Raw genomic sequence first — 60,948 nt, forward strand, 5'->3', positions numbered from 1 at the left:
TTCAGTTTGGGCAGAAGGCCAGAGGTGATTCCACAACTTGGTACCCGGCAGTTGCCAAGCATGACTCTTGAGCAGCAGTGAAGTGTGGCCACCATGCTGGATGGGTTGGTGCTGGGAGTGGAGGTAGTAAACACAGTAAAGGGAAGCACCAATTCATCTCTGTGGCTCACAATGCTATCCAGATCCAGATTCATATGCCAGGGCCATATGAAACCTTGCAACAGGCCAGATGAGGCTATGGTTTGTTGACCGTTGATGTACATTATCCTTCCAATACATTGGTCTCTCACTCTCCGGACCTCTTTTCTTCTGATGATCTTGTCCTCACCTTACCTTTGACATTCATTCCCATGATAATGCCTTCTCATCACCAAAAGTTGCAACCACTCCCTGTAAATTCAATTTTAGTACCCCCTCTGTTATACCACTTCCTATCTTTCCAGCACATTCCCTGTAGTCTTCCAACTACAACAATTCTTCAACCCATCTGCTCTGACAATCTGAAGTCCTTACCTTCCTTTCACTGTATTTCAGCATCTTCAGGCTTTTCTTATCTTGTTTAACATCTCCAGGAATCAGAGACATCACTCCCTTCCACACAGCTCTCTTTTGTCATGTCCTGACTTCATCCCCACACCTGGCACAACCCCAGCTCTGCCTAAGTACAATTTTCTGCTTGCTCCATACTGCACACACACACAGCTGAAGAGACCTAAAGAAAAACACAACCATACTGGCTGATTTCACTTTAAATTCATAATCTCTCCCCCCCAAGTGGCCTTAGAGCTACCTGGCAGCCCCATATTCATTCACTCTCCACCATTACTATTAGAAGCCTCCTTCTATTTCTTCCAAGTTCTAATATCTGCTCATTCTCATTCTTAGTTGATAAACATGCTTTCTCTTTTACTAAAAAAAATCAGAAGGTTTGATTCCTATGAGCTCATACCACTACAACTATCCACCCACTCACATATGTGCTCAGAAAGTTTCTTTTATCTTCTGAGTATGCTCTGCCCATATTCTTCCCTAAGGCCAGCCTATCCACTTGTGCATGAAATCCCATCCACCTTGCCTACTCAAAAACATCACTCCAGAAATTTGTTTCTGTCTCTGCTGTATAATCAACTTTTTCTCTTTATTGGGTCATTTTTGCAAATGTACAAGAATGCTATAATTTTTCTTGGCTTCCAAAAGACCTAACTCCACCTGTCCTAGAACTATTTCCCCATTTCTCTGTCTCTATCTATTTGTATAAAAACTTATTGGTAGATGCTGGCTCCAATTTCCTCTCTTTCTGTTATGCCTTCAACCCATTCAAATCAGGCTTTGCCGCCTGCACTCCACCAAAAATATTCTACTCAAGGTCATTGGCTTCCAGATTACTGAGGCCAAAGAGCCCAATGAGTTTTATTCACCTTAGTTCCTCATTGTAACTGATCTTTCAGCATCATTTGGTACATGTGACCATTCTGTCCTCCTTGAAACTCTTTATTCACTTATTTTCCAGCAGTCCACACCTTCCCAGTTTCCTCCTCCTGTTCACTAATGTGTCTTAGTCTTTACTGGTTCCTCATCTACCCAATCTCTAAACTTTTATGTGTCCAGGAGTCCTTAGACCATTTCTCCACCTACACCCATTCTTTTGTGGATCTCATCAAACTTATGATTTTAAATACTATCTTTACACCAACAACTTCCAAATTTATGTCTCTAGTATAGACCTCTTCCTTGACTTTAGACTCACAAAACAAATTTTCTATTATCTCCTCTTGGGTTTCTCAAACGTGTCTCAAACTTAACATGTGCAGGGGACTTCCATTTCTAACAATAAGGTTATCTGGGCACCTTGATAAATTCTTTTGCTGAAAAATAACAAAATTTCTGAATTTAAATTTTTTCTTAAAAACAATATCAATAATCAGATAATAAAATTCAAGGACTGAGAGAAAGTAGGATTTCTGAAAAATTAACAGCACTGAAACTTAATTTAATGTTTAGGTACTTTGCCTAACAGGATAACTTTATAAAGTGCAATTTTCATGGTTGATATGGTGCAGGGAAAAGTTTTTAAAAAAAACAGTGTAGGCCTGCCCAAGATGAAAAATCTAATAGGCAGTCTTTTCCCCATAAAACTGGAACCCAAAAGGCTACATCATCAGTTTATGGGTGATATATCAGTTTTATGGGTGATATATCAGTTTATGATGATACATTAATATATGAATGATATATAGTAGTATAAATACCCTAACTTTGTTCTTGGTTGTCCTAGGTTCTTCACATTTCCATGTAAATGTATATATATATATATATATATATATATATATATACACACACATATACATATATGTATATATATATAACACATATATAACACATATATATAACATATATTCTAATCTTTATATATGTATTATATATATATATATATATATATATATATATATATAAAGATTAGAATCCACTTGTCCATTTCTAGCCCAAAAATAACTAATCTACTGGATTTTAATCAGGATTCCATTGTATCTATAGATCAACTTGAGGACAGTTGCATCATAAAAATATTATCTGTAAACATGGTACCCTCTCCATTTATTTAAGAAGTCTTTAATGTTTCTCAGCTATGTGGTAATTTTGAAGTTTTCAGTGTAGAAGTTTTACATTTCTTTTGGTAAATGCATTCTTAAGTGTTTGATACTTTTAACATCTAATGTAAATAATAATTTTTAGATTATTTTAATGTTTTCATTTGCTCTACTATAAAAATGTAATTGATTTTTATATTTTAATCTTTTATCCAGTAATTTTGCTACATTCCTTTGGATTTTATGATCACATTTGCTTTTAACTTTAGTAACTCTACTAGTTTGGCATTAGTTTTATGAAGAGTTCATTTCTACTCCAGGTTTTACTTTTGGTTTGCTAGGGAGAAACTAAGTAATGTGAGAAAGCAATCTAGATGAGACCAATACAGGATCCGGAAATATCAAATAGACTAAATATGATTCTAGTTGAGGCCTCTTTCTCTAGCTTTATCTTTCTCGTTTCTCATTTAGAATCCACTTCAAGGCTTGAAATCTTCTGGCATATTTAAGAAGAAAGTAAGAATTTCCCAATGGCCTCTCTGGAAATTATTTTAAAATTCTCCTTCATCTATCTTTTCCTCTACTGTCTATTATGCTTGGACTCTGAGGAATAGCAGATTAAACCATGTGTTCTATCAAACTTTTCTTTGTTTCACAAAATCAGGGATTACCTAGAAGGCAATATGGATATAATGAAAGAAAAGTGATTCTTCAGTGAGACCTAATAATCATCTCACAACATGAAGAAATGAAAAGAGTCCAAGCTTTGGCATGCCAAGACTTAGGTTCAAATCCTCTCTCTTCCACTTGCTAGATGAGTGGCCTGGACTAGAATGCCCTTTTATATTTCATTTTCTGCACGTCATAATGGAGGTATTAGTTGCTTCCTCTAAAGGATGCTGTGAAAGTTCAACAAGACAACACACAAAAAGCACCTACCCCAGGGTCTGGTATGCCAGAGATATTCAATAAGTACTAGTTCTATTTCCAGCCTTATTGTTTTGAGATATATCACACTTAACCTTTCTCAAGAAAACTTGGAATGTGGGTCACTGGAAATTAATTTGAGATCTTATTAAGTATATTTCATTTTGTGCTATTTTTAAACTATAACCACAACTTAAAATATTATTAATTTCAGGAGGATTTTAATTTGAATAATTTGCTATTACCTCAAAGAAAAGTAGTGATGGCAGCCACTAAAACTCACATCGTTCCACTTCTGTTAGATCCTGATACTTTACTGCATCCCTAAGCAGCCCCTTCCCATTCCTTATAGCAGCTCTTTCAGATCGTCTCCATTCTTTTCAAGGCCTTAAGGACATCTCAGTCACACCACTCTCAGCAGATCTGAAAGAATAAAAGCTTTCAGCCATGCTACTCCTTTAGGACCCCTCCCACCCTCACTTCATTATATCTCTGGACCTTCACTCCTTGCTTATTTTCCTTTCATTTCAAGGATATTTCCACCCTTCTTTCTAAGAAAATCCCTTCGGTTGTATTCTTTACCTAATCTCTCCTATCTCCCCACAAACTTAATCATTTATTTCTTCCATATTTCATGCTCTTGATTTCTTCATCTGAACAGGCTCTTCCCCCTGTCTTGCAAACAGACTGAGAATTTGGTCTTTGCCTCTCTTCCCATTCTACATTAGCTCTTTGGATTCTTTCATACTCTAGGCACTCTGCTTTTCTGATAATTCTGAAATTCTCAGCTCTGGCTATGACTTCATCCGTGAGCTCAAGAGCAGTATATGCCCACTTGGCATTTTCACTGGGCTATTCCACCCTAATTCAAATACAAATAGGCAAAATGGGATGTTGTATTCTTCCACCCATCCACCCTCATTTGGGCTTGACTCTAAGGAACGCTAGGCCCTCTGTGCTGGGCTAGTAGAAAATTGGAACTGGGAGTCCTAGAACTAATGGAGTAAACTCAACTTTCAGGCCTATCCAAATGTGAAAGGCAAAACAGCACTGGAATGACATATACAAGAGAAGCAGTCTAGAACAATGTGGGAGTTAAGCAGGTGGGCATGCCTTGCTCCTGAGTCATCCTCCTGGTTGGGAATGCAATTCCATTCAAAGGTTGAGGGTACAAGAGAAGAGTTTGAAGTAATATAAAGCTGGCAAAAGCTTATAGATTTCCAGTTCAGCAAAAAGGTTGGCGCTCAGGGTAATTTTCCTTGATCTAATGATAGAATTGGGAACAAGCTAAAAAGTAAGGCTGGTTCAGCAATTCCACTTCTGGGTATATATGTGAAGAAAACAAAAACACTATCTCAAAGAAATAGTTCTCCCATTACAGCATTATTCATAATAGCCAAGGCATGAAAATAACCTAAGTGTCTGATGTTAGATGAATGTATATGTGGTATATATAAATATGCAATGGAATAAAATTCAGCCATTAAAAGCAAAGAAATACTGACATTTGCAACAACATGAATGACTTCTGAGGGCACTGTGCTAAGTGAAATAAGTCAGACAGAATAAGAAAAATACTGCATGGTCTCACTTATATGTGGAATCTACTTACAGAAATCTAACTTACAGAAACAGAGAGTAGAATGGTGGTTACCAAGGGCTGAGAGCCAGGGAAAATGAGGAGTTGTTGATCAAAGAGTACAAACTTCCAGTTGTAAGACAAATAAGTTCTGGGGTTCTAATGTATAGCATGCTGATTATAGTTAGCAATATTGTGTTGTATATTTGGAATTTGCTAAGAGAGTAGATTTTAAGTGTTCTCACCACTGGGGAAAAAAGGTAACTACATGAGGTAATGAATGTGTTAACTAACCTCACTGTGGTCATCATTTCACAATACATACCTATACGAAATCACCATACTGTACACTTTAACCTCACACAATGTTATCTGTCAATTATGTCTCAATAAAGCTGAGAAAAATGAGAAGCAAGGTTGGGCTTAAATCATAAAGGGAAAAATTACAGCAGCTATAAGACGAAAGTTCCTTGGATGCCAGCTTTAGGAAGTCCAGACTATTTGAGCCAAATGTATTCTCTCAACAGATCTTTATTGAGCACTTACTATGTGCAGAGCAATAGAAGCTAGGGACTGGGAATTTAACTGTGAATAAAAAGAAGTTGACAACAAGCAGTCCTTTCTCTCATAGACAGTCTGGGGAAAGTTATAAAATAATGAAGAGCTGATTACAATATGGAAGTGGGAGTAAGATGCCAAGATGGGAAAGTGTAGTGCTCTGAAGGGCACCTGACCCAGAGTTACAAAATCAGTAAATAGGTGGTGAACATTTGTCATGTTGGCTATTAGCCCTGCATCTTTGATCCCTTTTTTAATCCTTGGGAAATTTTTCAGCCATATGCATTCCTTTTCCCTAAGACAGGAACCAGAAAACTTGCCATCCCAGCCTCTTTTGTAACTGGGGCACAGGTGTGTTCCCTGGGCTACACTGATCAGACTCATCTCTGAGAGATTTTGATTTATGTATGAGAAAGATGAATACAAAGGCCCCCAGTGGAACCATTTGGCCTTCAAGGCACCCAAGCCTTAGCAGGTACGCTGGTTGGAAAGTCAGGTTCTTGAATCAGATTTAGCATCAATGCTGGCGGCAGGTGCACTTCCAGTCCATTCAGGTTCCAAAGTCAAGCCAATGCTCCAACATTTTATGAGCCATGTAATAACCTTTTCTGCTTAAAGACAGATTTGGCTTCTACCACTTGCAACCAAAAAAAACCCCAACAAATATAAAAGACTTCCTAGGGGAAGTGATATCTAAACTGAGATGTGAAAGAGGATGAGGCTGCTGTATGATATATATGAAAGTTGTTAAAACAGCAAATCCTAGGAATTCTCATCTATAAGGAGAATACGCTTTTTTTCTTTCTTTAAAATTGTATCTTACAAGGTGATGGAGGTTAACTAACCTTATTGTGGTAATCACTTCACAATACATGTAAGTCAAAGTATTGTGCTGAATATCAACTACCATCTCAATAAAAATGGGAAAGAAAGAGGACTGGGGGTTAGGTAGGAAGGGAGAGGGTTTGCAGCTGAAGGAATAAGGCCAGGGGAAAGAGAAGGAGAACATGGTATATTTAAGGGATTGAAGAAGTTAGGTGTCATGGGAGGTGGTGAGTTGTGAGAAGTAAGTCTGAAGAGGTTAGCAGGGACGTGGCCATGGTCCCTCACACCAGATTAAGCCCTTTAGCAAAGTTGACTCAGCAAATGAGCAGGATTCAGGTTATGATTGAAAACCTCATTGCCGAGAACCAAGAGGCTGGGACCAAGTTTACTATTCTCCTAGTCCTGTTTGCTGCCTCCAGGAACATTGTTTTCCCCAAAGCTCGTTAGTCAAGCCTGGGTCTTATTACCTCCATCTCCAAATTGGACATTGCAAAAGAGAAAATGCAGAGAAAGGTATCTATCACGAAATATTTTCCAACATGGACCAGCAAACCACCTATGAGAATTTCATCCAGCAGGGGTGTCTAGCAGATGGACTTTCAACCCAGCATGAAAGTGTTAACAAAACTTCTAATCGCATCATTTCCTCAATATCCATCTCAGTGCTTTTGCCTAGGAAACCCAATTCATATTTCATTTACCACATCTGAAACCCACTGTCTATTCTAGACATAATAAGCCAGAACAGCACCAATCACAATGATCGATTTATGAGTTGAATACTAAAGATTGTCACAAATTTGGCCCCACTGGCCTCAATGGACCATTTGGTACTTGAAGACTTTAGATCAGTGAGTTCTCAGGCTGTTAATAGATATTGTTATAAATTGTTCTAAGATCAAATAATATTGAGAAACACTTACTGAAGCAGAGGTTATCTGCTGAGGAATGCTTAATGTACACCAAAACCCCCGAGATGAAGAGAGGGTATGCATCATGTTCCAAATTTACTTGATTACTACCTTCCCTGTGTCAGGATAGGTGACCCACAGAACCTATTCTTAGGCCATTCTTTCTCTTTAATATGACCTGTATGTCATTTAAAGTGTCAGGGCAGTTTTTACCTGAAGAGAAAAAAACTAACCTAAAAAACATAACTCAGGTCATTTCACTTGACCAGTAGCTTCCTGTCTCACACCAATGTCATTTTCCTTTCTTTTTTTAAATTTTTTTAATGTTTATTTACTTTTGAGAGAGAGAGACAGCGTACAAGCAGGGGAGGATCAGAGAGAGAGGGAGACACAGAATCTGAAGCAGGCTCCAAGTTCCAAGCTGTCAGCACAGAGCCCAATGTGGGGCTCAAACCCATAAACGGCCTGAGATCACGGCCTGAGCCGAAGTCAGAGGCTAAACCAACTGAGCCACCAAGGTGTCCCAATTTCATTTTCCTTTTAATGAGATAGAACTAATTCCACCTATCTAATACTTTCCTTTTCCCTGGGGTTTTTGATTTCCTTTGTTTTTATTAGTTACTTCCTCCCTGTGGTGTCGCTCCCACTCTATCTTGGGGAAAAAGTTTCTTCATTAAGTTCACCTGGAAAATCTACATCTCCCAGGATACAATCAGGTTTTCACATTCTAATTTCAGTCTCCCACATTTTCCAATTAAGGTATACATGCTCAAATACAAACAAAGCCAGGACTTTTGAGCGGGCCAGGGAAGTTTCTTAATGAGGTCATCTGATTTTGGCTGTCCCAGCATAAGGAAAAGAATCAGATGCACCTTGTCATCTGAGATTGTCAGACCCCAAACAAACATAAGGACCTTCACAGCCTTTCACATTTGTCTATACCAACAGTTCTCAGATTTTAACTGGCATTACACTCCCCCTAGGCTTATAAAACCTAGATTGTTGGGTCATACCCCAAGAGTTTCAGACTTAGTAGCTCAACCATTTCTATCAGATTTCCAGATGATATTGACAATGAGGACCATACCTTGAAAACGAGACTTAGACAATAGTGAACTACAACCTTGGCCTGGTTGGGGTGGGTAGAGGGGAAGGCAGAGGCAAGTGCCTGATGAGGTACTTGCTCTTATTTCCTTTCCTTTTTTTTTTAAACAGGTGAAAGGCTTGATAGCAAATGCTATAGAGTGGACATTTGGGTCAGAGAGACACTGGCTTCAATCCCAGATGTGCCACTCAGTATCTGAGGTCCTGAAACCATTTATTTATCATATGTACCCCAATCGTCCCATGTGCACAAGGTGAGTAGAGCCCACCACAGTCTTCACCTGCTGTGAAGACTGAGTAGGACAAAGCTCTCAACAGAGACTCTGGCTCACAGTAAAGCACTCAATAAATGGTGACCACATGAGTATTGTTTCGTCAATTTTCAAAAAACCCTGGTGATATCCAGCCCTTAAGCTCCAGATACTAAGCAAAGAGAGTCTGGATGCTTTAGCATTTATCGAAAATCCAATGGAAATATTAAGTCACCAGTCCTGCAGGATACAAACCAAGTATTATAGAACTCATCCCCAAATTACTGAGGTTGCTTTTTTTTATGATTCTTTTTTGACAGAGGAATGTTGTCTCCAATCTCTTTTGCCTTTAGATGGCAGGAGTTGGAATTTTGGACCCCCAGTCAAAAAATTCCAGAAAGGCTTCCTTACCCATTACTAATTATAAAATAAGTAGTGAGTCCTATATTTCTCGGGCATTCTCACGTCTTAATGTAAATATAGATCCTCAGGTTTCCTCTGCCTGATCTAGTCCATTTCCCCATCAGGCTTTGTTAGAACCCCCTGCTGTGTGCATATAGGGTACCCTGCACCCTTCTCAATATTTTACACATTTGTAATTATTTAACCAATTATTTGTAATAATTTGTTTAAAGTTTGTTTGTTCTCATCTAACACACTTTTCAAGAGAGAATTATGTCTACTAAGTTCCCCACTGTACCCCCTAGAATAGAACCTGGAAGGTAGAAAGTCTATAGTCAATGTTTGACGAGGGTCAGACCAAATAACCAAATTCCCCAAGAAGTGTGAACCGCAGAGTGAGAAAGACAATGTAATTTTTTGTGCATATTCTAAACAGCATATTTCAGGAATGTATTTGACAAGAAAAAAATAAGATATAACTCTCCCAATATGTTTTTGATAGTTGAGTATTGGAATTTCCTACTAAATTAAGGACTTTAGTAATCCAGTTTAATAGCCCAAATTAAGAACTTCTGACACATGAATTTCTCCTTAGTAAAAAAAAAGTACTGGACTTTTGGGTGCTACATGTGTTAGAAAGTCAAATAGTGGTAAAGCATCTACGTAGTACTTGGCAAAATTCATTCAACTCGTTTTTGTTTTGTTTTTGTTTTTTTTTCTGTTGAAAACACTGGCCCTTTTCCTTATTACTTTGCCTGGTATATTCCTTCCAATATGGATATAAATGTAAATGCATTTCTGGGCCCTGCTATTCTTTTATCATTTTAAATTACCTCTCCACTTCACCATAAATTGTATATTTGGAGTTCCATTTGTGGCCAAAATGCAATTGTTTAATTGTGCAATATGTAATTTGTAATATAATTATGCTGGCCAAATTATTTCCTGGGCTGCTCAATTACTGTGATTACATTTGTTAAGTTTACAAGCCACATGCTGTTATTCTCCTTTCCCTCTGGCTGGTAAATAGTTTTATTTTGCTTTTAGTTCTTGGGTTCAGAGCTTCAAGTGGGTGTCATAAGGGGGAGTGAAATTTGATATCTTGTTTTCTACCATTACAGCCCCACTTGTGTTAATGAAGATGGAAGCTGAAGCTGAAAACCACAAACGACTTTTACTGTTATGCATCCACTCAACACTTAGAAAGAGAGATTGATGATAGCACATTTCAAATTCATCTTCCAGAACATTCCATCTCATATGGGGAAAATGGCTAACATTTACTGAGTGCTTTCTATGGGCAGGCACTAGACCAAGCATTTTACATACATTTAAACGTTCATCTTTGAAACAAACCTGTGAGGTCAATGCCATGATTCTCACAGTGTCTTAGTCTAGGTTCTCCAAAAACCAGAACATATGATAATGGCTTGTGTGCAGGCAGTTTAAACTGGGAAGCACACAAGGAAAAAGAGTGAAGATTAGGGGGAGTGAAACCCAGGGTTGTGTTGTCTGGATGATTGACTCTGTGGGCAACTGGGGTTCTAACAGGTGAGGAAAGCTCTGAGGAGCTACACAGAAAACACCCTAGAATTATCTGTCTTAGACTCTGAGGAGGGAAATATTTCCCGCCTGGATTCTATCCCTTTTGGTCAAGAGCTCTTCTGTAGGGTGTTGGCATCGTAACACTTCCACGGCTACAATACCTACGAGTCGTGAGTCCTGTGAGGCCTCATGTGGCTGTAGCAGAGAAGCTCTGGACCAAAATGTAAGCTATGCATGGGGCAGCTGAGGCACTTCCATCTAGAGTAAGATGGTAGGCAGTATGAAACAGGGCAAAAGACATATTCCATACACACCGTTTATTCTTTCTTTCTTCCTTTCTTTCCTTTTCTTTCTTTCCTTTTTTTGCATATGTCAAAGATTTTTCATTATATTTGTATAATTCACCAACAATTTTTTACAGCTTTATTGAGGAATAATTAATACACAAAAAGAAACTGCTCATATTTCATGTATACAATTTGATGAGTTTGGATGTATTCATACTTCATACACTCATGATATCACCACCACAATCAATACAATAGACGTATCTCTCACCTCCAAAAGTTCCCTTGTGTCCCTTTGCTTTTGTTTTGTTCTGTCTTTGTATAAGAACACTTAAGTGAAGTTCTACCCTCTTAACAATTTTTAAGTGCACATCATACTGTTAAGTATAGACATTATGTTGCACAGCAGATATCTCAACCTACTCACTGTGTAATTGTAACTTTATACCCAATGAACGACTCCCCATTCCACCCTACCTCCATCCTCTGGCAGCCACCATTTTATTTTCTGTTTCTACCTTTTTGACTCTTAAAGATACCTCATATAACTAGAATCACGCAGTATTTGTCCTTCTGTAACTGACTTATTTCACTTAGAACACCTTCAATATCCATTTGTGTTGTCACAAACGAACCATTCTTGCATCCTAGGGATGAATCCCACTTGATCATAGTGATCAAGTGATCATAGGATCATAGTGATCCTTTTAATATGCTGTTGAATTCAATTTGCATGTATTTTGTTGAGGAGTTTTGCATCTATGTTCATCAGGGAAACTGGTCTGTAATTTTCTTTTCTTGTACTGTTTTTTCCTACCTTTGGTGTCACACTCTTTTTCAAATAGGAAAACTGAGGCTTGGAGAGGCTTAAGGGAATAGATGGAACTCATATCTGGCAGAGCTCATGGTCTGGTACTCAAGATTTCAGCCTGTGTTAGTTTCCTAGGGCTTCTGTAACAAACAGCACAAACAGAGTGGTTTAAAACAAATTTATCCTCTCACAGTTCTGAAGGAATGAAGTCTGAAATCAAGGTGCCAGCAGGATCATACTTCCTCTGAAGACTCGAGGGAAGAATTCCCTTGTAGTTTATAGTGACTGCTGTAATCCTTGGCATTCCGTGGTGTGTGGAAACTTCACTCCAGTTTCTGCCTCCATTCTCATAAAATCATCTTCCCTTTATGTCTGTGTGTCTGTGTCCAAATTCCCCTCTTCTGATAAAGACACCAGTCTTATTAGATATAGTAACGACCCTAATTCGGTATGACCTCATCTTAAGTTGATTACACCTGCTTGCACATTGATTAAATTATTCAGAGCTATTTCCAAATAAGGCCCATTTACAGATTCCAGATAGACATAACTTTTAGGGGGATACTATCCAACCCACTACACAACCCCATGTCATCTCCTTTGGAAATGTTCTTTTCAATTTTTTAAAATACTTTTTTACATATCTTTTTCAATAGTTGAACATTAGAAATGTCTGAATACCCATTTCCTAGAGGGGTCAGATGTTTATTGTTCTCTTTTAAAGAAGGCTTTATCTGCCTCCAGATTTCTCAGATATCTCTTCAAAAAGATGAACCTACTAGCTATCAGAAATCTTTGTAACAGATCATCTTTTAGTGTTAATCCAGTCCCAGTCAGAGTTCACCTGAATCCACAGCTGTTGCAAGAGTGGTTGGAAGCTACTACCTAGGATGAATGGGCAGGCATTGGAGAAATGCCCAGACCTTTGCATTGTATTCATCGATTTGAGAAAAGTATTTTTCAGACTCTGGTATGTTTGGCTGCTTTAAGAAATTGACAGGAGATCTACTGGCATTGTTAGTCATGTCAGATTTGATCATGTTGAGTTTGACCAAGTTTCTATCCTGGTTGAATGAAATAGATCAGTATTAAAGGTATTTTATATAGCTCTGATTATACATTGTTCCCTCTTTGCATAAGTTGTATTTAATATACTCCTGTTGAGAGAGTATGAACAACACCCCTGTTGAGAAGGTATCATTTCAATCATATCAGGAAACTGAAACTTCAAAAGGATAAGAAATATATACGAGGTCACAGCCAATAAGTGGTAGATCTAGGGATTAAAACCAGGTTTTTATGACTCCAGAACCTGGAATGGTCTCCGATATCAATAGCTGCTTTTGACCTGGTCCAGAGCCACCAAATGTCTTCAGTCATGTCATTTAGGGATCACTATTTCTTACTTTCAAAACACTTATGTAAAAATATATAGAAGATTATGAACCAATATATTACTGGCTATCAATCATCATTAAGTCTCCTTCTCTGTGTCAACCACCTTACACAAATGAGGTTGAAAATAGTTTCTCTGGTGTAGTGAAATTAAAAGTCAGGGAGTTTTAGTTACTCACCCAAGTAGATCACAAAGGTGACAAATGTTAGATTCTTACTTACTCTAAAACCTGTTCTCTCAACTACTTCATATATTGCTTCACAACATCAAAGCCTTAAACAAATAGCATAGGAGCTCAAAGTAAGGGTTTGAGTAGGGGAATTGAAGAAGACTTTATGCAGAGCTGGCATTGTTGAGGTAAGTCTTAAAGCACGAGGAAGGTTATGACAGCCAACGAATGGTAAGAGGAGTCTGAATACTCACCCACTTATCCACTCATTCAATATGTATTTTACGGACCATATAGTCTCTATCAGGCACCATGTTGGTGATGATCTCTACCCTTGTGTTGCTTAAAGCCCACTGGGAGAGTAGACCATAGTTGAACAAACACACCAATAACTGAACTCATGAAAAATTGTGTGAGGACTATATAGGACACAAACTACATTGTGAAAAGAGAATAAGAGGGGATCTTACTTAACGAGAGTCAGGGAAAACTTTTCTGGGGGAAGTAACATAAAAATTGACCCCTACATTCAGGAAGGAATCAATCCTCCAAGAGTAGCAGAAACATGGTTCCAATCAGAGAAGTCTGCAGAGCTCTGAAGTGAAGAAAGAAACTCTGTGTGGAGACTGGCATGTGATGGGGAGAGATGCCTCACAGGAGCTGGGAGACAGTTGGGAGCTTGACCTCTCAGGGCTTCTTAGGCCATGCTCAGGAATTTCAATTTCATTCAAAGGACAGTGGGAAGCCATTAAAATGCTTCACCAAAGGGGTAAAATTCTCCAATTTATGTTGCTATGTCTATCTGGCTACTCTGTGGAGAACAGATATGGGAAGTCCAATTAAGAAGCTACAGCTGTAATCCAAGCAAGAGATACTGGTGGGTGGTCACAGTGGTGGCTGTGGAAATGGCAAGAAGGAGAGAGAGATAACATGAAGATCGAATCAAAAGTTTGTGCTGACAGATTGGATATGGGAGGAGGAGACAAAGAGAAGGAAACACAATCAAGGAAGACTTCCAGCTTTCTGGCTTATACAATTGAGTGTGGGGGGGTGGGTAGGGGTGCTATTTAATAAAGTGGGGAAGACTGCAATGGGGAGAGGGCAGATAGATACGTGTAGCAAATGCATGCTGAGGGGTGAGGAGAGTAAAGAGATCTGTTACTTCTAATGAATAATTTATCTGGATGTAAAATGACATGCTACCACTAAGCTATAGGCCAATGAATTTTATTGAATGAAACAGGCCATAACAGTATTCGTCAAATAAGGGGGGAAAATGGCTGAGAGATTCACATCTGGCACCTACTTCCCATTCCACTTCCAAGTCAACCTCACCTAACTCAGATGTCCATTCAGCATACTTCCCTTGAGCGTCCACTGAGGATGATGCTAGGACGAGTTCTGCAAATAAAACGTAAAAGAAATAATAACAACGCAATGAATTCAAATCCTGCATGGTAAATGAACATGTTTGACTGTCAAGAGGGAAAGCCACAAGAAGCAGAATATCTTCCAAAGGGAGAATAGAATAATGAAAGAAAGCTTTCTACATGCAGCGACCTATGTACTGGCCTTGAAAATGAGTCTGAATTTACCAAAAGGAGAAGACATGGAACAGCATTCCAGGCAAAGGAAAGATAAGGACGAAAGATGGAGACACAGCAGTGCCTGGAATATTTAGGGAACAGTACATGTGGTTCTAAGAGCTGAAGGAGGGAAGGTTTTAGGGTGAAAAAGATAATGTGTTTAGGGTCAGGTTGTAAGAAACTATTAAATGCCATACCGTTGGTACTACCTGTGAGGAACAATGCACCAGCACACATGTACATGCACACATGTATATCCCATCGCTCTCTCTGTTTCTGTCTCTCTCTCTCTCTTAGACACACACACGCACACACACATGCGCAAACACACACTCCTGTAATGCCGTTTCCCGTTTTAATGTTGCAAATTCCTTCATGCCTGTACCTGGAGACAAGAAAAGTAAGGGAAAGGAAGGTTATGTGGGTAAATTGTTCCTGAATGCAGCTAAAGATAGCTCTGAACAGGTGGATCTTGGTGACGGCAGCTTTTGCAATTCAGAGCATAATTTCTTTCCCATTTTCATCAAAACCACACAGCCAACAGGCTTTACCCCTTCCAATCATCCTAACAGCATTGCCAGATTCATCTTCTGGGGAAAATAAGTGTATATCACATCATCCCCCTGTTCAGAATCTTTCCCTAGGTTTCTAAGCCCACCAAAGAGCTCCTGCTGTTCTCAATAACTACAGAGCCCACCAGAGGGTAAATTGCTATAAGGGGGGAAATCCCTCTTAAAATTTTAAGAGGAAATAGAAATATACAAGGAAGGGAATGGAGTAAATATGGCCTCCTGGGTATGACTCACATAGCATTCACAGATAAGAACATGTTTGATAGTTTCTGCAATAGTGATTTGGGATGTCGTCTTGGAAGAGAATTGTCTATCAATACTATCATTTATTATGTTTGTTGTTTGGGAAGATGGTATGTGGGAGGAAACCCGAGACAGGTGGTTGTACTATATTTACACCTTTCTGCTGTTGTTCCTTCATAATCAAAAGTGACACTACCAGTGATAACTGCTATCTTCTGGTGCAGGTGTGAGTGAAAAGACAGATTTGAAGCCAACAGTCCCCATGCACGTCATTTGCCCATAGAAATGAAACTTTGATCTGTGGCTCTTACAGCAACACTGTCCAACAGAACTCTCTGCAACGATGGAAATGTGCTGTATCTGTGCTGTCCCTTTGAGTAACCGGGAGCCCCGTGTAGCAATTGAATTGTGACAAGTGCAACTGAGGAACTAAATTTTTTATTTCATTTAATTTTTAATAAATTCAAGTTGGAATAGCACACTTCTCCACCTATCAACATCCCCTTTTCTAATCTTGGGTCTCCTCTTCACATGGGTGCTTTTGTGGGTGGTTTTATTTGTTTCCTGAGACTGCTGTAACAAATGACCACAAACTGGGCAGCATAAAACAATAAAAATGTCTTTTCCTACTGTTACAGAGGCCAGAAGTCCGAAATCAAGTTGTCAGGATCGGTTCCTTCTGGAGGCTCTGAGAGAAAATCTGTTCCAGGCCTGTCTCCTAGCTTCTGGTGGCTGGCAGTAGTCCTGAATGTTCCTTGGCTTCTAGCTGCGTCCCTCCAATCTCTGTTTCTGCTTTACATCACCGCCTTCTCTATGTTTCTGTTTCAACTCCCCCCCCCCACTTTCTCTTCTAAGGGAACCGGTGTTGGATTTAGAATGAATCCATCCCAAATCCACAATAATATCAGCTCAAGATCTTTAATTATATGTGCAAAGACTCTATTTATAAATGAGGTCATATTCATGGATACCAGGGGTTAGAGCTTAGGCATGACTTTTGGGGGGACACAATCCAGCCGACTACATTGATATTCCAGCACCTTCTCAGTGTGCTTTCATCAAGACACAAATTACCTTCCCAAACAGCAATTTGCATGCTTTCCTTCATGACATCCAAAGCTACTTCCATGCCTCTTTCTCACAACCCAATTCCTCTTCCTGTTACAGCTTTCATATCCTGAGCTATTTGACTCGTTTACATTCAGTCGGTTACTAATATTTTTAGGTGCTTTGCAATATTAAGGGTGATTCCTTCCTTGGAGCCAGACCTAACTGTTCTTTAAAGAGCAACAGAACAGAAGTTTCAGGACACTATGAGAGCATTCAAAGAATTTTTCTAGGGGCGCCTGGGTGGCGCAGTCGGTTAAGCGTCCGACTTCAGCCAGGTCACGATCTCGCGGTCCGTGAGTTCGAGCCCCGCATCGGGCTCTGGGCTGATGGCTCGGAGCCTGGAGCCTGTTTCCGATTCTGTGTCTCCCTCTCTCTCTGCCCCTCCCCTGTTCACGCTCTGTCTCTCTCTGTCCCAAAAATAAATAAATGTTGAAAAAAAAATTTTTTTTTAAAAAGAATTTTTCTACTGTCCTTTTTGGATTTTTTACTTTAAAAAAAATTAATACACAGCTTTGTTTCAGCCATCTGCATAAGAGATTTCTTCGTTTCGAAATCAGGTGTATGAGGACATACGGATACTTCCTGTCACTTTTTGAGGGGAGGAACATCTACAGAAACTGGGAAACTATCTGGCTTCAGGCACAAAAGTGCCCTGACCTCATTTCCACGTCCCTTGGGGTAGAAGTGATTGGTGTGGTAAAATCCAGCATAACCCCATCATCTCATTTGAGGTGGGTTTAACAGGCCAATTGGCTCTGTTCTTTGTAACAACTCTATATTTAGCAAGCTGGCACAATTTTTAGACAGAGATTTCTCACAAGAACTTGGCAAACATTCCATGTTTCTTTTGCTGCAATATGTAGAATTGATATTTCTGACAAAATTGCTCACATAGCTTAGTGTAACCTGTTTAGTGGTTGTACTTTGTTAATTTTATTTTTTCTCCCTAAGAAAAAGGAAACACGGATTTGTGCTATGGTATTGGAGGCTGGGGAGAGAAATTTGACTACAGGTCTCCTGAAAACCAAGGCCTCTCACGTCTTCCTTTATGGGGCCTCTCATGCCCACACCTTCCCATCCAGCCTCCTACCCATCATTGGATTATAATTCACATGGCCTACCGGTAATACTGAAGTTGAAATAACCCTGACTAACCTCCCTGCTCAGAGGTTCCACCCTTTCATTCATTCTCCACCAACCTACCAACTTCATCTTCTAAAACACAGAGGCATTTAAATATTAGCATCTGGATGGGAGGGAGGTCCTCTGTGCAAAATATGTTATTTTTTCTTCACTTTGCTTTATTCTTGAAATACTTAAGTAAACATTTTTAAAGTAAATCGATAAATAGTATATTGAGCTCAAATATTATTTTTAGAAACGAAATTCACTCCCTCACACAAAATGAGAAGTTTACATCGATTTTCTTAAAACCTGTTTATTCAAAATAATAAAAAGAACAACATAGTTCCCCTAAATTCCAAACTTTTTTGTTCAGTATCATTGTTCTGGTCTGTGAAATATTGGATTGTAAATTTTTTCTTATGTGTCATATCAGATTGAGATGACTAGCGTGAAACCAAATGTAATATTTTAAACATTTAAATATGATTTAATAACTAGTAAATAAGAGCTAGGAAAGAATAAATATACCGACAAAAAGGGGTCCTCTAGTAAAAAATAATAAACTGTGGTATAGTTTTGAAAAAAAGACCCTGTAGTCTTACCTTCTGCTTCCATTGTGACTTCATTTCTTACACAAATCATATTATTCTGTGCTATTATCAAAACTAGCTACCATTTGCTGAGTATCAATGGCTTTATATATATTATCATATTTACTCTTCAAAACCATTCTATGAGATGGATGTTATTTTCCCCATTTTACAGATGAGGAAACTGAAGCTCAAAAATGTAGAGTGGCTTTTCTTGCCCCCAAATCACACAATTGTTAAGTAGCAAGGCAGGGATGGGAATCCTTATTTGTTTCACCTCAAAATCCACATTCTTAGCCAAAGCACCGCGCCTGGCACAATCATAATGTTCAAAATAGACATTATTAGGTATAATCAGGTATAATCACTGTCCTATCCTGCCTCTCTGCTTTGGAAGGTCCTCTCTTGAGAATTTGATGAGCATTGAATGAACTGTACTCCCCCTGAAAGCCAATGGCAAGAGTTCTGTTTACTATAGCTGCAAAACAAATTGCAGGTATCCCTCACTTTCCCAAAGTTTGCATTATGCTGTTTTACTCTTGAAAAAGACCTACATTAGTTTGATGAAGGCTTTTTTTTTTTTTGGTAAAAGTGAAAATCCTCTTCAGATGTCTATCGGTTAGCAAAAGCCAGGTACTAATGTAGGTCTTTCATAATGGCGTAACACAAACTTTTGAAATGGCAGAGGGTATATACACTTGGCTTTGTGCCATTTTGGCTTACCAAAGTTTTCAAAGGAATGCTCTGCTCAGGTAGCAGGGGAAACCTGTACTCCAAAACCTACCAGCTTGAAACAACCATTTTAATATGCTCAAAAAATTCTGTCAGAAATTCAGACAGGACACAGAAGACACGGCTTTTCTCCACTCCACGATATTTAGACCTCAGCTGGAAAGACTCAAAAGCTGCAGGAATGACTCTATGGCTGGCGGATAGAATCATCTGAAAGGGCATCTAGATTTCCAGGATGGCTTACTAACAAGGCTGCCCAGTGACACTCTGTCAGCTGTGAATTTCGCTGGGACTATTGGCTGGAACACCTACTCATGGCCTCTTCAGCATGACTGTCTCTGAGTAGTGGAACTTATCACCTGGAGACTGGTGTCTCCTAGAATGAACATCTCAAGAGAATCTGGCAGAAGCTGCATGGTCTTCTCTAAGCTAGTCTCCTATGTCACAGCATGTTCCTTCCACTTCATTCTATTGGTTAATAGGTAGTCACTCAGGCCAGCTCAAATCAAAGAGAAAACATAGACACCCCTCTTGATTGAAAGGGTGTTAAAGAATTGGCTGGCATGTTTTGAAATCACTGCATCAGTGTTATGCCTAATGAAAGGACTATTTCAGTGAGAGGCTGAACACCTATTACTGGAACTCAAGTATTGGAAAGGACATCTATAGAGTCACTGATGTCACCATGATAATGACAGTATTTGGAGAAAAAGGAAGCCTGTGAAGCTGTTGCCAGAGACTTCAGAAAAGGAACATGAATGAGTTCCTGGCTTGGGGGATCAAGTGGGGGGAGTGTACATGGCAACAACACGCAGGGGTAGAGGATGTCTTAGCCAGATGGTAGTTATTATCAGGCATAATCAGGTATAATCACAATCTGTTTCCTCTTGCCTCCTCAAAAGAGAAGAGTTGTTTTTTTTTTTCTAGTAACAGCAGAGAATTAATGGTCTACCAAGGCAATGGGCATCTAAGGTAATAGCATCCATACCTCTGACCTCTGTCATATTTGGAGAATGGAGAATGATAGTTCTCTTAAAGGGTTGCAACAGACTCAGTGCCCTCTGAGGAGAGCCAGGGCTCTGGCTAAGCAGAGAGAAAATGGAATCCAGGTTCCAGAGGTTCTAATGAAGTGAGTGAGGAGGAAAGACAGCAGCAGAAGAGTTACTGAAGATAAAGTTTTGCAGTGTTTATGGTTGTGAGTAAAAGCAAAACATACATAGAATTAAACCAAATTGACATTTATTGTTAACTAACAAGAAGTTTAGACAGAGGTTGATCCTGAGTTCCTTTGATTCTACCATGTGTAGTAATGTCTCCCTCATGGTGCAAATTTGTCTATCCCAACTCCAAGTGTCCTATCCTTAGACATCAACATCTACACTTGAAACAAAGTGGAAATAAGAAAAAGAACCTTTTTAATGAAGAAGAGAAGCTTTTTCAGAAACCTTCATCTGATTTAAATCCCACTGTCACACTTTCATCCCTATGTCAATCATTGGCATAGAGGAAGGATAGTCATGACTGAAACCAATCCTGATTCATCTCTTAGACTGGGCACACCACTACTCAAACAACTAGACCATGCCTGCAAAGAGAAGGCAATGGATGCTGGAAAGGCAAGCTATAAGATTCATCATGTTGGGGGAGAATGTGGGATAATGCTTTGAGTAATGTGGACACAGGGGTGTCAAGACAGCAGAGACTTGGGAAGGCTTCAGTTTACCCAACTGTTAAAAGAAGACTATGAATTCACTAATCTCCAAGGTCCTTTCCAAAGCTGTAAGCCCAATATTTTATCCACATCATTTATCACACTCATACCTTTTCTTTTATTAAGTCTATTTTCCCATATTTTATCTTCCCAACTAGATTACTGGCACATTGATAGCTGGGATCTTGTTTGCTTTGTCTTTATATTCCACATGGTCTGTAAATATTGGAGAATGGAAGCAATGCCAAACACTCTTCAAAGCTGTGTGGCTTTCTTTGTGAGATCAATCTGGTTTCTCTCAGTAGCTCCCCAATGAGAGAGATAAAAAGAAAAGGAGATCATTGTTTCCCGATTTATTGAGCACCCACCATGTGCTTTGTGTCATTGTGGAATCCAAGAAAAATGTAAGAGTCATTGGCATAAATAACTCTTGAAGAGAACAGGCAAGCACATGGAACCCCATGTTGCATCTTTACACCAGAGCAGCTGTGCTTCCTTCACTGTATTCCAGAGAGATATAGCCAAGACAATGGCCTGGATACATTGGAACAGAGAGTTTTCTCTCAGTGGATTGAGTTGTAAAGAGCTAATGGATAACGAGAGAGGGTGATTGACAGAGAGAGCAACAGTGGAAGAGAATGGGTGACAGGGGAAGCTGGAATGCTTTTTTTAGCTATAAAACAAATCACAAATTTAATTATAATTTGTACTTAGCTAAACTGTCATTATTTGAGGGATTTTTCAGTTATGGATTCATGATTTTTAAAACTTATTGGAGTTTTTTTTTCCACTTGGCTGGTTTCCTATGAGATTCAAATAGACAGAAATGATCAGAGTAGATGCTTGTTACATGAGAGAATACACGCACTTTTAAATTTGACTCAGTAATATTACAGTTTCTAAATAGTATGAACACATCTGGACAGAGAGATTATAGAACCCCATAGTCTCAAAGTCAGAAAGGACCTTAAAGATCATTAACCCCAACCACCCTCCCAATGTTTGGATTCCCTCTACAAGCAACCTTGCCATATAACATCATCCAATGGAACTTGTGCATCTCCAGTGATGCAAAGCTCCCATCTCTCAAGGCAACCCATTCTATCTGTGGGGCCCCATAACACTAAAGAAGTCTTCTTCATATTAAATATATGACTCTATAAAGCTTTCACCAAGTTGACCCACTAAACTCCTGAGCAAGTTTAATCTCGCTTCTTCATGCTGGCCCTTCAGTTTGGGAAAAAATGTGATCCTTCTGAATCCTTCTACCAGCATGGTCACTTGATGCAAATGGTTCCTTTCTGTGTTTCCTCTTAACATATAGTGCCTACAAATGCTCAACATTCTTCTGTGAGAAAATAAGACCAGATTTTTTTCTCTTGCATCTGAAATACTTCATACTTGTAGTCGCTATATTGACAAGATACAATTTGTAGCATTATCAAAATGCAACATTATTTTGTCTCCTACCTTCCCTTTAAAATGTAATCAGGGATGGTAAAGAATGAGTGAGATGTTCTCACTCTTTTTTTTTTTATTTTTTTTAACGTTTATTTATTTTTTTGAGACAGAGAGAGACAGAGCATGAACAGGGGAGGAGCAGAGAGAGAGGGAGACACAGAATCCGAAACAGGCTCCAGGCTCTGAGCTGTCAGCACACAGCCCGATGCGGGGCTCGAACTCACAGACCGTGAGATCATGACCTGAGCCAAAGTCGGATGCTCAACCGACCAAGCCACCCAGGCGCCCCGAGATGTCTTCACTCTTAAGTAACAGACATTTCTTTTTATTTATTTCTCTCTTGAGAGAGAGAGAGAGAGAGAGAGAGAGAGGAAGAGAGAGAAAGAACATGACAGCAGAGGAGAGGGACAGAGGGAGAGAGAGAATCTTAAGCAGGTGAGGAGCTTGACATGGGGCTTGATCCTACAACCCTGGGATCATGACCTGAGCCAAAGTCAAGAGTCAGCCACTCAACCAACTGAGTCACCCAAGCACCCCATAAGTAACAGACATTTCTAAGAACACTTTAAGTTATAAATGTAGACTCAATTCAGTAAATAAAATATCCACTTAATTAAAATCATCAGTTTGATGATTATATCTTTTCTACTTCCTTAGCTTGGGTCAGCTTCAGGCTGGAAGCCTGCATGCAACAGGAAAAGGATAAGGATTTCATATGCTTGTGGATGGTGGTGGGTGGTGGGTGGCTTCTTATCTGCGCACCTGCTAGCTAATTCCTGCCCTTTACAAAGCTACATTAAGATGAAGGAAAGGTCTTGAATCATAAACCTGGCTTGCTGTCTCTGGGTCTGGCAGGTGTTTAAAGCTTTCTCTTGTTTTTATGTGGGTGTTTTGTGTACTTCAGGCAATAATTCCATCCCATTCGGCTTGTTGTCTCAATGATCATTGTTTGAACCATTTCCTAGAACCCAGCATTCTCTTCCATGTTCTTGATGCTGAAGTCCTTCCTCTCTTCCAGGTAGACAGATTAAACAGGATTCAAGATAGCCTCACATCAATTCTCTCTTCTGTATGGCCCACCTGTGGTCCATTCCTCATCTCAGCAAACTTTGGACGTATCAGCAAGCCTTAGGCAGCCACTTATACCCTCAGGTATGAGTCAGGCACCAACATTCTCACCCCCCCCACACACAACTAACAGTTCTAATGAGTTTACATTGAAGCTCTCTGAATGGCTTCAGGGAAGCTTCCCTCAGCAGGCTAGAGGTAAAGGTTATAGCTTTTGCCAAAAACTCTCCTGCCCACATTTATCCCTCTCCACAATCTGATCCAGTTTGCAGCTATTTCCTTTGTAATTCTGCATACATCGACTTGTCTAGCCCTCACTTTGGTCTCAAATTTGTATTGTTTTGGAGTCCAAGATGAAACTGAGGCAATAAGAGTTTAACCTGATATTTCAAATGCACAGATATGCAGCATGAGATCTTCTTAGCCATCTTATTCTTTCAAGCCACATTGAATATATTCTTCACTGTCATCCCTGTGGCAGACTGCCAGTGTTTCCTAAAATCTCTTCTTCTTTCTTTCTTGCTAAAAAGTTTTTGGCTTTTCCCCTTAACTTAAGCTGGAGGATGTATTTTCCAGCCTGTCTTGCAGCTAGGTGGGCATGGCCCTAAGACTAAGTTGCTATCAATAGACTGTGAGTGGAAGTAAAGAGTGTCCCATCATTCCATGCATTTTAAGAGGAAACTGCAAAGTTCAATTCTGGTTTAGAGGGAGCAAACATACTCCATACTATCTCTCTTCTTACTAAGACTAAAAAGCTTGGGAAGAATACATAAAGCAACTGTTAGAGGACTCTGAAAAGTAAGAAAAAGAGGACTAGGTAGGAAGTTCAGGGCTCCAAAGCAACCCAGCAATGCTGTTTTTTCTTTGTTTGTTTGTACCTCTGATATGTGATGGAATGGGCTCTGGAGAAGCCCAAAACTGGAACCATAAACAGGAAACACCAAGAGAAGCCCATGATCTCAGCACTCAGACAACCACGATGGGTGTTCACAAAAAATCTCTCTCTATATGTTAAAACTTACAGGACAATACACCCCCAAAAAAGATTTTTACTACATGTAAATTAAAAAAATAACTTTAAGAAAGGAAATCACTTTCCCAGGACATTTTTCCCATAGGTTAGGACATTGACATAAAACAGAGGCATTTTGCCTATACAGGTAAGACAAGAATCCTCCAGGATGGCAGAGCCATGGCCTGTGAAGCAAGCTGCCCAGCAGCCTGGATGACCCTCATGGGTCCTAATTTTGGAGCAACTTCACTTCCACCCTAGCTAATCAAACCTATCATGCCTTCCACATGGGCTGCTACTAAGTTACATCTGCTCCATATATCATGGGTGCAGGCAACTTGTTGAAGCTTGGCAGGACCCTGCATACTCAGGGGCAACTTGTCCTCCAAGCCAGTCTAGATAGAATTGGATACAGATTCTGCCATACAGTATATTCACCATTACTTCCAAGTGAGTCAAATCTAAACATTTAAAACTGCTAAAAGCACTGATGAATAAATATGTTGATTAGGACTAGGGAGAGAACCACAGGGCACCGCTGATCTCTGCTTCAAGGAGAGAAGGAGAGTGTGGAAAATGCTTAGCAAAATATGGAGAACTGATTAAAACTTTTTGAATAGAATTTCTATCCTGGCTGATAGCAATCACTTTAATTGTCAAACAAATTATTAATCTATCTAATTATGTCAGGTCTTTCTCATTTTCCCCCATTTTATACACACACACACACACACACACACACACACACACTGAGAGATTTTTCATTAGTGACTTGTTAAAGTGCAAATACACTCTGCCTCTCACATGCCTTCTCTGGCATTCTAGTTTTCAACAAGGCAAATAAGAAATTAATTTAGCCAACATGACTTCTTGTTCTTGGTATCCTCCTATTTGGTCTTGGTGGCAAACTTCCTGTAGTGGGTAGGCACATAATATAACGATCAATTCCAAAATCTTGTTCAAGAGCAAGTGTACCAGTCTTAGGTCTACTGAGTCTACTGTTTTGAAAATAAGATTTTTTTTAACGTCCAAAGTTTTCTGGCACATTTTTTTCTTCTTTATTTCTCAACAGTAATCAATCTCAGTTCAGTGACCTGACTTGCAAGTTCTCCACAGTCATGAGAAATAATTAGTCTGGGTTCATGTGAAAAAAATGTTATTTGCAGTACTTGAGTTATCTGTATTTCAAATTCTTTGCCCAAGTGAGGTTTCAGTTCCTTCATATCAGAGTTCATTTATTCATTACCTCATTCATCCATTCAACACATATCTACTGAGAACGTCCTCTGTGTCTGGCATTAATGGAAGTGTTGAAGATTCAGCAGAGAACCAAACAGACAAAACTCCCTCAAGGATTTTACATTTAATCAAATAAAAGTATAAAATTACAGAGTGTCAGATAATGACCAGTTGTATGGAAATAAATATTTTAGGGAAGAGGAGGCTGTCATGAGCGTGAGATTAAATTTTTTTTTTAAAGAAGTTGCCAGAAAAGATTCATTTGAGCAAAGGATCGTTAGAGGTGATGGAGTAAGTCATGCAGATATTTGGGGTAGAGAGTTCCAAGTAAAGGAAGCAATAAGTACTAAATCTCTAAGACAGGAACATGCCCAACATATTTGAGAAACGGCAAGAAGGACAGTGTTGCTGGAGTAGAATGAATGAATGGGAGAGAAGTAGGAAACAAGACAGAAAGGTGATGGGAAAAAGACCACACAGGAGAGAAGAGTCAGTTGCCAAGAAATTCGACATGTACTTTACCCTCACTAAGAGTTTCTGAGCGAATTTAAGATATTATTGCCATATAGTATTCCTCTGCCTCCCTCTCTGAGGAGCCTATTTTTTGAATTTATTGAATTATCAAATATTTATTAAGTACCTATTATGTGCCGGGTGCCATTGTAGGCACTGTATGAAGATCCCAGGAACCTTACAGTCTATTGGGGAGTTAGCTTTTACTCTGAGCAGGAAGGCAAATATGGGCTCTGAGTAGAGCAGTGACTTTAGATGACTTAGGTTTTAAAAGGATCTTTCAGACTGCCATGCTAAAAATAGATTCCAATAGGACAGGAAGGAAACAGAAAAAACAATTAGGAGGATATTGAAATAATTCAGAGAAAAGATGATGCTTCAACCAGGATAGTAATGGAGAGACACTGTCAGAATCTAGGTTCCTTTTAAAAGTAGAGTCTACAGTATGGATGTGGGTATTAAAGGAAGGAGTTGATCAGTATAGATCCAAGGTTCTAAGTTTTTGTCTCCCCCTCTGGAGAATCATAAAGAGTCACCATTTTTTCTGAACTGGAGACTACAGTGGAGGAGGAGATTTGAGGGGGAGAAAAATCAGGGGTTTTGTTTCGGGCATTTTAATTTTGTGAGGTTTATTATATATGTAAGTGGAGATGATGAATAGGCAAGACTTGAGAAGTGTCCAGGCTGGAGATAGATATCTGGGAGTCAAAGGGCGCCTGGGAGGCTCAGTCAGTTAAGCGTCTGACCTCAGCTCAGGTCATGATCTCACAGTCCATGAGTTCAAGCTCCACGTTGGGCTCTGTGCTGATAGCTCAGAGCCTGGAGCCTGCTTCAGATTCTGTGTCTCCCTCTGTCTCTATCAAAAATAAATAAACCTTAAAAAAATTTAATGAAAAAAAAAAGAAATCTGGGAGTCATAAGCATATAGATGGAAGTTGAAAGTGTGAAGCTCTATGAAATCACCAAGCAAGTGAGTAAAGATAGAAAAGGAAGGTGCCTAAGCTTGGAGTCCTGGGACATTTGAATACTTACAGTTGTGGGAGATGAGGAGACACCAGGAAAGAGGACTGAGAGGCAGCTGTCAGAGAGGAGAAAAAGTAGCTAAGAGAATTAGGTGATTAGCATGGAAGTCAAGTGAAAACTCAAGGAGGACAGAGTGAGGACATGAATCGTCAGGCAAGGACTAAAGACTAGCTACGTGGAAGTCACCTGTGGCCACACACATCTTGGTAGTAGGCTGGCTGTGAATGCCTGATTGGAGGGAGTTCCAAGCAAGGGATTGGAGCATCAAGAATATGCATCCCTTTTTGTAATGTCTGTGCTAACAGTGAGCAGGGAAATAGAGGGAGATAAGGAGTCAAGTTGGGTTTTTAGTCTGTTTCTTTGTCTTTTATTAAAAAAAAAAAGGAAAAATCACATCTTTGCATGATGATGGAAATGATCCAGTAGAACGCCAAAAAGAAAAAAATGTATGATTTTATAGAGACAAAGAGAAATTTCTGGAATATTGTCCTGGAGTAAAAATAAGGAGAGGGATCTAGTGGGCACATGAAGAGTTTGACTTTAGATGGAGCTTCCAGCCCCTATTCTTTCTAAGTAAATCACGGGGTCCCTCCTTTTGTACTTTTGTTATTCTTACACACCATACATGCTGCTGCTCTCTCTAAACAAGCTTCAAGTTTTTATCCCCTCTAGCTGATCAGTTTTCTGGATAATTTTGTATTTATTCCTATTCATTGAACCTCTTCCTTGCTACAGAATTGTCCTAAGCATCTGAGATGCCATAAACAGGATAGAAAAAGCCCCGACACTCCAGGAGCTTGCACTAACAGTAGGTAGACATGAGCTGAGTCGTCAGGAAAGCCTTAAACACATTGGCTGTAGCCTGAATTTTGAGAAACAAATGTATTGTTGGTGGGGGACAGGGGTGGAAGATGTGGGGAGAAATAATGCAGGAAACAAATGGAAAGAACAAAAAGTCCAGTTTAAATGGAGTGTCGTGAGCAAGAGAAAGGATGATGGAGGGGGGTCAAGTGGGGAAAGGCTTAGGCTTTGTACTTCATGGGAAGGTGACTTAGACTGAATGTTTGTGTCCCTACCCCAGAATACATATGTTGAAATTTTAATTCCCAGCGTGATCGGATTAGGAAATGGGGCCTTTGGGGTGATTAGATCAGAGCACTCATGAATGGGATTAGTGCCCTTATAAAGAGACCCTAGAGATCTTTCTCGCCCCTTCTGCCATAAGAAGACACGTTAGGAAGACAACTGTTTATGAACCAGGAAATGGGCTGTCACCAGAACCCAAATCTGCCGGTACCTTGATCATGGACTGTTTGTTGCTTATTGTTCAAGCCACCCAGTCTATAGTAGTTTTGTTACAGCAGCCCAAATGGAGTAAAACCAAAGAAGACTGAATTAGATGCTGAGTGCACTGGTAAGTCATGAGCCTCACCCTGATTCACCTTTTAAAGACATCTTTCTGGTTAGTGTATGGAGAAAGGATCTTAATGGAAGAGTAGAAGCAAAAAAAAAAAAAAAAGAAAAGAAAAAGAAAAAAAAGGTAAAATGTTTTTACAGCCTTCTAGGCAAGAGATGGGGGGGGGGAGCCTTGTTCGAGAATAGTGGCAGTAAAGATGGAGAGGGGTGGATGGATTTGTTTTCCATCTCAGAGGTTTAACTGGGATGACTTGCTGATGAATTGGATGTGAAGAGTAAAAGAAAAAAAGGAATCAACAATGATTCCTAAGCATTTGGCCTGAGTCACTGGGTCAAGCTGCTATTACAGAGATGGAAAAACAACGCAGGGGAGATTGGTTTGTGGGAACGATAAAACCTGCAATTCCATTTTGGACTTAATTTGGAAATACCTATCAAACACACAAGGGGAAATAGTAGGCAATTAGCTATAATAAATAAAGATAGCTGACACTTCCATGGTGTTTACTATGAGCTAGGCATGACTCTCATTAACATTAAATCACAAACATTAAATCAGCATAGATTGCATTTACATGCTTAGGACTGGGTGAGTTCACCTAGGGAGAAAAGACAGGGAAAGAAGGAAGCCCAGGAATAAGCCCTGAACACACCAGTACTCAGAGGTCACTTAAATGCCCTTCTTCCCCAGATCCTCAGGTAAAAGTCGTTGGTTATGGGCTTTTGCATAATAGATCAGAATCCCAAATCCTATTTGTTGACAACATCTGCACAGACAGCTGTTTCCCTCCTATCTCTTGGTCTGTCTTCCAAAGTCCCAGGCATCAGTGGGAGGAATTCATGTAAATACCAGCTGTATACATAAGCCTTTCTATTTTCTGTCTAAAAATGATTGTCTCTAAGGATGCTTCCCCGGTCTTAGACTGCTGTTTATCTCTATTTGAACTCCCCCCACCCCCACCTCCCAAATGTGGGAAAACGTATTAAGTTTAAGCAGGCTCTCCACCACATGTTGGCTACGTGCTTCAGGTTGTGCATCTAAATGGGGCTATCTGGGGAAGAATTCAGCCACCTTCATCACCAGATTTATTGCTAATTTCTTCTTCCCAGGATAAGTTTTCACTTCCATCAAAACTCTACTCTCTAGTAAATAACCTGTTTAACTGAGTACTAGCACTGATATATATAATTCATGTTTTCTCCACTTCAAAAGTAAGGTTGTCAATTTCCTTTTAGAGGAAAAACCATAACCCACAGCATCAGTCCCAAGGGAAACTAGGTTAGAGGAGGGTTAGTGGTCAGCTCAGTGGATGCCAGCACCACTCTTGGGAAAGCAACCATAGAGTTCCTCCATTACTATTCACTAATCAGCAGTTGCTTCTATACAGAAAAACAGTCCCTACTGCACAAATTCCAATGCACTGCATTCTTAAGACTAATTTAATGGCACTCACTTGAACCACTCTTAACGATGTGGTCCAAATGCTTAAATGGTAGGGTGCATTATCTTTTTTCCCCACTATTTTATTATTTGAGGAGATCAGACTTGGCTTCTATTTATGATCAGCTCCAAGAGACTTAAAAGGGACTTTGATTCCAAAGTATATACATAAATCGTGTGGGTTTTTTTTTTTCTCTTAGAGATGATGAAAGGGCAATATTTTTCTTTTATGTTTCAACACTAAACAGAAGTCCTTCTGAAATTTTTTAAATACCAGTTCTTATTAATTACAAGTGAAAGCTTAAAGAGGGTTTAAATAAGAGGAACCAAAATGATCATGTTAGTAGCAGTACTCCATGTATTATTTCTTATGTTGTTCTGCCTTGCGTGCAAATTCTCTCTCTCCATAGAGATAGAGATAGAGATAGAAATAGATATAGATAGATATAGATATAGATATAGATATAGATATAGATATAGATATAGATGATATAGATATAGATATATGGCATTCTCTTTTTTCTCTTTCTCTCCCTCCCTCCCTCCTTCTCTCATTGTTTCCAATTTTTAGTCCTTGTCCCATGACATTTCTCTTTTTGATAGCATCGTTTCTGACCTCTTCCCCAGGGTTTTCCTGCCAGCTTCTCACCATGGCATCCAGGACATATCCAACAGGGAAATCATACTGAAAATGAATCTGAAAGCAAGACTTTGGTTCATCAAGTAGATAATACAAGTCAGAAAATGTCTCATCTAATTCTCTGGATTCTGCCTATAATCTGCCATAAAATATCGAACCCCTGATTTTAAATCAGAACCTGAAATGGTTCCAGGATGTAGATATTTAAATGGAAATCTCTAGGGGTTTTTCTCTCCCATATAAAATTAGTATCTTGATTTTCTGCCAGTTTGGTATATGGATTTCAGATGTGCTGATGAATTGATTTTTTTTAAAAAAAAAATAGGACTACAGAAATAATCTACTATGGTATGTCTTTATTTGGGGAAACAGAATCTAATTAGAAAACTGCCTCATTATTATTTATGGCATGTTATAAATTAGGTTTGTGCTATGTCTCTTAGCCTAAATATTTTACAAATCCTTCTATATATATTTTAGGTGGAAATATAATATGCAGAGCTGCAACATTTTATGGGGAAACAACTGATCCCCCTGGGTTAAGTATTTTAACATCTTAAGTAAATGTAAATTTTTAAAACAGATCTAGGACGATAAACTGGCATAGTTGTATGTTGGAAGAAAGCCCTCTAGGGTATAAAGCCTGTGTTTTGAAGGAACAATCTAGGATTTGGGAACAGCTGGAAGCAAAAGGCCTCTAATGGATGTACGCAGAGTGTCTCTTCACCAATCCCCAAACCTATGAGGTTAGAACAGCCAGAGGAGATTGCATGAAATTTCACGTGAATAGAGGGAAGACAGGTGTTTCCAAAGCAGAAGGAAACTACTGTAGAGAAAACTACTGAGACGGTTTATCATATGTTCATATTTAATCTACTTCATTAAATCAGTTTTCCTAATGGTCTGTCATATGGTTTTTAAAGCCCATAAATTGTTTTGTTCTTTTTGTCTTTAATAAGAAAGTTAACATAAAAATAACTCTGAGAGCCTGTTGCGGATCTCCTTAAAAAATACTAGCATCCCTCCCCTGCAGGCTTCAGGAAAGAAGAAGAGAATTTTCTGACCCAAGAGGCCTACCTGACCCTCTGCCACAGTAAAGGTTAGAGCTCCCCTTTTATCAATTTTCCTTCCTCCTTATCACACTTGCAGTTAATTCATTATTTGGCACTTCTTGTTCAATGTATTTTCCCCACTGAATTATTCGAGGAATTCAGGAACCATGTCTGTCTGGTTTACTTATCTTAGGTGAGCACAGAGTCTGTTTTCAAGAAATATATGTTGAATGAAAAAACAAAGAACCATCCTCTTTCCTCTTGAGTAGACACAGACCCCCCAAAGAAGTTGGAAAGTTGAGAAGGAGACCACACAGTAATACCATCATCAAAGACAACAACACAGTCACCTTCTATAACACACCTTCTATAACACTCACTCTGAGTGTTATTGGCTAATGATTAAGAACACAGGCCTGCAGTTCATCTGCTTAAGTTTGAAACCTGTTGCTGGCTGTGTGACAGCAAGCATGTGATTTAAGCGCTCGCTCGCTCTCGCGCTCTCTCTCTCTCTCTCTCTCTTCTCCACTTTCCCTATCTATAAAATGAGGATTCGAATGTTATTATTCCTCTTAGGGTCATTGTGACAGTAAACTGAAGTAAAACTGAAGTAAGCCCTCAGTGAGGAGTATGCATTAAGCACTGAGCTGGAGCTCAGTGAGTTCTTTACAGGAATACTGTAGCACAGGTGTTACTAGCCCCACTTTGCAGAAAACAGAACCCTGTTTCTTGCCCTAGGTCACCCAGTCAGTGGTAAATCATGGAGCTAGGATTACACTAGGACACACCCTTGCTAAGGTGTGGTCTTTGCATTAGTTTCAGTGACTCAGATAAGGTTACTTACCAATTAACTACTAACTACCACCACAGCTCAGAACAGATACCTTGGCTGGTAAGAGTGAAATATGGCCAGCCACACAGCAGGAACCAAGACCAATGTTGAATGGCAAAATCTGGCAAGGAACTTCAGCTAGCTGGCCTACAGAGGGCAAGATGATGCAAGCCCTTGTCTGCTGCTGAGGTGGTCAGTGGGAGCATTCCTACCCAGCCACAGAGTGCACTTCCAAAAGTTTTCGCCCATCTCACGCCAGCCTTTAGAACTAGGTAGGGACCAATTAACTGTTACTATCAACAAGGTGACAATTAACTAGTAAGTCACTTAAGGCATCAACAAACTCGAGTTGGATTAAATAAAACAGGAACAGAAAGTCTAAAAGCAGCTATCTCCCACTCAGGGAAAAGCTGGGGTACATTACTGAAATAAAATTGCAGCTGAATCACTAAGCAAGATGGTTCATTGTTTAAGCTAGAGCATCATTGTTTCTTTCTTGTCATCGTCAGTGTGACATTTTTCCTCCATTTAAGTCACTGTTTCTTACAATTGCGTCAGGCTGAAGATGTAAGTGTTGGTTCTTAATGATTCCTCCTGTGCAGGCCTAGTTCTATGTTAATCAGGAAGAAGGTAACATTTCTTATGTAAATACAGAATTATGGAGATAGCCACCCAGAAATGGGTTTGCATTCTAACTCTGCATTCACTAGCTTAGGAAAGACCCTCAGTCTTTCTGAGTCTCAGTTCCCAAAAAATGAAGATGTAACTTCATAGTGATATGGTAGCGATTAAATTAGATCGTATATGTAACTATCAGTACAAAGAAACAAGCATCCCCTGACAATGTTCCTAGCATTTTTTTTCTTTTCTTTTCCTTTCCTTTCCTTTCCTTTCCTTTCCTTTCCTTTCCTTTCCTTTCCTTTCCTTTCTTTTCTTTTCCTTTCCTTTTCATGTCCTTTTCTTTTCTTTCTTTTGTTCCTAACATTTTCAGTCACCTTGTCTACCAGTTATTTTAGATAATCATTACAGTGACACAATATGGTCAATACTAGGTTAGCAGCATTCCTGACTTCTACCTGTGATATACCAATAGCATAATCTTCTCCATTTGTGACAATCCAAAATGTCTCCATATAGCAGAAGGCATGAACAGACATTTCTCCCAAGAGGACATACAGATGGCCAACAGACACTTGAAAAGATTCTCAGCATCATTCATCATCATGGAAATGCAACTCAAAGCTACAATGAGATATCATCTCACAACTATCAGAATGGCTAAAATCAAAAACACAAGAAACAAGTGTTGGTGAGGATGTGGAAAAGGGAACCCTCATGCACTGTTGATGGGAATGCTAACTAGTGTAGCCACTGTGGAAATACTATGGAGATTCCTCAAAAAGTTATAAATAGAACTACCCTACAATCCAGTAATCCCACTACTGGGTATTTACCCAAAGAACACAAAAACACTAACTTGAAAAGATACATGCACCTCTATGTTTATTTACAATAAATATATTTATATTATTTACAATAGCCAAGATATGGAAGCAGCCCAAGTGTCCACTGATAGATGAATGAATAAAGAAGATGTGATAGCTATACAATGGAATATTTTTCAGCTGTAAAAAAAGAATGAAATCTTGCCATTTGCAACAACATGGATGGAGCTAGACAGTGTAATCTAAGCAAAATGAGTCAGTCAGAGAAAAATAAATATCATATGATTTAATTCATATGTGGAATTTAACAAACTAAAAAGAAAAAAAGAGAGAGAGAGAGACAAATCAAGAAACAGACTCTTAACTACAGAGAACAAACTGATGGTTACCAGGGGGGAGGTTGCTGGGTGGATGGATGAAATAGATGAAGGAGATTAAGAGTATATTTATATTGATGAACACTGAATAACATATAGAACTGTTGAATCACTACATCGTCCACCTGAAACTGACATAACACTGTATGTTAACTATACTGAAATTAAAATTTAAAAAAAATGTCTCCATACATTGCAAGTATCCACTGAGGGAGTAAAATCAACCTTGGTTAAGAACCACTACTGTAGGACAATAAATGTCTAAATAGATTAAGAAAATATAATAGGGACAATAAGCAGCATTAAGGTTCTGCATAATGCATATGGATTTACATTATTATTGTGTGTTTTTCCAGGCATATTCAACTACACAGGTGCAGGCATGAAGCAGGTAGAGAATAGGATTTGGCCAGGATTGGGCGTTTCCAGTTGAATGTGACAGGGAAATATATGGGCTAGTAGCTAACCTATAAAAGGGAATGCTGCTAAACATCCTACAATGTTCAGGACAGCCATCCACAATAAATAACTATCTGGTCCAAAATGGCAAGAGTACCAAGATTAAGAAAACTTATCCTAGACCCTTGCTGCTCAAAGTGTGGTCCATGGACCAATGACATCTTCATCACCTGAGATTTTATTTGAAATGCAGAATTTCAGGCCTCATTCTAGATTTACAGAACTAGAATCTCCATTTTAACAAGATCCCTGGGTGAGCTGCATGCACATTAAAGTTTGAGAAGCCCCTTTCAACCATCTTGTCTCCTCTCATGCTTACAACACTTCCTTCCTGCCTTCATTCTCACCCGTGCCTTATTTGCTATTGCACCAACAAAGAGGCATTCAGAAGATATCTAACACATGCTTCCACTGTCAAAGTTCCCCACCCAACTATATCTGTATATCTAGGAAAGATTTCAGGAAGGAGTGCAATGATGAACCGTGGTAAAGAGAAAAGTACTGAGGGTGAGAGGTGAGGGGTACTGATAAGATGATGAGGTTGACAGAATATGGATCTTGGGGGGCTTGAAGTATTGTTGAAGTTGAAATATTAAAGGGAGAGAGCTAAAGAGATCGTGGACAGCAGTCAAAGATGAAAGATAAAAATGAAGATTATGAAGTACATGCAATTAATAATGAAAGATCTTGGCATGACTCTGGTGACTGAGGTATGTTCAAAGACATAACCACCAGAGAAGACGTCAAGAGCTAAGAGGCAAGAATTTGGGAACTATCATTTATGTGAATTTTGAAATTTCTAAGAATTTCATCAGGAGGGGCATTAAAGACCCATGAAAAGGAGTAATGAGTTAAAACCTTCAAGGAATAAAATGAGAGTGCTCTGTGGGGTCCATTGATCACAACAATAAGGGCGGGGGGAGGAGAAGGTGATATAGTGAGATGACATGAGTTAGGTCAAAATTGGGTGTTCTGAGAAGAGAAGGGTAGTGGTCTGGAGGCAGCGACATGGAGCAAGGTATACACCATGACCACCACCACCACCGCCATCACCACCACCTCCGGGCCCAAATGAGAAGCAGGATCCTCAGAGGAGAGTCAGATCTCAGAACCAGAAGTTGAAGAGAACATACAGGAACAACTTTTGGACCAAGGACAGATTTTAGATGTTGTGAAAGGATGGAAGATGAGGTCAGATATAGAATATGTGAGGAAAAGGATCTATGGGGAAGGAAGTAATGTAGGAGTCTTAAGTTTCTTGTAATGTCTGAAATAAACAAGGATAAATAAGGTGGTCATGCAAATTATTATCCAAACGGAAACATTTTCAGGGTTGGGAGAGGATGGTCATCCTAGGCAAACCAGGACATATTACCTTTTGGATAAAGGTTATGATAGGATTGACTGTGACTATCAATCTCTTTGGCAGATTGTGATGGTAAGGATGAGAGTATTGGCAGTTGAAATGGGGTGTTCTAGGACAGTGAAGCTTTCTGCAACCCTAAAATTATTTCTTCAAGTGCTGAAGGAGGCTGGAAGAGGAGTCGTGTATTGCTGAGGGTCCCTGAGCTCCAACAGGCTGGTTTCACCTACAAATTAGAAACGCTAAATAGAAGAGACTTTTTTTTTTATTGTTAACTGTTTTCAGTGTAAAGCTACCCAATGATAATAAAAATATTCTCAAAACGTTTTTAGCAAAATAGTCAACATATTTGCACAGGTCACACACCCCAAAAGCAGCTAGAGCCCAGTGAATGTTTGTAGTTCTTGTCTACTATTTGAGAGCCTTTTAAGGGGAAAAAAAACAATGAGGCCCTCTAGCGGCCAGAATATTTCCAGGTAATCAGTTAAAACATCACAGAAGGAGCTGGAAAGAAATATGGGCCATCACCTGGTAGAGACCCTTGCCCTGAGTTAAGTGAACGTGTGTACAAGGATCAGGACTAATCACATCATAGGTGCTAATGAAGGCTAGAATTAACTCTAAGCCTAGAGGTTGGTTCTTACCCAACAGACGCTCTTGCTCTGGACACTGCCGCTGAAGACCACTCCACTCCACGCGACCACTAACACCCCACATCCTCACTCCCAACCCCAGATACAGAGTTTGGAGAGGACTCTCTAGGGTCAGGCCTTTAAAACCTTGTAGGCTAAAGATCTTGATCTTTTTCTAAGCGCAATGGAAAGCCATTGAAATATTTCAAGCTGAGGGATGTGGGGGGGTGGGGGGGAGTTTCATGTTCAAATTTGCACTTCAGAAAGATTGCTGTGGCTGCAGGGTGAAGAACAGTCAGGGAGCAGGGGCGCAGAGCAGATTCAGAGATCTCAGGAATGTGGTTATTATAGTAATAAAGGTGAGGATAGGATTGGAATGGGTGGAGGCGAAGAGATAGAAAGAAGTCAACATATTCAAATGAGAATTAAAGAGTGAACTCAGCAGGACTTGGAGGTGTATTTCATATACGGATAAAAGAGTGAGAAGAGTACAGATGATACTAGATTTGGAATGTGTGGTGTTCACAGAGACAGGTGACACTGAAAGGAGACACGGGCTGGAGGCAGAGCTGGGGCAGAACATGAGTTTGATTCTGGATAGACTTTGTTGGCATTGCTTTGGTTCATACATACTGTCCAAATACTGAGTAGGCAAATGACTGTTCTGGCTGGCAGCAAGGAAGAGAGGCCTGGGCTGGAGGCAGCATATAGTGAGTTGTCTGCATATGACACTATTCTTTTAATCTCTCCATGGGGAATATTATGTTTGTTTGCTTGCTTGCTTGATGAATAATGGGTTGATTGACTGATTTTGATTGATTTTTGACTCTCTACAAAAAGAAGCCCCTTCCTTGGGCACCTGGGTGGCTTATTTGTTAAGTATTGGACTCTTGATTTCAGCTCATGTCATGATCTCATGGATTCCTGAGCTCAATCCCTGTGTCGGGCTCTGTGCCCTGACCCTTTACCACTGACCACATGGAGCCTGCTTGGGATTCTCTGTCTCCCTCTCTCTCTGCCCCTCCCCCACTCACACTGTCTCTGTCTCTCTCAAAATAAAAAACATAAAAAATTTTTTTAAAAAAGCCTCTTCGTATTTGCACCCTGATCCCTTTCTGAGACTGTTTTGAGGCTTCCACAATGCAGACCAAAGGGTTTGGCCAAAGTTCCCCTAAGCTCAACACCTCTGTGGGACAGGCTGTGACAGGCTCAGCCAATGGGATACTCTTTGCCAGAGCTCACCTATAACCCAAGATTGTGGAGCCAGGTGGAGGTTGCTCATCAGCCCAATGGCAACCCGAATGGCCTTGAGTCCAGTGTGTTTTGCTTCACAGCCCTTTTTCTGGCTCCTGATGCCCAACCCGTGATTCCTGCCCATTATCCAAACCTCCCGTTGGGTCTACAAGCCTCTCATATCTTCACATAATTGCTGTTTTTGTTTTTGCTTAAATTGAGCAGTTGCCTGAAATTAAGAATCCTGACTGGTACCTCTCCTTTATATTTATGTTTCTTTCTTTCTGTTCCTCCAATTTCCCTAAAGCTTTTTCTATCCTGAGTCCTTCTTTCGGATGGGCTATCTCCCTACTACCACCATCCTTTCTACACTGCATCATTCTCTTTATTTTCCCCTCCACGGACCTCTGCTCTCCTTCCCTCTCTGGTCACAATGTCAAACTAGGGATTCAGGGTTAGAAGTAGAGTGAATACACTGACTTCATAACATCAAGATTTAAAACTTCTGACAAGTTGGAAAGAGAAGCTGAAATCAATGTGATGAAATTTAATTGAGATAAATGGATATTTCTGAGCTTAGCTTCTAAAATGAAGCACAGAAGATGAACCAGCAATGGTTCCACAGCCAATTCTATTAAAAAACAAAAGAAGTGAGAAGTGGGATTGCCAGACAAAATATGTGGGACATACTTACACTAAATAATTCTTCCTTGTTTATCTGAAATTTAAATTTAACTGGGTGCTCTGTGTTTTTTAGTAAATCTGGAAGCCTTACTCTTGAGGTTTGAATTGACTGAAAGCTCAGTACACGCCTTCAGACATGGGTGCCTTGGAAAGCACATCAATTTCGCGGTATGACGGGAAGGATGACGACTAGATGAAAGAACCCCAGGATTCACTGAGCCCAAGAGAGCACAGGCAGAGTGCGCTGGGTCTTTCCGGGCCCACTCTTGGAGAGATGCTGCTGGGTTGATGGGCAGAGAGAATGGAACTCACACCTTAGGTGGGATAGCTGAAAGAATGTGGGAGGGGAAGCCCTAAGTGGGTCATGCCATCAAGACCTCCAGAAAGACTGACTCCTGCCTTTTCTTCTATGCCTGGTTCTCCAACTTCTCTTCAATTCTATGAGCAGCCTAATGGCTCATCAAGAAATTTATCTTCTTTTTAGGTCTGTCAAAGTCAATTTCTGCTTCTTGCCACTGAAGATCTCAAAGGGTACAATCGTTTTTTTCCTAACATCTACCTGGATCTTTTCAGAAGAGAATTTGGCCATATTTAGAGAGCAAAACTAGCACCTGGAGGTGAAATCAGACAAGTCAACATGGGAAAGAACTTTCTAATTATCCAAACAACCCTGAACCGTAAAGGTCTATAGGTCAGTGAGAGTCCATTTTCTGCAGAGGTTCAAGAAGAGGCAGGATGATCCACGGATAGGGACAGGGTTCCTGATCTAACTGGATAAACAGATCAGATGCTGGATCAGATGCCTTACAAGACGTGTTTTGTGTTGTTTTAACTTACAGGATCTTGTTCAAGTAAAATGGCAAACAGAAATTAAAACAAGGTACACACAAGCTGAGCAACTGTGGTAGTTGCAGATGAAAACCAAGTGTCCCCTGCTTATCCTTATCTTAAATTTGTAGGTGTTTCAGCACGAGACTTGTAGAAACTTGGGACTCTTTGAAGCATAGTTTTAAAATCACTGGATTAAAATTGCTAATATTTAGGGGGCACTTGCAAGTATCTCTGGCACCCTCTTAAGTACTTTTTATGTATTATCTCATTTAATGCTCCTCAAAACTATGTGAACTGAGTACTATTATTAGCCCCATTTTACAGATGAGGAACTGGAAGCCCACAGATGGTAATTGACTCATTCAAGGTCACATGGCTGGAAGATATTCCCATCTTCCAAAATTCAAATACAGGAGGTCTGACTATTGAGGCTGAACTCTGAACCACTGTGCTGCTTGCTTTTTAAGATCTTATGATTGAACGAAGCTTGAGTTTCAGTGCTTACCATTCCTTTTGAGTTCTGTGTTCCTTTCATTCATTTATCATCAGATTAATTTAAGCCTTTCTAGGCTTTTCTAAAATAGCACCAACTCAGATGAATTTAATTTGTTTTTCCTGACCCTCAGTTCACAGTTTTCCCTGTAGCTGGTTTTCCTTAATTAGTATTTTTTTTTTAACGATTTCACATACCTCTCTAAATTAGGTGCTTTAAGGTATCAGCTCTTAGGGTTGGCTGTAAAAGATCAAGTTGCCTACCAGGGTCAGCATTCATTCCATCAGTTGGATGTTCACTGTGCCTCCTTTATCTTTTCACAGCACAACAAACTGGGGGGAAGAGGCTTGGTTTGTTTGCCAGGCTTCATTTGACCAAGCGATGATGGAGGTTTCTCTGGTGGTCACCAAATGGGAGGAAGGCAGGCAGATGCAAAAAACAAAAAACAAAAAACCCGGCACACTAATTGTCCTGGTGTTCACCGCGACCTCTCTTCCCCCTGTCACGGAGCATCAGACAGGTAGGTTTGAAGCAGCAGGAGCAGCCTGACCTAATCAAACGCTCTCCAGACCATTCCTAGGAAAGCCGCCAGCTTCGGCTCGCAGGGGTCAGCGGCCACTGTGCGCGGCACTGCTGTCACCCGCTCTCGACTCAGTATGATCCTTGACTCTCTCATGCTGTCAACGGCATCCTACTGTTCTCCGTGCCTGTGTGAGAAAGTATATACCTAAAGGCACAGGCCAGTAGGACCAGGCTGTAAGTTGGAGGCCCAGATTCAGGGGAAGCCTCCTCTCCCTCATGCACCTGTTTCCCCCTCCCCACAGGTGGGCCCACTGTTGCCCTGAATTCCCCCATTCATCCCATTACTCACCACCTCTAACAGGCTGTCAGGGTCCCAGGTTTCTCTCTGCGAGGTGCTCTCCAATACTGTTTGTCTAACGTCACCTGTGAACCTCCCCACCCCAGGCATCGACCGTTACTTCATATTTTACAAAAAATGGTGTAAGTTCAGCACTCCATAAATATAAAATGGTGAATAGCAAATTTCCCCCATACCGAAGCCATTTCATTTTCTTCAGCAAAACGGTTCCTTTTATTTCTATGCAGAAAGCCCAACGAGGGCTTCAGACAGCTACAAAATGTGATCACATTTTTTTCCCCACAGCTAATGTGCTCTTATGTATGAAATTTAAATTTGAAAGTCTGAGCAGATGGCCTATAAAGTTCTTGTTTTCCCTCTGAATTTAATTTCTTCCTGCTTATAGTGGGGTTTTTTAAATCATTTGAAAAGGAACAATAAAATGTTTCTATAAATTGTAATAATCATTATCTTGACGATTGTTCTCTCCCAAAGGTATCCCAAAGGAAAAACCGGATGTTTGACATTGGGTCTGGAATCTTATCTGCCCTGTCTTGTTCTCAACATTAATCGGCACCATAAAACTCTGCCAGTTGGGCCCTGTGCGTCTCAGAATTGGTCATCATTCTTACTCGAACGAGGCAGAAGTTTACCTTATCTTAGAGAACAAAAGGTCAGGGATGAAATGACCTCAGAAAATTAGCCAGATACAAAAATACAACTGGAATGTTTAGTCTCTTTTAGAAAATACTGTTTTCGAGTGCCTTAAGAGCCATTTCATTTCATTTCATTTCATTTCATTCAGAGCCATTAATGAGCTAATTATCTTTTTACTAAAGGAGACCCGTAGGACTTCAACTTAGCAATACTTAGTTGGTCATCAGTTTGGGTGATTATATGTAACAAAGTTGTGTTGTTTTTCAAGCTGTTCTGTCATTCAGATTCTTCCCCAACTTCCCATGGTTGAAAGAAACGGGATTGACCCGCTGTGGTTTCAGGTTCATATAAGGAAAATATCCCTAGTGCCACTTGCACGCGGTGGTCGTCTCTTACCTTTTATTCCTGCTATTTACTACATTCAAAGGTGCCTACTATAGGAAGGTTAACTAAGTAGATAAAATGCAGGGATTGACATCACATTTGCAGCCCAATACTATTTTGCAGGTTGAATTCATTGACATGAGCCTGCCCTTAGAATTTGCAGGCCTCAGGCGTGACAATACAAACAGAAGCCTACTACTCTATGTCCATATATTTAAAAGTTATAAATCGAGCTTACACAGGTGAAATAAAATACATTCTATCTGTCCACTTTGAAAAATAGATCTTGTCATATGGTCCTATCTTAGTATGAAAAATTGAAGGCCAGCTTCAGATTTAAACTCTTGGATCACCATGAGCTGTACCTGAATGTGGCAGCCCGTGGAGTGTCAGCACCGGGCTGCTATTCACCACTGTCTCTTCAGGCCCCAGCTCCACCTACACTCATCTCTTGGGTCACATTTCCAGGCTACATCTCTACCTTTTTCCTCCCCTCCCCACAAACAACGGTCCCTTGGCTACCCTCCAGGCCTAAAGACACAAACACTAGGATAGTCTCCCCTTGGGAGAACAGGGAAGAGTGTCTTCCCTTGGAAGAGGACCTTGCGGGTTCTGGTTGTGGGCTCAGGACCATTGGGATAAGCAGTTAGAGAGTCACAGATATGAAGAATGTGGTCTAGTAGGTGTGGAGAAGGGAAATCCCCAAGTAGAATCCTACCTAACTGCCATGTCATGTTCATACTCATCTACTAAGATGATCAAACCTTGGACTCTCTATCCCAACAGTAGGACGATAGGCACAGGAGACCCAAGGCAGGGGTCCCTCTAAGAACAGAACTGCCTGTTGTCATAGCATTATAAACCAGACCAGTAGTACTTATGTGATAAACATTTACTCGGCACTGAGAATTACCATTGGCAAGAGATCCTATTATATGCCATAAGGAAGACCAACATATATGAGATTTGCTCTCTGTCCCCAAAGAACTTATAGTCTAGTTGAGAAGATCACAAACACAGAAACAGTTGTTTCTGTGAAACAACTAAAGGCCCTAATGAAAACCCTAAGGGCCAAAGATGTATAAGCCAAGTCAATGGTATGTTCTTCCCCAAAAGTAGTTCAGACTAAGAAGTATTAAGTAAACCAGCTTTCTTTAGCCACTTAGATAAAATGTTCTACCTTTCTAAATCAGCCTTCATGACACTCCTCGAAAGAAGCTTAGTATTATCCTATGGAACACTCTGGAAATGAACAGGTTAAGATTTGGCTTCCATTCCTTAGCAAATCTGATGCAGGCAGGATTAGAAGTAGAAAGATTTAGCTCCCAGTTCAGCACATTGTGTGCCAACCCATCTGCCCACATCAGTGTCTATTTAAAAGTGAAGCCAATCAGACTAGCCCCATCTTCACCTGTCCTACTGATCGCCCATAGCAAGGGAGGAACAGAAAGCCCACAAGTTGGTCTGGAAAATTGAGTCTCTGTGCAATTTCCAGTCGTGTCTCTGCTTAGAGGCACACAGCCAACAAAGCCATCAATCTGGCAGTTTTTTAACGCTGACCCAGTATATATTTGCTAGGCCATTTGCGCCATCTGCCATGCAAATGTCAGTTAAGGAAATAGCAGAGAGTTGTGGGAATACCAGGGTTAAAATGCCATTTAGCAGGAATGCACCAGTTCCAGTAGCAATCGCCCACTGGAGAACAAAGAGCTGGGAGAGCCAAGGGCAATAAAAAGAGAACAGAGGTGTAACAGACCAAGGCTCTCAGCCTTGCTTTCTCTCTACTCCCGGATTGTTTCATTATGACACCTTCAGAAACATGGACTTTCGTTACTGACAAGGTCAGTAAATGCTCATGCAGCAATTATATATATATATATATATATATATATATATATATATATATGTATATGTATGCATATATAAATAATTATTTTTAAAATGTATATATATACATGCATATATAACATTTTATATATATGCATATATAAAAAATTTTAAGGGGCACAAAGGCACTCATGGCTACATGTCCCTAACATAGCTCCCCCATTCTCCTGAATAGGGCCCATATATTAGCAATACTTATAACCATCTATGGAGCCCTTACCATAATATGCTGTGTACCAAATTAGCTGCCAATTATTTATTTCTCTAATGTTTACATCACTAAAAAGTTGATATTTTCTACAGTTTTAGAGATGCAACAAGCAAGGCTCAGAGAAGTATTCTTTTAAAGCCCAACAACACACAGCTTGTAAATGGAAGACCTAAATTTCAAATCAGCTCCTCCCTCTCAATACTCATGTCCCTCGTACCATAGCCACTCCTGTGGGTGTGCATACTTGTTTATACATAATTAAATGGAGAATGTATACTATTTTGTGTTCAGTTTTGTTCAGTGAATGTCATAAATATTTCTCATGTTTTTATAAAGCTTTCATGTTTATCATTTTTAACAGGTGGACAGTAATCCATCTGGTGATTTACATTAGTATATGAAACACTATATTTAAACTGGCTGCCTTTCGGTCTGTGTGTGTCCGTCCATGTGTCCTAACTCTTTTTCTCTTATAATTGATACTACAAGGAACATGTTGGTTCATATGTTTTTTGCTTCTGTTGCATTATTTCCTTAGGATAAATTTTGAGTAGTAGATTACTGGGTCAAACAGTATCACCATTTTAATGGCACCTGGTACATAATTATCATATTTATTTTCAAAACTATTGGGGCGCCTGGGTGGCGCAGTCGGTTAAGTGTCCGACTTCAGCCAGGTCACGATCTCGCGGTCCGTGAGTTCGAGCCCCGCGTCGGGCTCTGGGCTGATGGCTCAGAGCCTGGAGCCTGTTTCCGATTCTGTGTCTCCCTCTCTCTCTGCCCCTCCCCCGTTCATGCTCTGTCTCTCTCTGTCCCAAAAATAAATAAATGTTGAAAAAAAATTAAAAAAAAAAAAACTATACCATCAAAAACATGTGAGAGTTTCAACTCACAACAGCTTACAACTTACAACAACCACACCAGCACTGGGTGTTTCCTTAGCCTTTCTTTTTTGCTAATATATTAAATTTCACATGGCACCTCAAGCTTGTTTGGCTTTCATTTTATACTCCAAAATAGTGATGGATATTTCCCCCCATCTACTTGGTTACTGCTCTTACGTTGTCTCGTATAGCTGTTCTCTCTACTTACCCCACCTATCTCGAGGTGCTTTGTATAAATGTGGATGTACTTTTTATGCCAAGGAACTATTACCCTTTTGCCTTATTTTCTTTATTCTTGAAGAAATGTCTGAAAAGGAAATGCTAACTTGACATATAAAATGCCAGTGACAAATCCTTCTTCAGAATGATGTCTAAAACTAAAATAATCAAGAGGTAGCAGTATGAGCAAGTTATTTGAAAATATGTAGGTAAATATCATGAGAGACAGCTGAAAAGGCTTTAAAGAGGTAGCTTCTGGGGGGCAAGGGGTGGGAACTGTGCAGGGAGCTGATCTTTCTCATAAGTCTTGCAGAACTGTTTGACTTTTTACGTGGCAATTACAACTGATGAAAAAAGAAAATAAAATTTATAAATTCTTCTCAGCAAATGAACTGGAGGCTCACATAATGCTCTGTGCCCTTGCTTGAGAAAATCTTCCAATTAAGCTTTCTTTCTCAAAAATTAACTTATGTTTTGCATCTCCCTCCCATTGCTCACAGCCTTAAGATGCTAAGAGGAAGGGACAAAATCTGGCCAAATTGTGTTCAAGGTTGCTACCAGAGTCATGTCTTTCTCAATTGCAGATTCTCATTATTTCCCTTTTTTATGTACTTTGCATAGGCTTAATTAGAGCTCCTACAATGCAGTGGGGATCTATAACAGGAGGGGTCCTCTCTCCAGAGAAAAATTGATGCTCATTAACAAAAGAGAAACGGATCTCCAAATTAATTTTGTCTTGAGAACCTAGGATTCAAATACATGTGAGCAGTGCTCTGTCACTCTACTCTCTTATAGGAGCAAGTCAAAATTACCTGAGATGAATCATGTCCCTTAAAACCACACTGATTACTAGACCCAGACCACCCAAGTTGGATCTTCACTCTGCCACTGAAGTGTATGACCTTGGCAACTTATTTAACCTTTTCTCATCTCAGTTTTCTTATCTGTAAAATGGAAAAAGTAACAATACTTTTCTCATAGCTTTTATAAAAATTTCATTTGTAAATCCATTTAAAGGGCTTAGAACAATGCCTGTTACAGAACAATAACTCAATAAATGTTTTTAAATAGTATTATCTTTGTTATTATTCTCATTTTGCCAGTTTATTCTAGTGTGTAGGAAACTTTGTCCGGGACCATGCAGCATAGCGTAACTGTGAATAGAGATTTGCATTGAATTAAAAATCAGACACATTTAGATACCAACTTTGACTCTGCTATTTAACAGCTGTGCAGCTCTGTATAAAACATTGATTTCCTCATTATACATTGGATCCTGATACCTCGTTCATAGCATTGACTGGAAGATCAAATAAGACAATGTATCACAAACATGCTCTTCCCATTTTTGCCAGGATGTGTTGCTCAAATGGACAGAGAGAGCAGGGGCACAGGAAGAATTACAGCAGTTACCTGAGATGGTTGGAGCTGAACCATCTTCTCTTGCCCTAATGGCACCAATTTCAGGTGATTGGTAGGAGAGCAGTGGGAGCAGAGAGGGCTATTGAATATATGTTCATTACTTAACACACAATTATTGTTGAGCCAGGTGCTGTGCTAGGAGATAAATCAGGTCACTGCCCTCAATGAGCTCAGTGCAGAGCAGGAAACAAAGACAAACATAATTAGAATACCAGGTTCTAAGTACAAGAATAGAGCTATACAGATGGCTACATAAAGGAGAGGTGCCTAGGGTGAGGGGAAGCTGCTTGGAAGGGATGTGTATTAGTAATCTTTTGCTGTGTAACAAATTAGTCCAAAATTTAGTGGCTTAACACAGCACACATATATAAACACATCACTTGAGTGGGTCAGAAATCCAGGCATGGTTTAGCTAGGTCTCTGTTTCATGGTTTCTCATAAGTCTACAATCGAGGTGTTAGTCCAGGTATGCAGCCTCATCTGAAAGCTCTGCTGGGGACAAGATTCACTGTCAAGCTCTGTGGCTGTTGGCAGAATTCATTTCTGTGTGCACTATTGGACTGAGGACACTAATTCTTCCCTGTTGGCTGGAAGCTGCCCTTGGTTCCTTGCCATGTGGACCTCTCCAGCATAGCAACTTAGCAGCTTGCTTCATCAAAACACACAAGCCAGGAAGACAAAAGAGAGAGCCTACTTGCAAGATGGACATCATAATTACCATGGAAGTGACACCCCATCATTTTTGCCTTACCAATAATCCCATTACTTTTGCCAGTCCTGGGCAAGTCACTAAGTTCAGCCCATTCAAAGGGGAGGAGATTATAGAAGGGCATAAATACTAGGAGGCAGAGGCCATGGGAGCCTTTATTAGAAGTCAGCCTACCCCAAAAGAACTCCTGAACTGATCCTTAAAGCAGAAGGAGTCAATATGAGTCTGTGTGGGAAGAAAGTAGAAGGTTGCGGAAGAGACAGAGCAAGCAAACAAGAAAAAGGGGGGAAAGATAAATAAGTTATCTTATTTCTTAAGATGTTATCTTAGAGGAAAAGAATGGGGGAAAAGAGGCTCTTAAATAATGGAAGGAAATTTGACAATGGATATAGATTAAGGGAAGAATTGGGGTGAATTTTGAAAGGAAAAACAGAGACTATTAGTCTTACCTGTGGAGTAGTTTGAAAGCCACGCTGCTGATAAGGGTTATTTTCTTAAATTTATTTTGAATTAGTAAGTGGATAGGAGGTCAGAGTGACAGAGGTGGGCATGTGCTGAAGCAAGGGTGGCAGTCACAGTTTGTTCCCTCAGCTTTTTATTTTTATTTATTCAATAAATAGACCTCTTCTTTAGACTACACTCTGATGGCCATTTAATTAGTTAATTAATCACTTAATGCCAGTCATGATACTTTTCCTGTGTCCCTTTAGTTTTTAGTGTACCCTATGTTCTCATGTCCTTATTGATCCCCTGATGTACTTGTAAAAGGAAAGCTTGCAAAGAATCACTAGAATTTGATATTCTTGCTGGTCCTCATTATCCCAGCCAAGATTTAAGTTATAATGAGGAGGAATTGAACTTCGGGGTTCCATTTGGTCACTCTCTTCTGCCTCAATATCCATGGCTATACAATGGGAATAACAGGACCCACCACCCCTGTCTTTTCTGGTTGATGCCAATATTGAATGAGATAATTTAGTAAATACAGTTTTTAATTTTTAATCATATGTATAATATACAAGAAAGTAATTCACTCCACAAATGGTTATTGAGTGTACTGCACAAGACACAATGGAAATTGTGCACATGGAAATGTCTAGAATAGAACCCAGTCCTTATGTGTGAGCAGTTAACAGTAGTAAGAGACAGACAGATTTCAACATATCCTTAGAATACGATTTCCTCAATGTGATAATGGAGACTTATACAGAGGCCATTAGGGCCATGGACAAATTTATCACATTGTATTTTAAATATTTGTTCTACTTTTGTGAGGTCACACAACATTTAGCAAATACTACTGAGCATCTGTTTGTGTGGATGTGGCATAATGTGCTAGTTAAGCACACGGACTCTGAAGAGAGCCCGCCTGAGTTCAAGTCCTGGCTATGATCCTTACCAACCGTGTGAAGTGGTCGAGTTACTTAACCATGTTATACCTCGGTTTCCCCTTTTGTAAAACGTGGATGATAATAGTAGATCTCATAGAGGTGTTGCAAAAATTGAAGAAGTTAGTATAAGCAAAGTTCTTAGAACAGTGCATGGCCTGTAGCATGCACAGCCCAAGTGTGTGCTTTTGTAACTTTAGGCAAAGACATATGCGAGGCCCAAAGGATCTAACACCAAAAAGAAGAATATAGTCCCTGCCTTCCAGTAACTTTGAGCTCATTGGATGAGTCCCATGCTCCTTCCACCCCAAATCATTCAGGCCAGGGACCTGGAGGTTACCTGAGACGGGTTGCTCTTCCTCAGTTCCACCACTACACTCCCAGCTCTCATAATTGATCACTGAGCCAGATCATCCAAAGATCTCTTATCTGTTCCCTCCTCCCCCACCCCAGTCCCAGTGACTTCCAGTAACCCATCTTCCCTCACCTAGACCGGTGCCTCCTCTGTGCTTCTGGCAGCATGTCAATCTGAGCATCTATACCTTTCATTGAAAACTCTACAGTGTTTCCCTACTGATTCCTGGAACGAATTCAAATTCCTCAACGAGACCTTTCATAATCTCCTCCTTGCACACCTCAATACTTGCCCAAAGACTGGGTTGTGTAGTGGTTAAAGACACAGACTCAGGGGCCAGACAATTGGGATCCAGTTCCACCATTTGCAAGCTATACAACCTCAGTCAAGTTATCTAACTTCTCTGAGTTTCTGCCTGTCTTAATGGTGATAATATCTATCTCTTGGGGTTTTTGTAAGGATTCTATGATTTAACATATATAAAGTACCCTGGCATGGATTAAGCGTTATCTAAATGTTAGCAGTGATCATTCCTGCCTTGAGTCTTACCTTGAGTCACTCTTCCTTCACTCCTCCATCCCATTGCAGCTATACAGAACCATTGTTCATTCCCTACACAATCTCTTATCTACCTGCTTCTCCCATTCCTCTTATCACCCCATGTGGGGCACACACCTTAGGGTGACCCCCAATGAGTTGTTCCTTGTGTTCATGCCTTTGTATAATCTCCTCTCCTTAGGTGCAGGTAAGTCCTGTGATTTACTTCTAAACAATAGAGTATGTCAAAGGTGATGGAATGTCCTTTCATGATTTTGTTACATTACATAAGACTCTTTTAGCAGACTAGACTAGAGACTATCCTTGTTGGCTTAATGGAGTAAAAAGTCATGTAGGAGAAGACCACACAGCTAGGAACTTCTGGCAGCCTCTAAAAATGAAAGCTGTCTTCTAGGACCTGAGGACAGCCTCTGTCTAATAGCCAGCAAAACTATGGGGCCCTCAGTCAGACAACCATGAGGCAATGAAAGCCGACAACAATGTGAATGAGCTTCAAAATAGATTATTCCCCAGTCAAGCCTGTAGATGAGAATGCAGCCCACCCAATATCCTGAATTTAGCTTTGTGTGACCTTGAACAGAGAACCAAGCTCACCTACACCCAGACGCCTGACCTACAGCAACTATGAGATAATAAGTGTTTATTGTTTTAAACTACTACAAAGTGGTAATTTGTTACATGGAGATAGAAAACTAATATACTCCCAATCCTGTTCGCTTGTAGAATCCTACTCAAACTTCTATCTAAGTGTTATCTGCCTAACCCAATGCTCCCATGCACAGATAGACTCTCCCTTCTCATACCTCCATTGTACCTCTTGCACCCTTCCATAACAGAACAGTTGCATTGCATTATTACTGTTTATTAAACTCTAAGTCCTTAAGAGTCCTTCATTTTGTTCATCTTTAAATTGCAAGTTTCTGAGATAAAATGCCAACTTTGTAGGAGAGAGGAAGAGAGAAAATGGGGTGGGGGAAGACAACAAAAAGAAAGAAAGGGAAGATAGCAGAGCAACTAGACGCTCAATAAATAAATAAACAGTATTTTGATTATTTTCTTCTCAAGTCTATAGAGCTCTACAGAGATGCTTTCATTTCACTCTTCAAGGCATCTCAAAAACTGAGGCTTTTATCATAACGGAAGATATTGAATTATCACTAACTTAGATTGCAAGCAAAATAAAAACAGAAAACAGCATTTAGAGAAAAAGATGATACACTGAGGAAAAATATTTTTATTTACTTTTATTTCTAAAAGAAAAGCCTTGGCAGAATGAAGTCCAAAAATTAGATTAAGAAGTGATAGGGGCAATTTTTCCAGTAGGCCAAATGCTTGAAATGCATATTGAAATAGGCCAATTGATGGGAAACATGGATACAACTCAACCAACTTGGAAAAGATGTCATTTAACTTCATTCAACAGTTATTAACAATAGAAGAGCTGGTAGATTCTCAATCTCTCAAAATTTTTGTGAAAAAACAAGGTAGAAGTATTTAATTTCCTTGAAGGAAAAGGAAAACAGTTAAATGACCACTTCTTCTTTTTCTAGGATCCTTGTTGCTTTGGAGCTCAAGTCATTTATTCTTATGTACATACTTACTGTGTACTGTGTGTGTTATGCTGTGTCCAAGAAGAAACAAAAGCAAAAGCCGTCCACTATGGTTTAAAAATAAATATAGTAGGGGCGCCTGTGTGGGTCAGTCAGTTAAGCATCCAACTCTTGATTTCAGCTCGGGTCATGGTCTCACGGCTCATGAGATTGAGCCCTGAGTGGGGCTCTGTTCTGACAGGGCAGATCTTGCTTGGGATTCTCTCTCTCTCTCTCTGCCCCTCCCCTGCTCATGCTCTCTCTCTCCAAATAAATAAACATTAAAATATATATATTAAATTTGGTCCAACCATAATTTAGCCACAGGTAGAGCCTGAATTTTTCCTGGTGTCTGTTTTCTGCACATCATAGCCATTGCAGGCAGGCAAATAGACAATCCAGCTGCTGATGTGGTAGGGTCCCTCCCTAAAAAATGTGGTGAAAACCTCAAGACAAGGGAAGGCAACCTGGCTATGTGCACGTGTGCACTATTCCTCATGACTCTGCAACGCAGACTGCACATTCAGACTGTATGTTACCATATATGGAGACAAAGGGGCAAAAATTGTATAAAAGGCAACCTGACCACTGTGCTCAAGTCTCAGCCTTTTGGGGTCTTAGCCCGCTGAGCCTGAGCTGCCATGAATAAAGCTGCCTCCTGGAAAGAAAAGACTCAGTGTCCCCGGCTCTCTCTGTGTGACACATCACTACATTTTGTGGGGACATCGCCTGGGAGGCGGGGACGGTGTTTTACCTCCCTTGTCACCAAGCACGAACCTCAGGGCACTGGGAGAGGCAACCTTGACTGGTGCTGGCGGACCGCTTGGTCCATAGGAGACTAGCGCCTCCCAGCACACTGGGGTGAGGGCCCCAGATCCACAAAGGAAGCTGGTGAGGCCCAGGAACCAGCTCAGAGAACATCGCCCATCAGACTGGTAAGAACCCAGGTTCATTTTGGTAGACCTGACCCTAAGAGGCCCAAGGGGAGCCTGATCACCTCCCAGAGTTGCCCGGGTAGTTCTATAAGGAATGAAACCACAACTCTAAGATACCAGGCACTGGGCAGCGGGTTGGAGTCACTGTGTGACTGTGTGTAAACGAGACGGACAGAGGAAATTTTCTGACCCTGACCCATTAAATGGGTCAAAGTGAATTCTGAGTCCCAGTCTGTGGTTCCGTGGCAACCTCATATGGCTTAGGGCAGCGTCAGACTTCCTCAGGAGTCTGATCAGGGTCAGCGCTTGATACTGAACCCACCAATGCTAAGTGGCGCCTGAAATATCTCTGAGAGGAGAGCAGCCGAAAATGGACGAAGCAAGTGTGTGTCCTCTCCAAATTAGTCCCTTCTTTCCCCTTTTTTCCTCTCTTGTGCATGAAAGTTGTCCATTATGGGGAGGAAATGGGTGGAAAGCAGAGTAAACGACTCCCGTAGAGTGTATTCTGAGGAATTTCAAAAAGGGATATTCAGGAGATTACAGTGTGAAATTAACTCCTGGAAAGCTCTGGACATTCTATGAAATTGATTAGCCACCGTTTGGGGTGGGCTGGCCCTCTGAGGGCTCACTTGATAGGGAACTGTTGGTCCAGTATTCAAGGTCATTGTGGGGGATCCAGGCCACCCCCAACCAATTTCTTCACATTGAATGTTGGCAAGACCTAATCCTATCCCGGTCACCTTGGCTAAAAGTCTGTATTGAAGAGAACTATAAAATTACGATGGCTCGCATCATGGCATCCTCCAAATGCTGGCCAAAAACTGAAAAACCCATACTGTTGGGAGAGCCTGAGGGGACCCCACTGCCATATGCCCCCACTGTACCCCTCACTGCCACCTGTGCCTCCAGCCATCCCAGCTGCTGAAACCCCACAGGAGCCTGCCCCTAGTCCTGACACCTCACCACCTCTAGCACCACCGGCTTCTCTGAATGTGACCAGCTCAACTGGACCACCCGTCCTAACCCCATATATCCCTCCTAGAGGGCGATTAGAGGATCAGGCCAGCGGAGACAGTCCCTCCCTGTAGCAACACTGGGGACCCCTACAGATGCCACTGAGGGAAATTAGGGGACCCATCTATGATGATCAGGAAGGCCAGATCCGAGGACACCAGCATGTTTTTGTGTACCAACCCTTTACCACTATGGGCCTCCTAAATTGGAAGCACCACACTCCCTCCTGTACAGAGAAGCCCCAGGCTATGACTGAACTAATGCAGTCCATAATTCAAACCCATAAACCTACCTGCATGGACTGCTGCCAACTCCTCCTGACCCTCAAATTACCCAGGCAGCCCTAGCATGGTTAGAGGAGAATGGCCCGGCTGCAACGCTTATGCTCGGGCTCACTTCCCTGGAGAGGACCCCAAATGGGACCCAAATGACTCATGTGTAGATGGAGGGCTCATGAGTACTAACCAGTATCAAGAAGCCCTTCTAAATGGCATGCAGGAAGGGGGGGGGGGGGCGGCAAAGGCCCAAATCTGTCAAAAGAAAGTCAAGTACCTTAGCTTTCGCCTCTCCCAGGGGCAGTGCCAACTCGGCCCAGAGAAAACACAGGCTGTTTGTTTGATCCTGGTCCTGTTGACCTGACATTAGGTTCGGGAATTTTTCAGGGCTGCAGGTTTCTGTAGAATCCAGATACCTAACTTCTCAGTCTTGGCAAAACCCCTTTATGAGGCCACAGAGCAGGGAGGGCAGGAACCTCTAATTATGGGAGCAAGCACAGCAAAAGGCCTTTGAAGAGATCAAATGGGCCCTCACCAACGTGCCTGGTCTGGGGCTCCCAGACATGTCCAAGCCCTTCTTCTTGTACATTCATGAATGTACTGGCATCACATGAGAGTCTTAACCCAGATGTTGAGGTCCTGGCATTGTCCGGTGGCATATCTCTCCAAACAGCTTGAGTCTGTTGCCCAAGCCTGGCCACCCTGCTATAGGCACTTGCAGCCATGGCCCCCTTAGTGTCTGAGGCTGACAAGTTAACTATGGGATAAGAATTGACTGAGTGCCACATTCAGTATTGACATTAATGGAGTACTGACTAACCAATGCCAGGATGGTCAGATATCAGGGAATGAATGCTATGTGAGAACCCATGCATTCACCTAGAAGTAGTGTGGACCCTAAACTCTGCAACCCTACTGCCTGTTGGGCCAGATCAACCAGATTATGACTGCATTGAAATCATGAATGAGGTATTCTCCAGCAGACCAGACTTGAGGGAACAGCCCCTCAAGGACCCCGACACTGAGTATTTCACTGACAGCAGTTTTGTGAAAGCGGGAGAATGCCTTGTGGGGTACTCTGTGGTGACCCTGAATTCTATCATTGAGGCCAAATCCCTGCCAGAGAGGACTTTGGCATAGAAGGCAGAGCTCATCACATTAACCCAAGCTCTCCAATTGGTGGCAGGGATAGGTGTTAATATATATACAGACTCTAAGTATGCCTTCACCACCCTCCACGTACATGGGGCTTTATATAAAGAGAAGGGTCTAATAAACTCAGGAGGAAAAGACATAAAGTATGGTAAGGAAATCCTTGAACTCTTACATGCTGTGTGGGCCCCTAAAGAGTGGCAGTCATGCATTGTTGGGGACATCATGGCTGCACAGGGAAACCGTAAAGCAGACCGAGAGGCAAAGCTTGCAGCTTCCAAAGGACAGCGGAATCTGCGACTTTAATGGCCACACTGTTCCCTAGTCCACTGGCAAAATGGGACCCTAATGACACAACATGAGAATACCTGGTTTAAGACTGAAAATGGAAGCTACCTCCCAGGTGGATGGTAGAAATTTGAAGATGGCCAAGTTGGCAATTCCTTAGGCCCTGGCCCAAGCTTTTGTCAAGAAGTTCCATCAGGACACTATGGTGGCCAGACAGCTCTCAAGACTACATTGAGCCAACATTTCTATATCCCTCGACTGTCCAGCATAGCCTGAGCAGTATGCGAGCAATGTGAAATGTGTGCCCGGAATAACCCACGTCAGGGACTCAAGGCTGCCCCTGGGGTGCAGAGTGTTGGGGGAGCCCCATTTGAAAATATGATGGTGGACTTTACTGAACTTCCCTGGGTCTGAGGCTATAAAATATCTATTGGTCTTTGTGTGTACGTTCTCAGGCTGGGTGGAATCCTTCCTTGCTCACATAGAAAAGGCACAGAAAGTGGCCCAACTTCTTCTAAAAATATCATTCCTCTATTTGGAATCCCCATCACTATGGGATCAGATAATGGGCCAGCATTCATGGCTGAGGTGATGTGGCTAGTGGCAAAGGGGTTAAAGATTACCTAGAAATTACATACAGAATACCAACCCCTGAGCTCTGGGAAGATGGAACGAAAGAACCGAACCCGGAAGCTGCAATTAAGTAAACTATGTCAGGAAACAAGGTGTTGCCATCACCTTGTTAAGAATCAGGTGTAGCCCCACTAAGCAGATGGTGTTCTCCCGTTAAGAAATCCATTATGGGTGCCCTCCCTCCACTATCAAGGGCATAAGTGGGCATCTAAATTAGATAGGCAGTTTAACCCTGAGGCAACAGATGTGGGCCTTTGGCTCTACCATAACCACCTTATACCACTGGGTTGGGGAGGGATTACCTGTGAGTCTGGTCACAGACGCTCACCCCTTTAAACCAGGAGATGCTGTATGGGTGAAGGAGTGGAATGTCCAACCCCTAAAACCCCTCCTGAAGGGCCCATTCACTGTCACCTAGTGCAGTAAAGGTAGCCGAGGTGGGTCCCTGGATTCACCACAGCACAGTGAAGGCAGCATCTCAAAACTGGGAGTACATTCCTGATCCATCAACACCATGCAAGCTGACCATATGGAGGGAGCAATCTGCAACTCCAGAGGCTCTGGGACACTACAGCCCTGCTTTAGTCACTCCAGAAGCTGACTAATCTATGCATGGCAGAACCCTGAGGAATTGATGGTCTGGTGGGACAAATCCACTGTCCTTATTTTCTATATCTGTTTCCTTACTGGGATGCACTGTCACCCTTATTTCTTGCTATTTCTGTGATTCTTGCTTTACTTTTTGCCATAGGACTGGCAGTGGCTGCCCGGCTGGCTGCATGTGTGGTGAGAGGTTTCTGTTAGCGCCACCTTCCCTTTGTGGAGAGGATGCTTCATTGGTATTGGTTGCTTCTAATCTGGACCTCTTCTGTAGACCTAGATCCCTCATCATGTGACCCGTGTATTCCTATAACCAGGTCAGGCCAGAGAGTCACTTGGACTTTACCATACCCACTTCTCATGCCAGGGAAAAGGCCTGGGGACCTGCAGACATAAGACCACCTATTCTATCTGCCAATGGGAGAGTCAATAACACTTGCTTCACCCCACAGTACTCCCCCAGTGAAGATTGGTTAGAAGTCTGATCCTACCAAGGTTCCAGAGGGGGAGGGGAGGCCTTGGTCAGCTGGACACAAATTACTAACCCAAAAAGACCAGTGTCAATGTTGTTAGACATATGTGTGGTTATAGGTATTGGCACAGAGGCGTCTGTCATAAGAAAAAAGTGGGCACTTGTCACAGAGGGCCCAAAGACTCTTTATATATCATGTGGAGGCTTAGACTGGGAGTGGGTTTACTGACTCAATGACAAATGCATGTGTGAGGAAAATGGTTTATGTGCCTATACACCTGAGTTTTTATGCCCCAGCTGGAGCTGTGTTTCATGGGCTACTTGGAAAAAAGAAAGCACAACAGTGCTCCTTCAGAAGGGGGCTGCTACATCAGGTTGTCAATCAAAGGTCTGTAATCCTGTTAATTTTACCATCATTAACTCAGGAGATTCCAAATGGCAATGGGGCACCTGAATTGGCATCTGGATCCCTGGGGGAGGCAGAGACCCAGGGACTGTGCTATATTTCAAGAGAGTCACTACCACCCATCCAACCATGTCCCATCAAGTCTTCCACTCCTTCTATGAAGAAATAAGAAGTGGCCCCGCTCCCATTTCAGTCACAGCAAGGAACTTGTTTCTAGCCCTAGCAGAGACTATAGCCCAGACTCTGAAGATCTCTTATTGCCATGTATGCGTGGGAACCAACATGGGAGATCAATGACCATGGGAGGCTAGAGAATTAGATCCCCGCAAACCTTATAATGGAACAGAATAATCCAGTCCTACCAGGGTTTGGCTCTTCAAAACCTCAATTATTGAGACAAACTGCCTTGCCTGGTGGGGAAGAAAGTTCACCATCTCTGTTGGAAGCTTCACGTGTCTAGGCCAAAGATTTTATGACTCAACCCCCCCGGGAAATACAATGGTGGGGATCCCCAGATCACCTTGAGTCAGACAGATCCCCACCCCTTGTCTAACTTCTCTCATCTCCAAGAGGCCTGGGACAATGTCAATGCAGCCATTGAATGGCGGGCCCCAGGTTGACTATACTGGATATGTGGAAGGATAGCCTATATAGTACTTCCCTCAGGCTGGTCAGGGTCATGTGTGCTGGGAACCTTTCATCCACCTTTCTTCCTGCTCCCCCTCGCCAGAGGGGAGGATTTGGGAGTCCAAGTGTATGGGGACAGGGAGACTCAAAGGAAATGACGTGCCCTACAAATTGGCAATTGGAAACATGATAAATGGCCTCCCAAGTGTATAATCCAATATTACGGCCCTGCCACCTAGCAGAGGATGGGTTAGGAGGGGTTAGAGGATGGGGTAGGATTGCTACCACAATCCCATTTACATGTTAAACCACATAATCGGACTGCAAGCAGTTGTAGAAATTATAACCAATGAAAGTGCCAGAGCTCTTAACTTACTAGCCAAGCAGCAAACCAAAATGCACGATGCTATCTATCAAAATCGCTTGGCCTTAGATTACTTGCTTCCTTCTGGGGGAGGAGTTTGTGGAAAGTTTAACCTGAGCAACTGCTGCCTACAGATAGATGATGAAGGAAAAGTCATAGAGGAGATCATAGATCGAACGAGAAATGTTGCTTGTGCCAGTCCAGACCCGGAAAGGTTGAGACCCTGGGGAGTTATTTGGAGGAGGGTTTTCAACTCTCTGGGGGATTCAAAACCCACCTAAGTATTATCCTCTTGATTTGGGGAGCTTGCTTAATCCTACCTTGCTTAGGTCCCCGGCTTATATAGTCTTGTCTCCAACCTCACTGAGGCGATAGTCAAAAGGGAAATGGCCACACACGTGATGATGTTATGGAAGTATAAACCTCTAAACCAAGATGATGCTCTTTGACCCAAAATAGGGGGTCCAAGCATCAAAGGGGGGAATGTGGTAGAGCTTCTCCCTAAGGAATGTGGTAAAAACCTCAAGACAAGGGAAGGCAACCTGGCTATGTGCAAGTGCAAGTGTGTGACCTTCCTCACAACTCTGCAACATAGACCACTCATTCAGATGTATGTTACCATATATGGGAGACAAAGGAGCAAAATTGTACAAAAGGCAGCCCCCCCCCCCCCCGCCGCTATGCTCGGGGCTCAGCCTTTTGGGGTCTTAGCCCACTGAGCCCGTGCTGGCACGAATAAAGTTGCTTCCTGGAAAGAAAAGCCTCAATGTCCCAACTCCCTGTGTTTGACACACTGCTACACTGAGATGGAATGACGGACCGGTATATGGACAGGCACCTGCTGCTAATATTCAGTGACAGCAGGCGCCCTACAGTGTTAGGTCAGTTGCTGAGAGGAATAAGTCACCTATTAACTTCTAATAATAATGGCTATTTCACACTGCATGTATATCCAGTAACTGCAAAGTTAACCCATCGTGTTGCTTGGGGATCTATTCCAAATGTCAACATACAATGGTTAGTACCTGGCACATAGTAGGGATACAACATCAGTCGAACATAAATCTAAACTGAGGCTCTAAAACTGTTCCCAGCCTTTGGGATCTGAATGTTTGCAATTAGAGCTGGCATTGCCTGTGCTTCTGTTAATTTGAGTGATATTCTCGCCTGGTAGGCAAAATGTGAATTTAAGGGTGTGACCCAAGACCTGATGGAGAACTATTTCTTTTAACCTTAGGCTTGTGCAATGCCAAGAAGGATAAACAAAAACATTGGATTTGATTGCAGTCTTTTGTATTCATGATGGGGGAAGAAAAGGCCAGTGAGTTGGGGAGAAAAACAATGAACTGAATTAGTTGGTTCTATCAGAGCAGCTGATAAGACTGTGTTACTCCAAGCTCTGTGTTGCCTGGGGCCCTCCAGTTTGGGCCACCCTGAGTTGGCTACACAGGGCTAAGGATTGCATTAGTTTCCTAATGCTGCTGTAACAAGTTACACAACTTATTGGCTTAAAACAAAACACATTTATTCTCTTACAACTCTGAAGGAATTGTAAGCACTCCAAAATCAGTCTCACTGGGCTAAAATAGAGGTATATACAAAGCTGGTTCCTTCTGGAATTTCTGAGGAGAGAACTGGTTTCCCTGCCTTTTTCAGCATCTGATGGCTGTGTGTATTCCTTGGCTTTGGGCCCCTTCTTTCATCTTCAAAACACATCACCCAGTCTCTGCTGCCCTCTTCACACTGCCTTCTGCTCTCATAAGGACCCTTGTGATTACATCAGACCCATTCAGATAATCCAAAATAATCTCCCACATTTCAAGATATTTAAATTAATCACACCTGCTAGGTCCTTTTTGTCCTATTGGGTAACATATTTCCAGGTTCTGGGGATTAGCACATGGACATCTTGGAGGACCGTTGTCAACTTACCTCAAGATTTATCCACAAGTCTAACTGATAGACTTCCTGTTTAAATAAGACGATGCAAATTTCGGATCAAAACCAAATATTGAACTAACAAATGCCCTTTTAAGTGTAAATAAGGCATGTTGCTTTGATTCTCTCAGCCAGCAGTTTCTCGACCTATTTTTCTTCCACAGGACAAGGTAGTGTGCCTGAATTTCTCATCAATAAAGATTACTCACTCCGCATCTCCACAATATTCTGTGGCTGAGAACCACTGTTTTTAGCCCTTTATAGGTCCACAGAGAATGCTGGGATTAGTAATTTCCTAACTTTTGCTGTGAGGATTCTCTCCTGGTCCCCTTTGTGGTCCCCTGTTGACCTGAGTACGTGCATTTATTAGCAATCGCGCTTAACAAACTCTGAGGGAATTTATTTACCTTTATCAGCATGAAAATGTCCCCACATCCTGCATTCTCCTGACTGGCTTCGTTTCCTTTCTCAAGCTCAGCCAACGCAAAATAAAATCAGCTCCTAGGTTTTTACGGTGTGTAAGTTGTGTTCATCAGGTCTATCATTGCCTGTGGGTGGGTGAAAATTGGGAGCAAGGGGATGGTGGGCTGGGCTCAGCATGATTCATTCCCCCGGTTTGTCTGGCTCCTGATGTCATCACAAAGACCAGTATTCTATTTCCTATATTAGACAGGGGCAGACTGCCAGCTGGGAGCAGCTAGCCCTCTGCCCCTGTGATAGAGCCAAGTAAAGTTTGACTTGCCAATCTCGTGCCTCATCAGAACATCCATGGGCAGAGACTTTCTCTACTTAATTAGAATCTGTCTTAGTGGATGTGCCAGGCCCTGGGAGCCCAACAATGTTCCTACACAGCAGTTTTCTTTCTCTCCCTCTTTTTTTAGTTTGG

The 60,948-nt window shown here is 41.1% G+C and overlaps 2 long non-coding RNA genes across 2 annotated transcripts; one reads left to right on the forward strand and one right to left on the reverse strand.

Moving 5' to 3' along the window:
• Positions 1-28,570: 28,570 nt before the first annotated feature.
• LOC109501735 lies at positions 28,571-41,989 on the forward strand. The gene is made up of 3 exons (XR_002159991.2): positions 28,571-28,752; positions 40,560-40,756; positions 41,591-41,989. It is a non-coding gene; the product is annotated as an uncharacterized LOC109501735 (long non-coding RNA).
• Positions 40,529-60,659, reverse strand: LOC123386696. Its single transcript, XR_006600998.1, has 2 exons — positions 60,470-60,659; positions 40,529-41,189 (listed from the first exon to the last, which is right to left on the reverse strand). It is a non-coding gene; the product is annotated as an uncharacterized LOC123386696 (long non-coding RNA).
• Between the last annotated feature and the right edge of the window lie 289 nt (positions 60,660-60,948).

Source organism: Felis catus, chromosome B4 (genome assembly GCF_018350175.1).
Source record: "Felis catus isolate Fca126 chromosome B4, F.catus_Fca126_mat1.0, whole genome shotgun sequence".
Classification (NCBI taxonomy): domain Eukaryota; kingdom Metazoa; phylum Chordata; class Mammalia; order Carnivora; family Felidae; genus Felis; species Felis catus.